The 68058-nt window shown below is 59.1% G+C and overlaps 2 protein-coding genes and 1 long non-coding RNA gene across 6 annotated transcripts in view; 2 read left to right on the top strand and 1 right to left on the bottom strand.

Moving 5' to 3' along the window:
• The window catches only part of IL6R (interleukin 6 receptor), a 45430-nt gene extending 16168 nt beyond the window's left edge, over positions 1-29262 (top strand). For both annotated transcript variants that reach the window (XM_042926027.1, XM_042926026.1), the window contains exons 4-10: positions 814-995; positions 1235-1401; positions 1853-1994; positions 13013-13059; positions 14187-14256; positions 16889-16979; positions 25341-29262. In XM_042926027.1, the coding sequence (XP_042781961.1) occupies positions 814-995; positions 1235-1401; positions 1853-1994; positions 13013-13059; positions 14187-14256; positions 16889-16979; positions 25341-25587 (946 nt within the window). In that variant the 3' untranslated portion in view covers positions 25588-29262. The remainder of the gene's footprint in view (positions 1-813; positions 996-1234; positions 1402-1852; positions 1995-13012; positions 13060-14186; positions 14257-16888; positions 16980-25340) is intronic.
• A 6492-nt stretch (positions 29263-35754) lies between these two features.
• On the bottom strand, positions 35755-51633 carry SHE (Src homology 2 domain containing E). 3 transcript variants are annotated; one of them, XR_006199074.1, is made up of 8 exons: positions 51077-51633; positions 48747-48873; positions 41644-41937; positions 40629-40785; positions 39840-39959; positions 38185-38600; positions 36411-36530; positions 35755-35952 (listed from the first exon to the last, which is right to left on the bottom strand). XR_006199074.1 is itself a non-coding variant. In XM_042926028.1 (6 exons), exons 1-6 carry the CDS (start codon positions 51566-51568, stop codon positions 38414-38416), a joined length of 1377 nt encoding a protein of 458 aa, XP_042781962.1. In that variant the 5' UTR covers positions 51569-51633; the 3' UTR covers positions 36681-38413. The 3 variants fall into 3 exon arrangements, 1 of the variants encoding a protein (XP_042781962.1); XR_006199073.1 differs by having other exon boundaries at positions 35755-36530; XM_042926028.1 differs by lacking the exons at positions 35755-35952; positions 36411-36530 and having other exon boundaries at positions 36681-38600.
• A 523-nt stretch (positions 51634-52156) lies between these two features.
• Positions 52157-59529, top strand: LOC122212078. Its single transcript, XR_006198969.1, has 4 exons — positions 52157-52225; positions 52724-52927; positions 53039-53086; positions 57941-59529. It is a non-coding gene; the product is annotated as an uncharacterized LOC122212078 (long non-coding RNA).
• The last annotated feature ends 8529 nt before the right edge of the window (positions 59530-68058 follow it).

The following is a 68058-nucleotide window of genomic DNA, read 5'->3' as shown; positions in this document are numbered from 1 at the left end:
TTGTGCGCAGCCTGCTCTGGGCAGAGGGCTGACCCAGGTGACGCTTGAGCTGCCGGACTTTGTGTGGGGGCTCATGCTTCCCTCCAGCAGCTGCTGGCACCTGGGCCCCCTCCTGAATTGACCGAGGCGGGGGGGGGAGCCGCCACAGGGCCCTGCGCCTGGGGGGATCACACGGGCCCCTGGGAAGAGGCACGTGCACGTGGGGACACCCTCACCCCCTGTTCTGTCTCCCCGGTCCTTCCCTCGAGCGCTGGGTGAGGTCAGCAAGAGCCTTGGGCTAGGCGCTTACTAGAGCCCCACCCCCCCCACCCCCCCCACCCCCACCCCGGATGGAGGTAGGATGGTGTTGGAGGGAAAGAGGCGATGACTCCCACTGGGAACGCAGGAGCAGGTTTCCCAGAAGGAGAGAATTTGCCCTGGGCCCGGGGTCTAAACCTGAATCAGCAGTGATCTGTCCCCCTGAGGCAGGGCGAGTGGCTGCTGGGGCCTTGCATGCCCACACATGTCATAAGTGGGGAAGTCTCAGGCCTCCGAGCCAGGTAGGCCCCGATCTGACTCACCTCGAATATGTGAATATTTCGTCGGCCTGCCAGAAACTCTCTCCCTCCTCGTGATGGTGATAGTGATCGTGACCGGGCCTGGCCTTGATCCCCGCACTGACCTGACCGTGAAGGCTGTCCTGGTCCCCTGAGGCGAGGGGGAGGGGGGGAAGGCTCAAGAGCACTCGGCCTGCGGGAGGCGGTGTGCCCGGCTGCCCACCCCCCTCCCAGAAGGGGCAGGAGCTGGTGGTGAGGCTGCGTGTCCTGTGTGCAGCGGGACCAGCCCCATGGGAGACTCAGAGGAGCCGTGCCAGTACTTTCCGGGGCCGCAGACCTTCTCCTGCCAGCTGGCAGTCCCCGAGGGGGACAACTCCTTGTACGTGGTGTCCCTGTGCGTCAGCAACGCTGCTGGGAGCAAGTCCAGCCATCCCCAAACGTTTGAGGGCTACGGAATCCGTGAGTAGGCTCTTTGGGACCCCCGCCCTCAGCTGCCTCTGTCCCCTCTGACCGAGGGCCCCTCGAGACTTCGTGGGGGGCAGGGAGGGGCTGGCTGTGGGGTCTGCTGGGCTGGTGCCTCTGGGCCCTTACTTGCCAGAGGGGAAGGGGGCTGGGGGAGGGGGGAGGGAGAGGGGGCTGGGCTGGGGTCCTGCCCGCTCCCCGGCTCGGGCTCGAGCGTGCCTGCTCTTTCCCCACAGTGCAGCCTGACCCGCCTGTCAATGTCACCGTCACTGCTGTGCCCGGAAACCCCCGCTGGCTCAGGGTCACCTGGCGGGACCCCCCGTCCTGGAACTCCTACTTCTACAGGCTGCAGTTTGAGCTCCGATACCGGGCGGAGCGGTCGAAGACGTTCACAACGTGGATGGTAAGTTCTCCTTCGACTTCTGGACGGAGAAGGGCGCTGGGTCCTCGGGGGCAGTGGGAAGGTTCTGGAAAGAATAACGCGGCTCCGGGTCCTGCTTTGTGAGTCGCCGCCCGAGTGGCTGTGGGTGAGTCCCCGAACCGTTCTGAGCCTCCGTCGTCCCGTCCGTCAGGCAGGAATGATGGCATGGGGCCCTCCGCTTCGAGGCTCTGTGTGGGAGGATGAGCGTGGCCCGGGGAGGCAGGTGTGCCGCGGGTGTGACAGGCGGGCTTCTGTGGGCGCGACATACCGCTTCCGCCTGCAGGGGCGGGGGGCCCGGCCCACTCTGGGCCGCAGGGCTGACGGTGCGGCCAAGTTGCTCACGGGGCCCGAGACGGTGCAGCTGGGGCGCGGGGCGCCGAGGGCACGCCGTCCCCGGGGAGCCGCCGACCCGAGCCCCCTCCCCCCACCCCAGGTCAAGGAGCTCCAGCATCACTGCATCATCCACGACGCCTGGAGAGGCGCGAGGCACAGGGTGCAGGTCCGGGCCCGGGAGGAGTTTGGGCACGGCTCCTGGAGCGCGTGGAGCCCAGAGGCCGCGGGTGCCCCGTGGACAGGTACCGAGTGGGGTTTGGGCGGGTACCCCGGTCTTAGCAAAGTCAGCCCAAAACCAGGGCTGAAACAGCAGCGCCTTTGGAGAGAGGCCAGCCCGGCCTCTCCTGTGCTGCCTGTGGGTCCCTGGCGACGCGTGCTGCTGTCCCGCGGCCACTGGGACGCGAGCGGTGCCGGGGGAGGGGGGGGATCGCTCCACAGCTGGGGCGCCTCGGAGAATCTGTGGCTGTATTTAGTGAACCACAGTTACTAATATTTCCTAGTTTTAAAAAGATGTTAAAGGCAGGGGCGCCTGGGTGGCTCCGTCAGTTGAGCGACCGACTTCGGCCCAGGTCGTGATCTCGCGGTCCGTGGGTTCGAGCCCCGCGTCGGGCTGTGTGCTGACGGCTCAGAGCCTGGAGCCCGTTTCAGATTCTGTGCCTCCCTCTCTCTCCGCCCCTCCCCAGCTCATGCTTTGTCTCTCTCCCTCCCTCTTAAAAATAAACCAACATTAGGGGGCACCTGGGTGGCTCAGTCGATTAAGTGTCCCACTTCGGCTCAGGTCATGATCTCACAGTTTGTGGGTTTGAGCCCCGCGTCGGGCTCTGTGCTGACAGCCCAGAGCCTGGAGCCCGTTTCAGATTCTGTGCCTCCCTCTCTCGGACCCTCCCCATTCATGCTCTGTCTCCCTCTCTCTCAAAAATAAATAAACGTTGGGGCGCCTGGATGGCTTGGTCGGTTAAGCGTCTGACTTCGGCTCAGGTCATGATCTCACGGTCCGTGAGTTCGAGCCCCGCGTCGGGCTCTGTGCTGACGGCTCAGAGCCTGGAGCCTGCTTCCGATTCTGTGTCTCCCTCTCTCTCTGACCCTCCCCCATTCATGCTCTGTCACTCTCTGTCTCAAAAGTAAATAAACGTTAAAAAAAAAAAAAAATTAAAAAAAGAAAAAAGAAAAAAAAATAAATAAACGTTAAAAAAAAAATAAACAAACATTAAAAAAAAAGATGTTACAGGTAAAAATAATTGCCTTTGGGGAATGATTGAAATTACTGTGGTTGTGATAGAACATGAAAAATTCTGCAAAAATATGAGAAAAATTATCATCAGTATTTTTGCCACCTAGAGAAAACCAGTGAGAGAGAACATTTTCATAGGTTTCTTTCCTTTCCTTAAATATGTGTGTGAGTGGGGGGGAGAATACTGTGAGCATTCTCACATTAAATACTTTTGGAAATGTATTGTGTGGTAACTGCATGGTTAATGTTTTTTTAAGTGTTTATTTCTTTTGAGAGAGAGAGAGAGAGAGAGAGAGAGAGAGAGAGAGAGGGGGAGAAGCAGAGAGAGGGAGACACAGACTCGGAAGCAGGCTCCACACTATCAGTACAGAGCAGGACGTGGGGCTGGAACTCATGACACTGGGATCACGACCTGAGCCGAGATCAAGAGTTGGACGCTCAACCACCGGGCCACCCAGGTGCCCCCAGTGTCTTGTCTTTACTTCCGAAATTTTCATCAAGTTAGTACGCTCTCACGGCGAAGAAGCAAACCAGGCTTCTGGGAACAGTGGCCCTTGTCCCCCACTTGCCATCTCCAGTCCTGCTTTTGCAGAGGAAGCTGCTTGGCCTGATGCTCCTCGTTCTGCTGGTGCCTCCCGAACTCCGAGCAGCAGGCCAACACGGCTGCCTTGCCTTTTTCCTGAGGAAACGATTTGAGATGTCTTGAGACATCTTGATTCCTTGCTGTGAACGGTTAGCATTCAGCAGACCCAGAGCCAGCGCAGGAACTTCTCAGATCGCAGTGCGTGGAGAGGCCGTCCAGCCTCTGGTTGAATGCATCCAGAGGTGGAGAGCTCACTACCCACTGCAGCAGCCCACTCCATTGTTTGCAGTGTTTCCATTATAGAACGGCTTCCACACGGGCTTCGGGCTGAGCTCTCGTTACCCCAGAAGCACCATCGAAACAAATGAGTTGTTCTTAAATGCCAGGCAAGTAAAACAAAAAAGGGAAGACATGTGGATAAAGAGGAAAAGGTAGAAATGAGGGGAAAAAAGCGATTGCCCAGCCCCACCTGGCTGGCACGTCCTCGCACTGCAGCCCCGGGGGGAAGGCTCGCACACAGAGGTTGGTGTTCTTCCCCCGGAAGAGACGCGGCGTTCCCCCTTCCCCCCTGCTTTGCCACACGAGGCCCGTGCCTCTCGTGTCCCGGGGGAGCCCGACGAGTTGCCGTGGGCTCTTCCTAGTTGGATGCGCTTAGCGTCCGGTGCAGGCTCAGATCTCCGCCGGCCCTTTTCCCGGCACCCGTCCGTCAGGGGCAGCAGGCAGGTTTCTGCCGGACCCTCTTCCCAAAGCCTATTTCCCGCAAGGACTCGGGTGGGGAGGGAGGCCCGAGCCCTCTCTCGTACTTAGGGGGACCGTTTAAATCCATGGGGACGTCCCTCAGGCCAGATTGTGGTGACCTGTCCATGGTTCGGTTTGTACACACTTGGAGCCCAAACACGCTCCTCTTCTGACTGCTGAACCCGACCGGGGCCCCGGAGCCTTTGCGAGGGGAGAGAGCTGCGCGCAGCCTCGTGTGCGGGAAATGCTTTGGGCGCACACCTCTTCGCTCAACCCCTGGATCCAGATGGTCGCAAACGGCTCCAAGAGATTGCTTCGCTGGAAAGTTCTTTCTCTTTAGAAATGCTTAATCGTGGTGCAATTTGTACACATAACCTAAAATTTACATGGTGACCGTTTGTAAGTGTATTAGAATGAAAGTACGTCCCCACGTCCACACCGCTGTGCGGCTGTCACGCCATCCGTGTCCCAGAACTCTTCATCCTGCGAAACTGAAACCCTGTCCCCGTTAAACAGCGCCCCCGCCCCCGCCCCTGGTGTCGCCGTCGCCTCTGTGCGTTTCGCTGCTGCCGGGCCTCATATAAGTGGACACCCCGCGGCTGTCCCCGTGACTGGCCTGTTGCCGTAGCGTCGAGTTCATCTGTGTAACACGTGTCAGAATCTCCTTCCTGTTTGAGGCTGAATAATATTCCATCGTGTGAAGACACCACGTCTTGCATAACTGCTCCTCTGTGGTCGGGCCCTTGGGTTCCTTCCACCTTATCTCTGTTGTGAAAAATGCTGCTGTGAACACGATGTGTATGTATCTGTTCGGTCCCCTGCTTCCCGTTCTGTTGAGTACAGACCCAGAAGTGGAATTGCTGAATCACATAGTAGCTCTATTTTTAATTCTTTGAGGAACTATCGGGCTGTTTTCCACAGTGGCTGCACCATTTTACATTCTTCTCTCTTTTTTTTTTTAATTTTTTTTTTTAACGTTTATTTATTTTTGAGACAGAGAGAGACAGAGCATGAACAGGGGAGGGGCAGAGAGAGAGGGAAACACAGAATCTGAAACAGGCTCCAGGCTCTGAGCCGTCAGCACAGAGCCCGACGCGGGGCTCGAACTCACGGACTTCGAGATCGTGACCTGAGCCGAAGTCGGCCGCTTAACCGACTGAGCCACCCAGGCGCCCCAGCATTCTTCTTTCTTTAAGTTTATTTTGAGAGAGAGCGTGTGTGCAGGTGCAAGCAGCGGAGGGGCAGACGGGGAGAGAGAGAATCCCACGCAGGCTCCACACTGTCAGTGCAGAGCCCGACACGGGGCTCGAACCCACAAACCGTGAGATCGTGGCCTGAGCCGAAATCAAGAGTCAGACGCTCAACTGCTCACCTAAGCCACCCAGGCGCCCCCGCACCGTTTTGCGTTCTTATCAGCAACGAACAGGGTTCCAGTTTCTTCACATCCTCATGATACTTGTTATTTTCTGGTTTTGTTTGTTTGTTTGTTTTGAGACTCGCCGTCCCACTGCCGTGAGGCAGTACTGTGGTTTTGATTTGCTTTTCCGTAATGATTAGTGGTGTTGAGCAACTTTCTGTGTGCTTCTGGCCACGGGTGCATCTTCTTTGGAGGAGTGTCTGTTCAAGAAGAAAGTTCTTCCTCGTGTCAACCCAGCACTGCCCCCCGGGGTAACCCGAGCCCGTCGGCTGGTCTGCTCTGTGGGCCTCCGGCCCCGCATCCGCCTGCCTTTCTCTTTCCAGGCTGTGGTGCAGCCGGCCCGACCCGCGGGGCTCCCCGTCTGGCTGCCTTTTCCTGCACCGGGTCTCACTGGCGGATGTCCTTCTTTAAATGACTGACCCCGTCCCCACAGAGGCAGCGCCAGCCCCGAGGACAGCCTCTGACGTTTTCGCTGTCGTTCCTGTGGCTGGAGCGAGTGTGGGGCTCACACACCGCACCTGGCTGCTTCTCGCATCAGCCTCGGAAGCGCGGAGACCCCGTCCTGTGCGTGTGTGGTTTCGGGGGGTCTCCAGAGCCCCAGCGGTAAAGACGCCGAGAGACAGCCAGCTGGTCCCCCGCTGTGGAGGGCAGAGCCAGGGGGTTTGGGCTGGACACCAGGGAGCGCCGTGGGCGTGAGGGTTAGCGCCCCACCGCCAGCACAGTCCCAGGGCTGTTGGGCTTGTCTGTGCCCTGGCATCAGGGCGCTCCCCAAGCGCAGGACCCCCGCGTGCAGGCCGCGCCTGCCCCCTGGCCTCGGCCTGGGGGTGCTGACCTCTGGGGGACGCGGGGGTCGTGGGGAGCACGGCGGAGCGCGGAGTCAGGGCTGGTGACCCGTCAGAGCCTCGGCCGGGCCGTGTGGAAAGTGGGGACGCTGTGGTGCGTCTCGTTCCCTTCGGGGAGTCGTCTGTAAAACGAGCTGCAGCCTGTTTTCCGAAATGCTCCTGGTGACGTACTTTCTGCCAGTCCGTCCCGGCTTCCGGTGCCGTCACACCCGCGTGGGTCGGGGAGCCAACGCGTGCACCCGGCGTGTCCTCTGTGCGCGTGGGTCCCGGCTGCCCTGCTCGGTGCTCTGTGCCCGGGTCCCGCAGGGCAGGCGGGTGTCGATGAGCACGCCCAGTGTCGCTTTGCCTGTCTGCTCATGGCCGGGCACGTACTGTCTCCTGTCCCGGCGTGTCGGAGCCTGGAGGTCCGGTGGCTGTCTTGTGCGGCCGCCAGGCCGGCCGGGACCGAGAGCCCTGGTGAAAGTCTGCACGAGGCTGGAGAGGAGACGTCCTTCCGCACACGGGGCGTTGTGGGGCCGTGGCCCAGACAGAGCCGGGGAAGCTTCACGGGGGTGGGGGGAGGGGTTGTGTCGTGTCCTGGAGGGTGTGTGGGACTGTCCCCACAGAGAAGGGGACAGCAGGCCGGCCGTGCAGCGAGCAGAAGGTCCAGCACCTGCACAAGGTGGCTTGGGATGAGGCAGGTGCCGGAAGGCCTGTTCCAGGCAGGGGGGGCTGGTGCAGGGTGGAGAGGGCCCGTGCGGCTTGGATCCCCCCCACCCCCCCGAGCTTCTCCGGGAGGCCAAGTGTCCCCTGACAACTCTCGCAGGCGGCGGTCAGCCCCTCTCGAGCGGGAGGCCGCCCTCCAGGCCCCTCCTCCCGCGGCCCCGACAGGGTGGCATCGAGCGAGCCCCTTTGCAGAGCCAGCGTGGGGCGGGGGCCTGGGCAGCCCTTCGGACCCGCTCCCCCAGCATGCTCCCCGCGTGCGGCCTGGCCCCGGGCGGGTGCCGGGGCTTGCGGGCACAGGAGCCCTTGGGGTGTCCCGAGGCCGGAGCTGGGGGCCTCCCCGAGCCCAGGTGGGAACGGCCGGGGTTCAGGAGCCCGTCGGGCACAGGTTTCTGCAGAGGCTGTGCCCCGAGGGGCCTCCCAGGGCGGCCGCCAGCTGACCCCCACGCCTGGCCGCTCACTCGCCTCCCCGGTCCAGCGGCCCCAGGCACCTGCACACGTGTGTCCCACCACCCGGGGGGGCCGCACCGGTGAGCCCTGCCTGCACGCTGCCCGGTGCACTCACTCCTGCGCGCTGGGCCTCCACCGGCTGTGACATTTCTGAAGAGAGCTTTAGGGCCATATAAGGTTGCCAACTTTTAGAGGTTCATTCATTTTTGAGAGAGACAGAGACAGAGACAGAGTGCGAGCAGGGGAGGGGCAGAGAGAGGGGGAGACACAGAATCCGAAACAGGCTCCGGGCTCTGAGCCGTCAGCACAGAGCCTGATGCGGGGCTTGAACCCACAAACTGCGAGATCATGACCTGAGCTGAAGTTGGATACTCAACTGACTGAGCCCCCCAGGCGCCCTGTGGTTGCCAACTTTTAATTTTGCTCAGTAAGGATGCGAATAGTTAAGTAAAATGTAGCTGTTGCCATATTGCCATTTTCCATCGTGTCATAAAGAAGGGGTGAGACGCTTCGGCAGCCAAGCTGCTCCCCCGAGGTTTTCTCCTGTGGCCTCAGACTAGGGGGCTCTCTGCAGACCACCCAGGGGTGCTTGGGGCCCGGCCGCAGGGGACTGTCAGCGCCTCCGTGAGGGCTTTGGTGTTTGCACCACGGGAGGAGCAGTGATTGACTTTCTGGTTGGTGGTTTGTGGCCTGTGTAGGCAGGTGGGAAGCAGGGACTGAGCCCAGAGTGGGTGGCCCTGCAGACAGCTGTCCCTGGCCCCCTTCCTGCGGGCGTCTGGCTCTGTGGTTCCTCCCCCTGTCCCTGTCCCCTCACCTCTCTGCAACCTCGGCCTCCTTTTTTCTTTTTCCGCTTTTTATTCTTGGCCCACTTGTTTCGCTCTCTGTACTCCTACCCCTGAGCCCTGCCCTTAACTGGTCATAATATGCAATTTAAAAATATTTTCTTAGAAAAAAATGTATGTTCTCTGCACCTCCCCGGTTTTATTGAGATATAATTGACATATCATGTTGTATTAGTTTCAGATGTCCAACTTAATGACTTGGTATTTGTATATGTTGCTGAATGACGATCACACCGTCTGTCCGTCATCACACATAATTACAGACAGTCTGTTTCTTGTGATGGGAACTTCTAAGATCCAGTCTCGGCAACTTTCAAAAAAGCAATGTGGGCACTGTTCACTGTGGTCGCTGTACTGTGAGTCACATCCCCAGGACTTGTTATGATTTTGTAAAAAATTTTTACAAAGTTTCTTTATTTATTTTGAGAGAGTGCACGGGAGGGACGGAGAGAGAGAATCCCAAGCAGGCTCTGAGCTGCCAGCACACAGCCTGATGTGGGGCTCGAACTCACGAACTGAGAGATCTGAGAGATCTGAGCTGAAATCAAGAGTTGGACGCTTAACCCACTGAGCCAGCCAGGCAACCCCCGCCCCCAGGACTTGTTACGTTCTTTGTTCCCAATCTTGAGGCCAGTTTTTATTTATTTATCTATCTATCTATTTATTTATTTATTTTAATGTTTATTCATTTTTGAGAGAGAGTGTGTGAGCGGGGGAGGGGCAGAGACAGAAGGAGACACAGAATCCGAAGCGGGCTCCAGGTTCTGAGTGGTCAGCACAGAGCCCGACGCGGGGTCGAACCCACAAACTGCGAGATCATGACCTGAGCTGAAGTTGGATACTCAACTGACTGAGCCCCCCAGGCACCCCAGGTCCGTTTTAAAACAAATACCGTGCACCAGGCAGGGGTACTTTCCGCGCATGTGATCTCAGGTGATCTGTCCCGGAGGAAGCTGTCCTCCTTGCTCAGAAATGAGGAGACGGTGTCTAAGAGAGGTTATCCTGGACTTCTCTGTCCCGAAACCCGAGCAGACAGACTCAGACCAACCCTCAAGTTCACGGAAAGAAGTTTCTTGTTTTAAGAACTCGTGTGAAAAAAACGCCCGAAACTCATGTGTGGTCTCTGTTAGTTCACTAATTTTGTGAGGAATATGAAAGTGCCTCCTGTCGTCTCGGAAATCGTCACACGAGGAAAACCCGCAGTGGCAACACGCTTCATGTTTCAAGTAGTCTTCTTCCTAAGTGCTTCTCCGTAATCGAAATTTTACTAACTACACGGTTCTTGAGAAAAAATGTGTTAAATACTAGGTTCACAGAGATGAGCAAGATACAGTCTCTGAATCTGAGAAATGTTCAATCTAGAGATGGTTTTAAAATAAAGAAAAAAAGTGCGTTCTTAGAGCCCGAAAGATTGGTCACTCACTTCTTACAAAACTGGGCAAGTTGTTGGACGTCCCTGTGGCTGTTTCCCCGTCTGTAGAATGGGGGTGAGTGACGGGACTGTGACAGAGTGACTGAGTGCTGTCCCGAAGCCTGGACTTGTGAAGTCATGTGAAGTAGGAGGCTGGCACGTGGTAGGTGCTCCGTAAATGCAGGCTCTTGTTACCGCCACGGCCACGTCCGGGGCCGCGGGGACACGAGGGGCACGAGGGACACGGGGATACGGAGCTGCGGGGACACGGGGGACACGGGGACACGGATGTGTGTTCCTTCTCTCGCCCAACTCGCCGGCCGGGGGGAGACGTTAGGAAATAGAAATGCTTTTGCCTAAACAGGAAAGCACAATGCGCTCCCTGACGTGGGCGACGTCTCTCTGAGCCTCAGTGTCTTTGTAAACCTGAGCTCACGGTGCCTGCCTCCTGGGGACGCTGAGTGTAAAACGGGACAGAACTGCAGGCGCCTGGACCCCTCGGGGCTGGTGCGTCGTGGCCGTCCACAAAGGCTGGTCCCGGCAGCGTTCGTGGTACTTTCCTGGCGGTCTTGGCCTGACTGCCCTTGAGCCCCGGTGTGTCCGTCTGTAAAGTGGAAATGGTTTTTATTCAGAACAATGCAAAAGACTTTACCTTCTCTCTCTGGGGACAGAATGGTCTCAATCAGGGCCCCGTGGTCATCAAGGTCACCTAAGACTTTTAAAAAGTCTCGTTATGTGAGACTTAATTTTAAGGTATTTTTTTAATAATGTTTATTTATTTTGAGAGAGAGAGAGAAAGAGAAAACGAGCTGGGAAGGGGCAGAGAGAGAGGGAGAGAGAGAATCCCGAGAGGGCTCCGTGCTGTCAGCACAGAGCCTGACGAGGGGCTTGAACTCGGGACCCTGAGATCACGACCCGAGTCGAAGCCAAAAGTCGGATGCTTCACCGACCGAGCCACCCGGGCGCGCCTGTAGAGCCTTTAAAACCCCTGATATCTGGGTCCCAGCCCCGAGGTTCTGAGGCCACAGACCAAGGATGGGATCTAAAGAGCCACGCAGGAAGGGAACGTGGCTGGGCTTGGGAAGCCCTGGATCGAGTGACCGTCTGTGGTCAGCTGTATGTCCCGACAGGGCTGCCCCGACTCCTGGTTTTAGCTCTCGTCGGTGCCCCGTGCCCTGTGCTCGGCCGGCCGACACCCGCTGTGCAGCTGCATGTTTTCCGCTGGGCACTGGCTCCTCCCCGTCTTCCCCAGGCTGATCTCGGGCTGACTGGCTGTGTGATCTTGGACTGGCTGCTTTCCCTCTCTGGGCTCTGTTTCCTCTGCACAATGGGATGGTGAACATGCTCTGGTGTCCCCTCCAGGGCTGCTGCTGTGTGTTTCCTGCCCTCCTGGGGACAGCACTGTCCTGCTGGACATTCCCTCCTGAGCAGAAGCGTGGTCACCTTCTCTGTCCCCTTATCCTACTCCTGGTTCAGGTTAGGCTCCGTATCTTTGTGTAAACTGTTTCCGTAGTGTTTTTAACTTCTCAACGGAAAAATGATGGGCTGGAAAGAAAATATTTAAACCCCAGAGCATTCCACCCGTGGCCTGTCACAGTTCAGGCCCTGGTCCCTCGGGCCCACGCTTGCCGCAAGGCCTGTCCTCATGTTGGTGCTCTTGCTTTGATGCCTGGCCTCCTGTGGCGGGGTGGGGGGGGCGGGGTTCTGCAGAAATACTGTTCCCAGGAAGGGGGGCCTCCTGTGTGCCTGGACCGTGTCCCTTACTGGGCAAAGCCTACCAAACCCACCCGGGCGGATGAGAACTTAACTATTTTTTATTGTGAAAGGTGAATAGAAGAAAATTAAAATGTTGGGGTGCCTGGGGGGCTCAGGTCATGATCTCACGGTTTTTGGGTTCGAGCCCCATATCTGGCTCTGTGCTGACAGCACAGAGCCTGGAGCCTCCTTTGGATCCTCTGTCTCTCTCTCTCTGCCCCTCCCCCACTCACGCTTTGTCTCTCTCTCAAAAATAAACATTTAAAAAATTAAAAAAGGGGCGCCTGGGTGGCTCAGTCGGTTAAGCGTCCGACTTCGGCTCAGGTCACGATCTCGCGGTCCGCGGGTTCGTGCCCCGCGTCGGGCTCTGGGCTGATGGCTCAGAGCCTGGAGCCTGCTTCCGATTCTGTGTTTCCCTCTCTCTCTGCCCCTCCCCCGTTCATGCTGTGTCTCTCTGTCTGAAAAATAAATAAACGTTAAAAAAAAAATTAAAAAAAAATTTTAATGTCAATAGTGCTTCCATCCAGTGACTTGTTCTGTTTGTTTGTTCCCTGTGTGTAAATATATATGTATGTATATAATGTATAATAAACAGTGATATAAATCTCTTTCTTCCCATCCAAGTACTAACTAGGCCCAACCCTGCTTAGCTTCCGAGATCAGATGAGATCGGGCGTGTTCAGGGTGTTATGACCGTGGACTAAATCTCTTTCTTTAGGGACTTTACATCAGACCGTATGAGCCTCCCTTGTCTTGTATTTTTCGTATAACTATATTCTCAACATTTTTCTCCTTTATTTTTATTTCTTTTATTTTTTTAATTTTTTTTTTAACGTTTATTTATTTTTGAGACAGAGACAGAACATGAACAGGGGAGGGGCAGAGAGAGAGAGGGAGACACAGAATCTGAAACAGGCTCCAGGCTCTGAGCTGTCAGCACAGAGCCCGATGCGGGGCTCGAACTCACAGACCGCGAGATCATGACCTGGGCCGAAGTCGGCTGCCCAACCGACTGAGCCACCCAGGGGCCCATCTCCTTTATTTTTAAAGACTGTTGCAACCTATGGCTATCTCCTAACTTATGTAACTATTTAATTTATGTAACGAATTTAATTATATATTTATATATAGTTTTGTATGCAATATTTATATATACTTACATAACTAATTGTCTAGGGCTGGCTACCAGCTTATTCTAGCATAACGTTCTTTTCGCCAACACGGCAACGAGCTTACTCTGGGAGAGTTCGGGGTCTGTCCATCATTAATTGTGACTCTTCCGCCCGCAGAACCCAGGAGCCCCCCAGCCAAGACGGAGGCGCCCCCCTCCACGCAGGTGAGTGGCCAGGACAGCAGCACCTGGGCTGGGGATTGTGGGCTGGCACCGGACGGAACTCGGTTCGGATCCCAGCCCTGCCACTTACTGGAAATGTGGCCACGGGCCAGTCACGTGCTCTCTTCGAGCCTCTGTACGACGGGGTCAGGGCAGTTCGGTTGTCCCAGGACAGTCGCGGCCACGGTGGTCTGTGGAGTTGGCTGGCCTGGCTCGAAGAACGCCCTGTGCCTCGTGGCCGAGGTCTCGTCTCTGATCTGAGAGACGCCACTGAGCTCGGAATCAAATTCGGTGCATCTGAGCCTTTCCCCTGTGGGCTCCCGGTGTCATAATTTTCTGGAAAGAGGATTACCTCTGAAGCTGCCTAACAAATCTTTGGGTAATCCAATTTCCCACCCAGCTGCCTGTCCTGTGGTCCTTAATCCCCTGAGGGCCAGCTAAACTGGGAGGCTCAGCCCCTCCTGGAGCCAGCAGCCCAGGGAAGGAGCCCCGGCCTCGCACCTCATATGTGGCCGATGCAGGGCTTCCCAGGCACCGGCGGAAGAGGCTCCGGGTACAGCCTGTGCCGTGTGGCCAGGTGCGGGGTGGGCGCTGGCTGAGGGCCAGCCCAGATGTGCTCGGTGCCGAGCCCTGTACCCGCAGTCTTGTTTGATCCTGTCGTTAGCCGGGGTTCAGAGCTAAGGTGGTGGTGCCCGCGAGGGAGGAAAACAGATACCCACGCGGGTTACAGGATCTGTCCAAGGTCACAGAGCTGGTAAGTGGGGGGTCCAGGATTCTGGCCCGCGGTTTTCCCAGGAGATGGGGGCACCCGCACCCTGGCATGGGACGTGGGGGACAGTGCTGCTGTAGCCTGTCCGGGGAGCCTCTCCTTTGGGAGAGGTGCCGTGCCCCAACCCCTGGTGGAGAGGCAGCCGGGAAGGAGTCCTGCCTCGAGCTGGCGAGGTATAGATACAAATAACACAAATGACGGTGCAGACGTCGAGAGGCACAGGTCAGGAGCGGAGAGGTCCCTGAGACAGAGGGAAGGATGCCATGGATGGACCATAGAGGGTTGAGGAGGAGGTCTGAGCTGGTCCCAGATGATGGCGGAATCTGCAGAAACGCGCTTACAGGGGGGATCTCTGTTTTAGGCACCGACTACTGATGGAGACGATGAAAATGATCTCTTGAAAGATTCTGCAAATGCAACCAGCCTCCCAGGTAAGGACTGGGTGTATTCACACTCCGGTGATATCAGGGGCACAGGGACTTCTCTGCATCACGTCCGTTCTTATTCGGAAGTGTTGGCAGAAGGCCAGTGTGCTGAAGGGGAGGAGCTGTGACAGAGACGCTACTTTGCAGGCCCCCGTCTGAGGCCGTTGGCTGACGTACGGTGAGGGAACCATAGGGAGAATGGCACAGATCAGTGAAATATGCCCCAGCTCGCCTAGAACACAAACAAAAGGGTTGGAGTCTGACGCGGAATGCAGGCTGGCGGAACTCTCTGGGAGCCTGGATTTCAGTGCTCCGCTCCCGTGTACCTGCAAGAGCAGGAAAGCTCACCAGCGTCAGGAAGGACCCGGGTCCGCCATACGTGTGGGCTCCCGGAGCGCAGGCTGGGGCCTCGGCACGGCTCCCGGCTCTCTGTGGAAGCCCTCACCCCACCGGATGCTGGCTGCCCAGGCCCCATCCCGGTTGCAGGCCCCGCTACAATGCACCTGGGAAGGACCTGCTGACTACCTGGGCCTGAGTTCTGCACAGCTGGGGGCTCGGGGGGACCGAAGCCACCCCACCCTCCCGGGGTCAGGCTCCGATGGAGGAAAGCAGGGAGTGCGATGGAGAGCGGCGTGGAGACGGCCAAAGCAGAGGCATCGATAAAGCGAGGGGAATTTGGAGATGTCCGAGGGTGTGTGCAGTTGGGATCACAGAACGTTCCGGGGGAGGTGCCGTTTGAATGGGCCTCGAGTGGTAGGGTGGGGGTGGGGTGCAGTTCAGGGGCTGCGGTGGGGAGGGGCCTCAGCGAGGAGCTCCTCCAGCCCTGTCTCCGGGAAGGCCGTCCGTGGGTCCATCGATGGCCGGGCTCCCTGCCCAGCGCCCAGTGGGCACATGCCCGTGGCCTGACGCTCGCTGGGAATTTCATACTTATGTCGGAAACCGAGCACTTGATGCCCCCGGCCCTTTCCAGCCCCAGTCTCTTCTTTTCCGTCCTCCTCGTCTTGGGAACCGGTGCCACATGCACTGGGCCGCTCAGGGCGGTCGGGGGCGGGCGGAGGGGGTCGAGCGCACGTCCTCTTCTACCCCTGCCCCACGTCCAGTCCCTGAGCCCTGCTGTTCCCGGGGACTCGTCCCTCTGCCAGGACTTCAGGAGCTGGTGCGGGTCTCCCGTCTTTTCCTCCTAACCCCCAACAGACCCTCTCCAGCCAGCAGCCAGAGCGACTGTGCAGTCACAGATCTGGGCTCTGGTCTCTGCGAGGTCAGTGCCCGTCTCAGACCTCGCCTCGTCCACTCTCCCTGTCGCTCGCTCTGCACTCACATTCTCTACCTCAGGGCCTTTGCACACGCTGCCTGCTCTGCCCGTGTGCTCTTCCCCTGACCTGGCCAGCTCCTTTACACAGCCAGGCCTCTGCTCAGAGCCCTCTGCTAGGGGCCTGTCCTACGTCTGACGCCCCACCCCCAGCCCCCACCCCTGTCACTCCTTGACCTTCCTCTGCTTTCTTTGTCATCATTGCCCTTGTCCCTGCTAAGGTCACGTGACATTTATTTGTTTGTCTCTCTGTCGATTAGAATGTAAGATCCAGGAAGGCGGGAGCTTTTCTGTCGTCCTGTATCCCTGTGGCTCCGAACAGAGACTTCTATCGATAAATAGTCAATAAACATTTGTTGAATGAGGGAAGGAACAAATATCAAAGACGGTGAAGTGTTAGTGAGGAAGCCAGTCGTACTGCCTCTGTTACACAGCCGTCTCTGCCAGGCGCGGGGACACCCGTCCTGCAGCCGGTGCCTGGTCTGGGCTCCTGACAGCCGCGTCCAGCGGGCGCTTGAAGTGATGAGCGTCAGGAGGCATCGCGGCCCATGGTGGACACGCCTGGGGGAGCCCGGGAGCCGCGAGGGTGTGTGGGCCCAGCCACAGAGTGTGAACTCCGGGCACCAGCTCCGTGTGGCAGCTGCGGGAGGGGACGTGGTTGCCCACGAACCAGTTTGTTCTTTCGGTCCCCGCAGAGCCTGCTGTGTGCGGGCTCCGCATGAGCAGGGGGGATTGACCGTGGGGACACCTGTGGCCCCGCTGCCGGGAGCTCGAGCTGCAGCTGGAGAGGTGCCACGGGCGCCCGGAGCGAGGTCGCTCCGCAGAGGAAATGGCATCACCTCTTGTGACGCCGAAGGTCTGGTTGGGGCTGGACGGCTCAGGCGGGAAGAGCATTCTGGAAGGGAAGAAAGAGACTGGGGGCAGGGGGGGCTCCGGAAGGAGCAGGAACACGGCACGTGGTGGACAGATGAGGTCCACGTGGCTGGGGCTTGAGGACCAAGTGGGGTGACAGGTGACACCCCAGTGGAGAAAGCTTGATTTCACCTGCCTGAGCCCCTGACTCCGTCCTCAGTGGAGTTGCGTCGACGGGGTCCCCAAAGCCTCCGGGCTCTTGCACCCCCGTGCCTTGGGGGCCGGGCCAGAGCTGTTCAGCGGGGGGGGTGGGGGGGCGTCTCTCGCCAGGCTGGGAGCCCGGGGTCGCACTGCGCTGGGCCGAGTCCTCCGGAGCCGGCTCTGGAGGGCTAGCAGGGCAGGCCTCCGGGGCGAGGTTCCCTGGGGTCCTGATGGCACCTGGTTTCCTGTTCCTCCTCCTGTTCTCTCTCCTCCTAGTGCAAGACTCTTCGGTGCCACTGCCCACCTTCCTGGTGGCCGGAGGAAGCCTGGCCTTCGGAACGCTCCTGTGCGTCGGCCTCGTCCTGAGGTGAGCAGGGTCCGGGGGACCCGTGGCCTCGTCCCGTGGTGAGCGGGGTCCGGGGGGCCCGTGGCCTCGTCCCGCGGTGAGCGGGGCCCGGGGGGCCCGTGGCCTCGTCCCGCGGTGAGCGGGGCCCGGGGGGCCCGTGGCCTCGTCCCGCGGTGAGCGGGGCCCGGGGGGCCCGTGGCCTCGTCCCGCGGTGAGCGGGGCCCGGGGGGCCCGTGGCCTCGTCCCGCGGTGAGCGGGGCCCGGGGGGCCCGTGGCCTCGTCCCGCGGTGAGCGGGGCCCGGGGGGCCCGTGGCCTCGTCCCGCGGTGAGCGGGGCCCGGGGGGCCCGTGGCCTCGTCCCGCGGTGAGCGGGGCCCGGGGGGCCCGTGGCCTCGTCCCGCGGTGAGCGGGGCCCGGGGGGCCCGTGGCCTCGTCCCGCGGTGAGCGGGGCCCGGGGGGCCCGTGGCCTCGTCCCGCGGTGAGCGGGGCCCGGGGGGCCCGTGGCCTCGTCCCGCGGTGAGCGGGGCCCGGGGGGCCCGTGGCCTCGTCCCGCGGTGAGCGGGGCCCGGGGGGCCCGTGGCCTCGTCCCGCGGTGAGCGGGGCCCGGGGGGCCCGTGGCCTCGTCCCGCGGTGAGCGGGGCCCGGGGGGCCCGTGGCCTCGTCCCGCGGTGAGCGGGGCCCGGGGGGCCCGTGGCCTCGTCCCGCGGTGAGCGGGGCCCGGGGGGCCCGTGGCCTCGTCCCGCGGTGAGCGGGGCCCGGGGGGCCCGTGGCCTCGTCCCGCGGTGAGCGGGGCCCGGGGGGCCCGTGGCCTCGTCCCGTGGTGAGTGGGGTCCGGGGGGCCCGTGGCCTCGTCCCGTGGTGAGCAGGGTCTGGGGGCCTGTGGCCTCGTCCCGTGGTGAGTGGAGCCTGGGGGCCCGTGGCCTCGTCCCATGGTGAACGGGGTCCGGGGGGGCAGTGGCCTTGTCCGGAGGTGAGCAAGGTCTGGGGGGCCCATGGCCTCGTCCTGAGGTGAGCAGGGTCCGGGGGACCCGTGGCTTCGTCCTGTGGTGAGCAGGGCCCGGGGAGCCCGTGGCCTTGTCCCAAGGTGAGCGGGGTCCGGGGGGCCCGTGGCTTCGTCCCGTGGTGAGCGGGGCCCGGGGGGCCCGTGGCCTCGTCCCGAGGTAAGCAGGGTCCGGGGGACCCGTGGCTTCGTCCCGTGGTGAGCGGGGCCCGGGGGTGCCGTGGCCTCGTCCCGTGGTGATCGGGGCCGGGTGGCCCGTGGCCTCGTCCCATGGTGAGCAGGGTCTGGGGGCCTGTGGCCTCGTCCCATGGTGAGCGGGGCCTGGGGGGCTGTGGCCTCGTCCCGTGGTGAGCAGGGTCCAAGCGGCCTGTGGCCTCGTCCCATGGTGAGTGGGGCCTGGGGAGGCCATGGCCTCTTCCTGTGGTGAGCAGGGTTCAAGGGGCCCGTGGCCTTGTCCCGTGGTGAGCGGGGCCTCGGGGGGCTGTGGCCTCTCCCGTGGTGAGCAGGGTCTGGGGGCCTGTGGCCTCGTCCCGTGGTGAGCAGGGCCCAGGGGGGCCATGGCCTCGTCCCGTGGTGAGTGGGGCCCGGGGGGGCCGTGGCCTTGTCCCGTGGTGAGCAGGGTCTGGGGGCCTGTGGCCTCGTCCCGTGGTGAGCGGGGCCCGGGGGGGCTGTGGCCTCGTCCCGTGGTGAGCAGGGTCCAAGGGGCCCGTGGCCTCGTCCCATGGTGAGCGGGGCCTGGGGAGGCCGTGGCCTCTTCCCGTGGTGAGCAGGGTCCAAGGGGCCCGTGGCCTCGTCCTGTGGTGAGCAGGGCCCGGGGGGGCCGTGGCCTCGTCCCGTGGTGAGCGGGGCCTGGGGGGCTGTGTCCTCGTCCCAAGGTGAGCAGGGTCCGGGGGGCCCGTGGCCTCGTCCCGTGGTGAGTGGGGCCCGGGGGGGCCGTGGCCTCGTCCCGTGGTGAGTGGGGCCCGGGGGGGCCGTGGCCTCGTCCCGTGGTGAGTGGGGTCCGGGGGGCCCGTGGTCTCGTCCCGTGGTGAGCAGGGCCCGGGGAGCCCGTGGTCTCGTCCCAAGGTGAGTGGGGTCTGGGGGGCCTGTGGCCTCGTCCCAAGGTGAGCGGGGTCCGGGGGGCCCGTGGCCTCATCCCGTGGTGAGCGGGGCCCGGGGGGGCTGTGGCCTCGTCCTGTGGTGAGCAGGGTCCAAGGGGGGGCCGTGGCCTCGTCCCGTGGTGAGCGGGGCCTGGGGGGCTGTGTCCTCGTCCCAAGGTGAGCAGGGTCCGGGGGGCCCGTGGCCTCGTCCCGTGGTGAGTGGGGCCCGGGGGGGGCCGTGGCCTCGTCCCGTGGTGAGTGGGGCCCGGGGGGGCCGTGGCCTCGTCCCGTGGTGAGCGGGGCCTGGGGGGCTGTGTCCTCGTCCCAAGGTGAGCAGGGTCCGGGGGGCCCGTGGCCTCGTCCCGTGGTGAGTGGAGCCTGGGGGCCCGTGGCCTTGTCCGGAGGTGAGCAAGGTCTGGGGGGCCCATGGCCTCGTCCCGAGGTGAGCAGGGTCCGGGGGACCGGTGGCCTCGTCCTGTGGTGAGCAGGGCCCGGGGAGCCCGTGGCCTCGTCCCGTGGTGAGCGGGGCCCGGGGGGCCCGTGGCCTCGTCCCGTGGTGAGCGGGGTCCGGGGGGCCCGTGGCCTCGTCCCGTGGTGAGTGGGGCCCGGGGGGGCCGTGGCCTCGTCCCGTGGTGAGTGGGGCCCGGGGGGGCCGTGGCCTCGTCCCGTGGTGAGTGGGGTCCGGGGGGCCCGTGGTCTCGTCCCGTGGTGAGCGGGGCCCGGGGAGCCCGTGGTCTCGTCCCAAGGTGAGTGGGGTCTGGGGGGCCTGTGGCCTCGTCCCAAGGTGAGCGGGGTCCGGGGGGCCCGTGGCCTCATCCCGTGGTGAGCGGGGCCCGGGGGGGCCGTGGCCTCGTCCTGTGGTGAGCAGGGTCCAAGGGGGGGCCGTGGCCTCGTCCCGTGGTGAGCAGGGTCTGGGGGCCTGTGGCCTCGTCCCGTGGTGAGTGGAGCCTGGGGGCCCGTGGCCTCGTCCCATGGTGAACGGGGTCCGGGGGGGCAGTGGCCTTGTCCGGAGGTGAGCAAGGTCTGGGGGGCCCATGGCCTCGTCCCGAGGTGAGCAGGGTCCGGGGGACCCGTGGCTTCGTCCTGTGGTGAGCAGGGCCCGGGGAGCCCGTGGCCTCATCCCAAGGTGAGCGGGGTCCGGGGGACCCGTGGCTTCGTCCCGTGGTGAGCGGGGCCCGGGGGGCCCGTGGCCTCGTCCCGAGGTAAGCAGGGTCCGGGGGACCCGTGGCTTCGTCCCGTGGTGAGCGGGGCCCGGGGGGCCCGTGGCCTCGTCCCGTGGTGAGCGGGGCCCGGGGGGCCCGTGGCCTCGTCCCGTGGTGATCGGGGCCGGGTGGCCCGTGGCCTCGTCCCATGGTGAGCAGGGTCTGGGGGCCTGTGGCCTCGTCCCATGGTGAGCGGGGCCTGGGGGGCTGTGGCCTCGTCCCGTGGTGAGCAGGGTCCAAGCGGCCTGTGGCCTTGTCCCGTGGTGAGCAGGGTCTGGGGGCCCGTGGCCTCGTCCCGTGGTGAGCAGGGTCCGGGGGGCCCGTGGCCTCATCCCGTGGTGAGCGGGGCCCGGGGGGGGCCGTGGCCTCGTCCCGTGGTGAGCAGGGTCCAAGGGGCCCATGGCCTTGTCCCGTGGTGAGCAGGGTCCAAGGGGCCTGTGGCCTCATCCCGTGGTGAGTGGAGCCTGGGGGCCCGTGGCCTCGTCCCATGGTGAACGGGGTCCGGGGGGCCCGTGGCCTCGTCCCGAGGTGAGCAAGGTCTGGGGGGCCCATGGCCTCGTCCCGAGGTGAGCAGGGTCCGGGGGACCGGTGGCCTCGTCCTGTGGTGAGCAGGGCCCGGGGAGCCCGTGGCCTCGTCCCAAGGTGAGCGGGGTCCGGGGGGCCCGTGGCCTCGTCCCAAGGTGAGCGGGGTCCGGGGGGCCCATGGCCTCATCCCGTGGTGAGCGGGGCCCGGGGGGGGCCGTGGCCTCGTCCCGTGGTGAGCAGGGTCCAAGGGGCCCGTGGCCTTGTCCCGTGGTGAGCAGGGTCTGGGGGCCTGTGGCCTCGTCCCGTGGTGAGCAGGGTCCAAGGGGCCCGTGGCCTCGTCCCGTGGTGAGTGGGGCCCGGGGGGGCCGTGGCCTCTCCCGTGGTGAGCAGGGTCTGGAGGCCTGTGGCCTCGTCCCGTGGTGAGCGGGGCCCGGGGGGCTGTGTCCTCGTCCCAAGGTGAGCAGGGTCCGGGGGGCCCATGGCCTCGTCCCGTGGTAAGCAGGGTCCAAGGGGCCCGTGGCCTTGTCCCGTGGTAAGCAGGGTCCAAGGGGCCCGTGGCCTTGTCCCGTGGTGAGCGGGCCCCGGGGGGCCCGTGCTGGCCTCCCCCTCCTCATCTAGCTTGTGCTGCTGGTGGCGACATGTGTTTTAGAGGAAGAACTGGCCAGATTTGAAGACGGATCAGATGAGCAGGAGGAGGGGCAAGGGTCCAGTGTGACCCTCACGTCTCTTGCCTCAGCAGCTGGGCGTGTGGCGGACTGTCAGTCTCGCGGAGACTGCGAGCATGTAGACAGGATGTGGGCAAGGCCAGGACAATCCGTGTGGAATTCCAACACGGGAAGGTTGTGTAGACGCAAAGGGGAGCCGGGAACCGTGCTGACGGAGGCAGAGGGGGGTGGGGTGTGTGCGGGACACAGAAGTGAGGCGTCAGGCAGGCCCTGGGGCCGCAGTGCCGTTCCACGTGGTCTGTCCCACGGGAGCCGTGTACAGACATGGGGAGGGTTGCCACGCGGGCCTCACCACGGAAGTCTGTCCCCGGGCGAGTCCGAGGGGCCTGGCCACACCTCCCGGGGACCTGCAGGGGTCGCCTTTCAGTGCTGTGTCCTCGCACCTCTCCAGCTGAGGTTAGGAAACACACAGGCCGATGGGCACCGTGCCCCCTTCACGTGGCCTCTCCCACCGGGTGGCCGCCGGCTTTGTCACTCACACCGAGCTTGCGGACACGTCGGCCAGCAGTGCTCCTGAGGCGTGGGCAGGAGGCGTGTTGGTGGCCTTGGCGGGAGCTCACGGTGTTGCCTGTGCCGAGGTCTCGGGAGGCTTGGCCGGTGGCTGGACCAGCGCAGGGCGAACCGGAGCCTGTCCCTCCTGCCTCTTGTCTGGTGGCGGCTGTCGGGGTTGTCGCCGGTGATCGTGAGGGGAGGCTTGGGGGCGAGCGACCGCCACGCTCCCGGGGCCCTTGCGCAGTCTCGGGAGCGGCCGTGGCACCACGGTGGTCCGGGTGACGACTCACACTGCGTTCGGGTGGCGTCCGCTTGGACGCCCAGCGCAGTGGCGAGCCGGTCGTGTGGAGGGTGTGCAGGTGAGGCCAGAGCGCGGGAGGCCGAGGTCTCACCAGCTCTTACACGTTTGGAGCAGAGAGGGGCCCTGCCAGCACTCGCCGCCCCTCTCCTGCCACCTGCGGGCCCACCACGGACCCCACCGAGGAACCGTCGGGGCCTCCACTTGGCCCGCGAGGAGGCCGGAGCTGGGGGAGCGTGGGAGACAGCGGCTGCAAAGGCCAGGGTTCAAGCCCCAAGCTCATGTTCTGGGGATGTGGCTGTCACGGTCGTTTCGGCAAGTTCTTTACTTTTACAAATGAGGGAGCGGACCTGAGAAGTAGGGTGACTTTGCTCCTGGAGCCAGGACTAGAGCCCGAGCCCCGAGAGTCCCCGCCCACCAGGCCAGCCTGCTGGGGCCGACGTGGGCCCGGGGAGTCCGGCCCCGTCCGCTCCTGGCCGGTGGCTTCACTGACCGGCGGCCCCGTCTCGCTGTGCCGTTCACCACTGAGCGAGAAGCGTTAGGCTGGGCGCTAACCGCCTGCCGTTCGTCATGAAGCTTGTTTGCTCGCCTGCGGATGGTGCTTGGATGCTGGGTGGTTGCTACGCAGCCTCGTGTTGAGAACACACAGTAATTCATTTCCTCACCTGCTGACTTTCCATTTTCTCTCGTATCAGGCAAATGTATTTGGAAACAGGCCAGTTCTTTTTTTTTTTAATGTTTTAAAATGTTTATTTTTGAGAGAGAGAGAGAGAAACAGAGCAAGCAGGGGAGGGGCAGAGAGAGGGGGAGACACGGAATCCGAAGCAGGCTCCAGGCTCCCAGCTGTCAGCACAGAGCCCGACGTGGGGCTCGAACCCGCGAACCATGAGATCATGACCTGAGCCGAAGTCGGACGCCCAACTGACTGAGCCACCCAGGCACCCCTCATCCCAGTGTTTTAAAACTACCTTGTGTGTCCCTTCTCACTGGGTTACTTGTTTAAAAGAGTGACAGTTGTTATAAATGTTTTAAAATTTTTCTTTTAGCTGCAGAAACTTTTCTTAAAACATTATGAAGCCCAAATATGTAAGACACGAGGTGGCGACTGGGGTGCATGAAGTCTGGCCGCTCAGCTTTGTTCTTTGCCCCCATGTCCCAACCTCTCTAGCCCCCGGCCTGCTCAGAACCCCCGCTCAGGCCGGAGCAGTGCCTCCCGTGGACGCCCCCAGGCTGGCTGCAACCGAAGTCCCTTTGAGCCTAGTCATTTGTAGAAAGCGTCTCATTCACTCAAAATATTTCAAAAGAAGAAAAAGCTCGTCTTTCTTAGTTACCCATCCAGTTAGTTGCTTTGGAAAAAAGAGGTCAGACGCTGCTCTCCCTGTAGGTTAAATAATGTCGATAGAGGCTTCAAAACAAATTTGTTTGCTAAATGGTGATAAGTAGAAGGAAGAAAAAATCCCGCGTTATCCAAAGACGGCCTTTTTGCTTGTTAAAACGTGAATGTGGTCGAAGCCTGACGGACACAGACGAGTGCACACGTCCCAAGCCAGCAGGTGCACGAGCTTGCGCGAAGTGAGCGAATGGTCCACAGCCCGATCAAGAACCGTGGCGTTTAGATGCGTTTCCCGAGCCCCGTCCTCGGCTCAGTTCTGTCCTCACGGCGCCGTGACTGTCCTGTATCCACGGCCGTGAGTCCTGCCTTGTGAATTTGGCATCAGTTACAACCTAAGCGCTTTTCCCGCATCGTTTCACTGCCGTCACACCTCACTTTCCTGAACTTGAGGAAATTCCTGAGCCGCTGTCGGGCCGCTGTGCCCAGGCTCACTGCAGCAGCCTTCGATGGGTGTTCGGGTGGGTTTGCTTTCACAGACGACGCCGAGTCTAACATCTTCGCGCGGAACGCTTTTCCCACAGCCCTGCTATTTCCTTGGGGTGTTTTCTCAGAAATGGAACTCCTGGGTCAGAGGGTCTGAATATTTTGAAACGCAGAGTGTCATGCCTGCCCTCGGCTCTCCCCTGAGGGAGGGTAGCTCCCCCCAAGGGCCCCGCTGCCTTCCCTGCCCGGTGCCTGAATGGCGGAGCCTTCAGGAACATTCTGAAGATTGTTTATTCCATTGGGGTAACAGGCTAGCAGCCAATGGCAGATTGGAGCCAACTCTCAATGATTTATCGTCACCAGAACAGGAATAGCCTGTTGATATAAAAAGAAACCCAAGGAAAATCCCCAAACCTTGTTTTTGACACTGGTTTCCCTCCTCCCTCCAAGCCCTTCCTGGAGCAGCTGACGTCAGGTGGGGCCGAGGGAGGTGACAGAGGGGAGCGGGGCAGCGGTGGCAGCGGGGGGTGCCGGCCGCGTGGTCACGGGGCCCCTCAGGAAGGGGCCTGATGTATCTTTGGAGACTCTGGCCCGCGAGTGACTTTCTCAGCCCCTGCGCCCTGGCCGTGGGCCCGGCGCAGAGCAGCCTGAGGGGAGCCGAGATCGGAGATGCTTATCTCCTTCCTGCTGAAGATCTGCTTTCCTGTCAGATGAGTCACTTGTGCCCGACGGTGCCCACGGCGGGGTCTGTGCGGACTCACCAGCGTGGCTGGAGTGGCCCAGAGGAGCAGGGCTGCGGACGGAGGGGCAGCCCTGCCCCTGCTGAATGGAGGCTGCCAGCCGTCGGCCCCGCTGGCCGGAGCTTGACCCACAGGCCCGTTTTCCTTCCTCTCTTTTCCAAGTGAATGGGCCTGGGACCCATGGCGCACCTGTGCGCAGCCTGTGGCACAGGACCGATGACGTGCTTAGTGCAGTGAAGGGACACGCCTGGCCACGCGTGCCTCAGTTTCCCCGTTTGTAAGTGGGACCAACAGTACACACGTGTCCCCTGGCGTGTTTTTGAAACCCCCAGCTCTTCAAGGCGCCGTGCCGTGTAAGCCCCTGTGATGGAGTAGACGGCTCTCGCTCCTCTGAGCGGGAGGCCGGCGCCGGGCCCCCGGGGAAGCCAGCGGCCGGCGTTTCTCACTCGGGTCCGTCCCCGGGGCACTAACGGCCGTGTGCTTTGTCTTTGTCTGTCTCCGTGAAGGTTCAGGAAGACGTGGAAGCTGCAGGCCCTGAAGGAAGGCAAGGCCAGCACACAGCCGCCGTACGCTCTGGGGCAGCTGGTCCCCGAGAGGCCCAAGCCCAGGCCGGGGCTCGTCCCCCTCCTCTCTCCTCCCGTGAACCCCGGCAGCCTCGGGTCTGACAACACGTCGGGGCACGGCCGGCCGGACGCCAGGGGCCCCCGGAGCCCTTACGACGTCAGTAACAGAGACTACTTCTTACCCAGATAGCTGGCTGGGCGCGCGGGGCAGGCGGGGGCCAGGCCGGCCCTGCCGTGTGCGGGACAGAGTGCCAGCCGGCCCCTCTCGGGCGCCGGCGGCGCGGGGCGGCCTCGCAGGAGGCGCTTGGCTTCCTGGAACAGGCGTGCGGCCCCTGCTGGTGTCCGGGAACCGCCCCTTCCCACACGCCCCCGAGGGGCCCGAGCCCACGCAGGCTTGTGGGTCCACCGTGCTGGACGCTCAGGGGAGCAGAGCCGGGTGTGGGCTGTGCAGGCTTGGCGTACTTGACCTGCTGGCCGTCCGCACACCCCGCTCGCCTCCACGAGCTGCACCCTGCGGCAGGTGGGACCCCCGTCCGCCGGCCCCCTGGTGCCCTGCACCGAGCCACCTCCCAGCTTGAGTCCTAAGTGCCTTCAACATTCGGTCTTCTCAGGTCCGGGGGCGGGAGAGAGCTCGCCTGCCTTCCCCACACCTGAAAACAGCACAGACGGGTCGGAGAGCGTCTCAGGGCCTGGGGGTCTGAAGTGGAATCGTACTGCCTTCCTCACTCGCATCGTGCTGAATGGGAAGGCGGGTCCCGGGCGCTGGCTGGACCGCAGGCAGGTGCACTGGCTCCAGTTCCCCGTCTGGACCCCAGGACTAAAGGAGGAGAGACGACGAGGGGGGCAGGTGCCGGGGACAGGCTTCCTCGCCCCCCAAGAACCGGCAGCGGGGGCCTCCTCCATGGTGGCGAGGGGTTCACACCCGCTTTGCTCCGGCTCCGTCTCCTTCGTTTCAGCTGAGCCCAAGGAAACAAGGGAAGATGATATTTATGTGAAAAGACAGAAAGAACTGGCAAGAATGTCTGTTAACCTGCTTTTTACGAGAACTGCTGTTTGATGTTGAGAGGGCGCGAGAGCCCGCGAGAGCCCTGTGTCGGGACAGGGGTCACTTCGGTGAGGACGAGGACGCTTGTGTAGCACAAAACTGCGTCAAGGGGAAAAGGAGGAGAAAAGACAATTTTCCTTTTCGAGCAGAGTCAGGTTTCATTCTCTGTCTTGTCTTTTTGTCCTAAAACAACTGCCTCTTTTCGAACTTGGGGCGAAGCAGCTGTTCCCCTCCAGGCAGCCTCAGGGGACACGCTGTCCAGCCCCCACCCCAGCCCCGGGCACGGGGGACGGTGGCCTTCTTACAAAGCCTGCTTCTGTGGAGCCTTCTTCAGTTCCTTGAATTCGGTTCAGCTCAGCTGGGATGGGGGCAGCGCGGAGCGTGTGGCCGTGGCCGTGCGTCCAGGCCGTGACAACCGGGGGATGCTCAAGGTTTCCCCAGCAAGTGCCCTCCAGCAGCACGGGCTGTCCCAGGATGAAGCTGTGATCAGTCAGCCTCGTGGCCACGGCTGAAAACTTAGGAACCACAGACTTTTCTCATCAGCTACCTTTTTAGAAAAACAACCACCGGCACCAGACAGGCGGCAGCAGGGTGGAACGACCACGCATCGCTCGCTGTTCGCCGGGCTCACGCTGTCCCTGCCCCGGTGGGCGGGTTTCGTTGCCATGCTGTGGGCAGCTCTCAGGCCCTGATGCTGCTCTTGACAACCGGTCTTAAGCCGACAGAAGTTAGGCAGGGGTTTTGTTGTTGTTGTTGTTGTTTTTCTATACCGTTTCTTTGAGAACAGCAGAAACGCTGTGAACGGGAAATACGAAAAGCCGGTGTGTGCATGAGAAAGGGTGATTCTGTGCCTGTGGGTCCTTGAGTCTTCACGAGGCTCTACCCTGGTGGCAGGCTGAGCCGTGGGCGGAAGATGGCGATCCGGAGCTCTGGGCTGCTGAGGGCACCAGGGCCGCTGTGATCTCCACGCTGTTACCGCTTTCGTTATTATTGTAATGAAACTGCCTTTTGTGTGTGTGTGTATTGAAGAGGGTTTTCTCCCTTTCTTTCTTTATAAGCTAGCACAAATGAAGGAAGAGTGTTTTCCTCTGGGTTGTAGGCTGCTTGGCGGGCACAGGGGCCCCTGCCAAGCTCGCTCTCTGTGCCAATCGAGGCCGCCCCCCGGGCCCGTGACGCCTCCACGGCCATGTTACCCACCTGACACCGGCCGCCGCAGCGGTCACGTGTGAAATGACGGCTCATCCTGCCGGGTGGGAAAAGTTGAAAACGCCCTGGTTCCAGGTCAGTTAACTTGGTCAGTAATTCCTGTAGCATTAATGAAAATCCGTTTGAGATGTCTGGGGGGTAGCGCTGAATGTGTCTGCAGAGCCTTTGGGAACTCCGAGAGCTCCTTGCTCAGATGGGGCCTTGCCCTTCTGTTTGCCGGGCTCCGGGCTCACAGAATCCCTGCCCCCCGCCGCCCTCCCCCACCCCCCCCCACCCCCCCGCCCCGGGGTGGGTCACCATCATCACGCGTGCCGTCGGCTGCTGGAGCCCGCCTGGTGGTGAACAGAGCAGGCTGGGAGTGCTCATGCCAGGTGGGTTTCCTGCAGAATGTTCAAGAATGTCTTGCCCAGCTGAGCTGTCTCACCTCGTCACAGGCCCTGAAGGCTGACCCACTTGGGCACGAGGCTGGCAGCCGGCGTCAGGGGGAGTTGCTGTCTCAATCTGGAGACACGGGCACCGGGTGGCCCTTCCTGGCCTCCCCGGCTGCAACGGGGCTGTTCGCCAGAAGCCTCTGAGCGTCCCCCGCAGGGCCTCAGAGGGCCTCAGAGTTTCTATGACAACCTTAATGATTATCAGGAAATACTGCCAGTCTGCGAACGTCCGCGCTTTAGAAAGGAACAGCACGTAGCAAGGCTGTGCGTGCAGAAACCACACCTGGATGGCGTCACGAGTCTGTTAAACGCAATACCTCAACTTTACAATGTGGTTGGTTTTTTTTGAGAGAAATAATAGTTTTAATTTTTGTGTTTATTTTTTACCTAATTACCTGAAAGCAAACACCAAACGCTGATGTCTGTATGTGGGGCAAAGGGTCAGTATGATGGTTTTCAATATGTTTTTCTTTTTATCAGCTATTTTGTGTTTAAAGTGAAAACTGTAAGTGTCTGAAATAAATAATTTCTACAAACATGCTTGAGATGCGATTATGCCTCGGGCACCGGGCTGCTTAGAGGAAGGACTTGCCTGGTGAAAGGGGACAAGGGCTTAACAGCGAGTGGAGCCCTCGGCCCCGCTCGCCCCGTGCAGGACCAAGTCGCCTCTAGAAAGAATCAGATAAGTCCGAGAAACAATAGCAATTTCTCGAAAGACTTTAATTGTACAGACGTTTCCCCAAACGAATCCCGGGGCTTCCGGAAGGGTGTGGGTGCCGGTGCCACGTTTACCGTCCTGGCGGGGAAGGAAGGGGATGGGCCGTGGCTCATCGGGAGGCCGTTTACTGAACAGGGGGCGTCAGCGGGATCACAAAGCCGCCGCCGCGTCCCGAGCGGCAGCCTGGAACCGTCCCCTCTCGCAAAGGGTCTTTGGCAGGAAAACCCGGGCCGCGGCCCGCCCGCGCCTCCCCGACGGACGAGAGCCATCCCGCAGCGGCTCTGTGTCCGCGGCGCCAGGCCGGGGGCCCAGAGACCGCGTGGCTCAGGCTGCGAGCCGAGGCCCCGCGGGGCGCCCGGAGGGAAGCCACGGAAGCCACGGCCGCGCCTGCCCGGCCCACCGCCTCCAGGGCGCCACCGGCTCCTTCGAGCTTGGTCCCGGTCCGGCAGAAGGCGCCACAGGAAGCCGATGTCCGCGGGGGGGGGCGGGAGGGGGGAGAAGGAGGTGCCCTGCTCTTCTCCGGGCGTCGCTGTCGGTCACAGTGCCCTTTTCTGCGAGACCCGGGCGAGCGGTGGGCGCGTCTCGGAGAGAAGGCCAAAGACACGCAGCTGTTGGAGGAGCCGCTTAGGAAGCCCTTCCTGCTCGTGAGGCGCGAGGACGCCCGGCCTTTCTCGGGGTCCGTGAGCAGTACCGGCCACAGGCGGGAAGCCGCCGGCCTGTGTGCTCTTCAAAGGCCCGAGCTTGCTTCCCTTTTTTGAATTCAAAAAGTTTTTTCTTGAGAGCGATCTCTACACCCCACGTGGGGCTGGAACTCACGACCCCGAGATCGAGTCCGAGCACCCCACCGACGGAGCCCGCGGGCGCCCTAAGGCCCCGAGCTTCCAGATGTGGCCCGGCAGTGCCGGGTGGTGGCAGGCGGGCTGGCCGTGGGGCGGGTGCACGAGCAGTGACAGTCAGGGACCGTGAGCCCCGTACCGGCCTCCAAATGCGGACCAGTCCGCGCCTTCGTTGCGGGAGCCCCTGCCTTCCGCAAACGTGTCACTTAGAAAACAAAACACCACCTCACCCACGTCCTGTTTCGTAACAAGTTTTAGGCGACAATCCACACGAATAGAGTTTTTTCAGTAAAATCGTGAAAGGTTCATACCACAGACGCATGAAATACTCGGCTAAGTGTGCTCTAAGGCAACTTCAGATTGCTTAACACGGCCGCTCAGGGCTCACGGATGGCTCAATGAGTCACGGAAGCTGCATTTTAACATTTCGTTACGCCTGTTTGAAGAACGGGATTGGTCAGGAGGACACTCGTACTCCATTTCGGGCTTTGAGTTTCCGTTCTGCGCAACAGGGACTTTGCAACATTCGGTGTTGTGTGACTTCCTGGGGTGTGTGCCCAGCAAGAGTGAGGGAGAGGCTGGGGGACAGATGGCACCCTGTGTTGGCCCGCCCGGGCCCAGACCCGCACGGGTGCACTGTAGGGACTCCGTGGGTGGGTCTGATGTGGGCACAGAAAGGTAAGTCGGTCCCCAGGTGGTTCTGAGGAAGGGGGTCACGAGCCCCAGGGTGACTGAAATGTGGCCATTTCTAGGAGGAGGCGGGTGCTGTGGGGGCTTCCCATTTCGGGACGTGGCGTCCTTCGGCCCGTCGTTTCCGGGGACAGGTCCGAGGGTCTGAGGAGCTCCCGCCCCAGTCCCAGACCGCTGACTCACGATAGCCGAGTCCCCGGGCCTGACTGGGAGCCCCCAGGTCCCCCTCTGTGCAGCCAGAAGCGAGGGTCTCTGTGCCGGAGGCCACGAGGCCGGAGCGGGCTTCTGTGGCAGCGTATAGCATTAACTGGAGACGAAATCTGGGGACAGCAGAGAGGGACGGCACCGGCCACACTGGCCGCCGGGAAGTTCACGGCCCCTTTTTGGTAGAAAGGACCTGTTACAATTCGCTAATAATGGCGGCTACCATTTGTGGACCGTCCAGCACATGCTGCACAAACGGGACAGTCTCCCTCGGCCTAAGGGCGCGGCAAGGTGAGCGTTCTCGCCAGCTTACAGACGAGGTGGCGGGGGTGAAGGCAGTGGCCCAAGACTCCGGGCTAGTTAAGAGGCTGAACGAGGCCGCCAACCCCGTCTGCCTGACCAGTGCTTTGTCCTCGCGTTGGGGCACTGGTCACGGGGACACGGGAGGACGCGGCCGCGGGGACACGGGAGGGGGCGGCCGCGGGGACACGGGAGGGGGCGGCCGCGGGGACACGGGAGGACGCGGCCGCGGGGACACGGGAGGACGCGGCCGCGGGGACACGGGAGGACGCGGCCGCGGGGACACGGGAGGGGGCGGCCGCGGGGACACGGGAGGACGCGGCCGCGGGGACACGGGAGGACGCGGCCGCGGGGACACGGGAGGGGGCGGCCGCGGGGACACGGGAGGGGGCGGCCGCGGGGACACGGGAGGACGCGGCCGCGGGGACACGGGAGGGGGCGGCCGCGGGGACACGGGAGGACGCGGCCGCGGGGACACGGGAGGGGGCGGCCGCGGGGACACGGGAGGGGTGGCCGCGGGGACACGGGAGGGGGCGGCCGCGGGGACACGGGAGGACGCGGCCGCGGGGACACGGGAGGGGTGGCCGCGGGGACACGGGAGGACGCGGCCGCGGGGACACGGGAGGGGGCGGCCGCGGGGACACGGGAGGGGGAGGCCGCGGGGACACGGGAGGGGGTGGCCGCGGGGACGCGGGAGGACGCGGCCGCGGGGACGCGGGAGGACGCGGCCGCGGGGACGCGGGAGGACGCGGCCGCGGGGACGCGGGAGGACGCGGCCGCGGGGACGCGGGAGGGGGCGGCCGCGGGGACGCGGGAGGGGGCGGCCGCGGGGACGCGGGAGGGGGCGGCCGCGGGGACGCGGGAGGGGGAGGCCGCGGGGACACGGGAGGGGGAGGCCGCGGGGACACGGGAGGGCGCGGCCGCGGGGACACGGGAGGGGGCGGCCGCGGGGACGCGGGAGGGGGCGGCCGCGGGGACGCGGGAGGACGCGGCCGCGGGGACGCGGGAGGACGCGGCCGCGGGGACGCGGGAGGGGGAGGCCGCGGGGACGCGGGAGGGGGAGGCCGCGGGGACGCGGGAGGGCGCGGCCGCGGGGACGCGGGAGGGGGCGGCCGCGGGGACGCGGGAGGACGCGGCCGCGGGGACGCGGGAGGACGCGGCCGCGGGGACGCGGGAGGGGGCGGCCGCGGGGACGCGGGAGGACGCGGCCGCGGGGACGCGGGAGGACGCGGCCGCGGGGACGCGGGAGGGGGCGGCCGCGGGGACACGGGAGGACGCGGCCGCGGGGACACGGGAGGGGGCGGCCGCGGGGACACGGGAGGGCGCTGGGTGCCCAGCACAATTCTGAGCAGATGCCATCTCTAGGAGCGGGTGGCCAGTCCGGTGTGAGGTGCAGGCGGACAGGCAGGCTGTGGCCTCGCAGGGAGAGGCTTGCCAAGGGTGCCCGGTACACGCACTAGCCGAGCAGTTCTGTGACCTTCCAGAGCCCGGGAAGTCACGAAGACGACGGAGCTCCCGTTTTCTTTTACGCGCTAGGATTTTTTTCATGAGCATGTGTGTTTTTTCACAATGGAAGAAAGCTTTTCATTTAGCAGTTATAATCCCCCTGGTGCGGAAGAGCGGAGCCACGCTGCGTACGAAGAACGTTTACGGAGCGTGAGGAGGTGCGGCCGTGGGTTGAACAAAGGTGGCGACGAGGCAGCCCGCGCTGAGGCTGGTGGGGGCGGCTCCTGGTGAGAGTCCTTCCAAAGCCCCGACATTCTCCGCTCTAAAAACTGCAAGGATCTGAGGGGCGATGTTTCACTTGCAAACGTACCATTGAAAACAGCCCAAAGTGAGTCCCGACGTGTCTGTCTTAACTATCATTCACCGAGACCACGATGCACGCTGGTCAACAACACGCCGGTTGATACCCCGATAAACTGATTAGCTTTCATAGGCACAAGTAACGTACGTTTCGCTCAATGAATCCAACTCAGGAATCCCGTTTATGAACGCAAATCAGAAGGCAATCTGAATCATTAAAAAAATATCATGTGGGAAGCACTGTAAGTCTGAACCAAGACGGCCCGGTGACTCACCCCGTCACGATTCACAGCGTGGGGGCCGGAATTCCGGGGCCCCGTGTGGGTCTGGAGGTGATAACCTGCACTCTGCAGCCCGAATCCCCTCCATGCCTCAGAGTACGTTGACTATCAGGGCCTCAGACCATCGCTCCTTCGAGGAGAGCCTCTCCCAAGCCGGGGAGAGGATAGGCCCTCAGAGCCAACCTGCCAGACCCAGCACGGGTTTGACGGGTCCGGTGGTGGAGACCATACCTCACACCCGGTCCCTGCTTTCCCGGCCCGAGCCCACGAGGCTCACACACGGGGAGAGAACCCACTGGTCTCTGGACGTCGAACAGACCGGCACCGTTGTGGGTTTTACCCCCCGGTGAAAGACACAATAAAGTTTTCACTGGACCATTTGTGTGCGTGCAGTTCGGTGGAGGCGGTACGTATCTTTGCACCGTGGCGTTCACGGCCTCCGGAGCATCTCGTCTCGCAGAGCCCGACCCCCGTGCCGTTAAAGAGCCCCCCACTGCCCGCTGTGCCCAGCCCGGCGCCCGCCATCCTCCTCACCGTTTCTGTGAACTTGGGTGTCCTATACGTGCGGTCCTACCATACGTGTCCCCTCGTGCCTGGCTCGTCACTCCGCGCGCACCCTCCGGGCCCACCCGCACCGAAGCACGCGTCCGCGTTTCCTTCCTTTTCAGGCCGGCTACCGTCCCGTTCTGTCGTGAGCACACCTGGTTTTGCCCGCTCATCAGTCCGTGGGCTCGTGAGTTGCTTCCACGTCTTGGCTATTGGCTTGGTGTTGCTCTTAACTTTATGCTTCACTCGTTAACCAAAACCGCGCGGCTAGCTCACACCCGTCACCCCGTTGGTGTTCTTCAAAGGTGGGGGATTCTGCGGCCTGGCCTGCTCTCTCTGCGGGAGGGGAGGGCGCGGGCCGTGAGGAGCAGGCTGTGGTCGGCGCCCTCCGCCGGGACTCGCCCGGGACTCGCTGCCAGATTCTTCCGAGCGTGCGGATCTGGAGACGGGGGCCCCGGCCTGGCTCAGCGAGCTGCGCGGGACTCGAGAGCGGGAAGGTAGCAAGGAAGCACTTCGGCAAAACACCGGGTCCTCACCTTGACGGTCCACAGGGTCGGAGCCTGACTCTCAACGGCCACAGCCTGGGCTCTCACACGCGTGTTCAACCTGGATCCTGAAAACCGTTACTCTGACTGCTGGGGGGCGGGGACCTCATTTTCAACGCGACCTTCCTTTCGTTACACACAGACGGGAAGACACAGTAGGCACTTGTACCGCCAGGCCAATTACGTGAACGTTCGGTGGGAATTGAAAATTGGATCCTGAAGGGCGCCCGGGGGGCTCCGTCGGTGAAGCGGCCGACTTCGGCTCAGGTCACGATCTCACAGTTCGGGAGTTCGAGCCCCGCGTCGGGCTCTGTGCCGACAGTGCTGAGTCTTGGGATTCTCTCTCTCTCTCTCTCTCCCTCCCCTGCTCGTGCTCTCTGTCAAAATAGGTAAACTTAAAAAAAACCATTTGATCCCGAAGGACTCAACACGACAGCCTTCTTCTAGAACCTCAATGGATGTATTTGCGCACTTGTCCTAAACAGCACCTGCCACCGGGGGTGCTCGGCCACGGCTGGGTATCAGGATCACCTGGTGCAAGTTTAAAAAATTATACATTTCAAGCTTCACCACAGACTGAAGCATCACCTCCCGTGGGTGGGACAGGGGCACCTGTACGATTACAGCCGAGTAAGAGGTGAGGACACAGGCCACAGCTGTCCACGCACAAGATGCCGAGGAAACGGGGGGGAGGAGGGGGCTCACGACGCTACGTCTGGTGCGGGAAGAAGCCGGACAGGTGCCCCGGGAGAAACAAGTAGGGTCGGGTCTGCCGGTGGGTCCAGCGGTTTCCTGCCACAGGTCAGCAATGACGGCAGGTGGAAGGCGCCCCGGGCTGCTGCCCCCGCCGCAGGAGGCGCTTACAAAGGGCGGGATTCTCAAAACTAACCCGAGAGCAAAAACACTAGTTTCCTTGGAACGGTGTTTATTTGAAGCGGCACCCGAGAGTAAAACCTTCAGGAGGGCTGGAATTTTATACAATGTCTCGGGCATAAATGACTCAAGTGCCACACGTGGGTGCTGGGGTCACACACGTCCCAACAGCATTTTCAAAAGCTAAACGTACGTGTTAGTTGTGGGAAAACGGAAAGCCCGCCAACAAGGTAGCCGGACGGTCAAGGACTCGACCAATGAGATGCCCGCCTGCAGCTTCATGAAAACACAGCTCAGGTTCTAGACGACGTTATCCAGTCACAGTCCGCAGACCACCGAGGCGGCAGGAAAGGCCACGTTTCCAGATGGCAAGCGAGGCGCGCCATCGGGCCGCAGGGCCGCCTGCAGTTCGCTCTCCCTCCGCTAGGCGGCGGGCACGCGCCACCTGGACGCACGGTCATCGGGCGGCCGGCACAGAAGCCAGAGAACAGTGCTGCTTACGGAAAACGGCGGGCAGACAACTAACGACGGAGAGAAGTCTGTGAGGCAGGCGCCAAGGACGTGTCGCGAACTGGTGCGCGTGGCGGACAAGGGAGTCTGCCTTCTCCCCTAAACGGAAGGAAACAGGAGGCACGGACCTCCGACTGAAAAAGGGCATTTTAATAGAAAAGAAAGGCTGCCCTTGTTCAAAAAGCAACTAAAGACTATCTCAGATGCTCAGTTCTTCAGAATCAAGTGTGGTCTACTAACAATGGCCATTAACGGAGTAATATTACGGCCAAATAATCCCTGCAACGATCAGAACTATTTCCCCACCCGTTCCAACTTCTACTCGCGGCCCCAGCCTCCGGCAGAGGCCAATAAATGACGGACGAGTCAGCAAAGAATAAAGGCTCTTTTTTTAAACACGTAAGAAGACAGTACTTTGGAAAACTTAAAAGGACACTTCTCTCCCCAATAGAGGCGGCATATCAATACTCTCCTTTTTGGACACATGGTAACGCTCCGTTATTCTACTCCTAGTTATTGAAAATCTGCAACTCCACTGGTTGAAATCCATCCTGAGAGAAACAGCTATGGTAGCAAAGTAAAAAGAAATGTCCTATAGGCTAGAAATAAAGTTACTGAATTCATCATTTTTTAAACGGGCCAGTGATGGAGAAGGGTCACAGACGGACGAAGCCCGAGGATGGCATATTCAAGGCCAGGGAGCACAGATTTGCTAGAGGACGTGATCCTCTTTAGGAGGAATCGGAAAATACCCTGGGAGACCGGGGTAACGCACAAGGATGAAGACTATGGCCAAATACTTGCATCAAGACAAGATGACAAAAAACCCAAGCACTCGGAGCCCAGAGTGGAAACGCGTCACAGGGTTTGGGATCAGCTGGCCCGGGAGCCGCGCCCCCAACCCCAGGAAGCCTCTAGTGACACCTGCTGGGCCGAAGTGATTCCAGGGCACCTGAAGCCGGGAAGCCCCTGGCTTTCCTCCGCGGGGAAGAGCACAGCAGGCGAGCCCCCTCCTGACTTACTCCGTCCCTTCCGGTTACAACCTCTTCTGGTTGCAACCTCTCGTCTGGTTTGAGGGAGCTGGACCATTTACAAGCCCACACGTCCACCTCCAGGCGCATGAAGGAGGTCACGAGTCATGACTGCAGAGAAAGCACAATACTGAGCGTGTGATCGAAGCTTAATGAACACGTAACACATCGGGTTTGCTGTCGAAATGTCATTTCGCTGCACGCTCCTCAGTTGGGGGGCGGGGGCGACAGAAACCATTTAGTGCACAAGGAAAAACTGTACAAAGCTTTTAGCATTTATTACAATTAGGATAACCGCTGTGTTCTGTAGAATAAGTCTAAGTAGAAAATACGGTTTCACTTTTAGAATGTTGAACTAAAAATAAGTTTAATAAGTGATTTGCATATGGAAGATAATAAATATTTGCTGATTTGGAATTGGAACGGTAGATGGTAAAAGTAAGAAAAAAAATCTTGTGCCAAAGATGTCACACACGGACGGATACACACTGAAAACATTCTGTCAGTATTTAAAACACAGGAGACTCTTATTAATAAAATCATTGAGATTCGGTAAGAAAAGGTTCCTCTCAAGTTTTTAAATGCAAGATCACGCAACCCGTTGGCGACAACCTTAACTGAATAAAGAAGCAAGGATTTACTAACCTCTAAATCGTGACAGAATGAGAACTACTAACCAGAAAGATATGCTTTCCTAAAAATTAACCGAATCAACTTCTTCCGTGTATTTAAAAGGAGCCACAAAAATGAGCTTCTCGTGGATGACGGTGCACGTGTACGCGGGCCAGTTCTGAGGTCCACGCGGCAGACCCGGAACACAGAAGCGTCTGCTCGGCTCTAACCGCTGGCCGTCCCCGGGGTCTCCTCACAGGAAGCCATTCTCGTGGTTTTTTACATAATTTTTTCACAGTAAGTCAACGGTCAATGTAAGTTCCCAATAAACCATGAAGGTAAGCAGACTAGGAATATTAATTTAATATCTTAATAGGGAAACCTTGGTCTCTTTAGAAATATCTTTATGCCGGGAGCTGGCCTGCTCTGCACAGCCCAGGAGACACTGCACGTTTCGGAGGGGAGCACGGGCAGTCACATCCTAGGGACGGACGGAGAGAGGTACATATATGCGTATACTTAACATTTACTCCCAAACACAAAGCAAATCAAACTAGGGAGCAAATATTAAAAACCAGCCCCGACAGCCAAAATGCCCAAGGATGGAACAAAGGTACTAGTGTTCTGCAAAACCATCCAGCGAAAACCATCCAGCTCGAGGCTGCTGAGCTTTTCAAATTTTCAGACTTGTTGCGTATCTCATTCTAGAATTCCGAATTAAAACGACGCCAAGGCTTAATTTATCCTGCTGATTCTTAAGTCAGGGCGTCTTCCTGCCTCTTTATGCTTCTATGAATAATGATAAAAAAGTCCCCAGAGATTGAGAAAACACACCTTTCTTAGAAGGCTGAGCAACAAAGTAATCTTGTCAGACTTGTGAATCTTCACGGACTCCACGGCTTTCTCCAGATCACCTGCTGTTCGCTCATTTCCCACTCTTCGTCCGTTTCCCCAAAAAGGGGTCCGTAACCTGCGCTCCCGGGGCCCACGTGACCATTTTTATTGCCTCGCATTGATGCCAGCTGCATTTTTGTTGGTTTGTTTAGAGACCAGGTTCGCCGCGTGACAACTAGCACGTGTTTGGAAAACAACATTCCTGGCCTCCTGACTCACCTTTCCTGAGAGTCTCCCCTCCCCAGAACAGAACACCTACCCCAGAGAGCGGAGGCAGCCGGTAAATCGTGATTTCTCGTTGTGGAAAAGCAACAGGTCAGCGACCGAGTGTCGCGGAATGGATTTAGGACCCCAGGTTCTGCCTCCTGGACGGAGACTCGCTTCGCGCCAAGTCCCGGGGTGCGGTCCCCGCCTCGCCCCCCTGGGATGCTGGTTGGGCGCCGACGTCGCGGGAGGAGGGGCCTGGCCGGCGCTCTGCTGGCCGGACCTTAGTGCAGCTTGCTGTGCACGGGGTGCAGCAAGGTCATGTGTTCCGCCCCCTTGAAAGGCAACTTCTCGCTGGAGTAGTGATGCACCACTTCGGGGATGCTGCCAAAGACCGCGCTCGTCTGGTCCAGCGTGTACTTGCTGTCTTTGGTCTGGGCCACTATGATGTGCACACACCCTTGGCTAGTCCTGAAACGAGACAGAATCGAGGAGGAGATGGGACCGAGCGAGCGGGGGGTCGTCCCCCACGGACAACAATCCCGGCTGGCGTCACAGGCAGACGCGCTCTCGCTCGTGCCGGGAACCGTTACAAACGCAAACAGAAACGTATCCCGCTCGCCAGGGGCCCCGGGAGGCTTCGAGGCCTCGGCCGAAGGTGGGTCAGACTTGGGCTGTTTGTCCGTAACACACAGGTCATCAGGGACTGGACCAAAAAGACAAAAGGGGGGGAAAAGCCCAGTCCCCAAATTGCCAGGCTAGTGCTTAAGCCCAAGCAGGAGACCGCTGAGGTGAGGTTTAAATCCCCCTTAAGCCCCCTCCTCGTCACGGGGCAAGGACGTGAGGTCCTTTCCTCCTTTCTTCCCACAGAGTAGGTTAAGAAGGAGAAAAACCCAGTTTCCTCCTTCCTTCCCTCCCACCCCCCAAACTGGGAAGACTGTCCCTGGTTGAACAGGACGACAGCCGGCACCCAGGCTGAGATGTGTGCACGAGCCCCGCGTCAGGAACGCAGTGGCGCTGTTCCTGCCATTGTGTGTCTGCCGGCCGGCCCGCTCCGGGCCGCGTCGCCCGACCAGCCCAGCCTCTCTCCCTCCAGCCTGATTGTTTCAGGGGCTCCGCTTCCTCAGGAAGGAAATGCTGTTAGGGACTCTGACAATGATCCTCTAGCACTGGGCCCGCAGCCGCGAGAATTTCCATGACAGGAGCTCCGCTGGGCCAGAGCGAGCGCTTGGTTACGGGGGGGGGGGGGGGGGGGGGGGGACACCCGGCCAGCGTCTCCCTCTTCCCCACGAGAAGCTGGTGTCCAACTGCAGTTGGCATTTTGACATCAAGGGACCTGATGTACTGAAGTCTCAAACACTAGGAAATAAAACAACTGAACCGTCCCACTGGAAGTTCCTCTTCTTGTCGGGGATTCTCTCTCTGCTGGACCCACAGGGGGGGCCTCGTTGGATCCGGTAGGCCGAGGCGGACACCGACCGATGGGTGAGAGCAGAGGCGCTCGCTGTCCCCGGAGATGCCGGCGCATCTACCCCATCCCAGCCCCGCGTGCCAGCCCCAGCCCTCACACCCTGTCGTCCGAGCCGGTGCACCCCTGCGCCCCGCCTTCAAATTGTACCTCTTTGAAGAAGCCACCTGCCCGCGACAGGACAGGGCCGCGGGGCGCACCGCCCGCCTCCCGGGCAGAGCGCTCGCGGCCTCGGTACTCACTTCAGTGCGATGGTGTACCGGCTGGTCCCGGACTCGCTGCTGCGGACCAGGTAGGCAGCTTCCCTGCAGGGCTGCAGCCGGCTCTCGGCCTCCGCACGGGTGATGGCGCCATGGTACCAACTGTAAAGGGGGCACCAACATCAGAGAACAAATCCAGACGGGGCCTCGCTCCATAAAATAGTATCATTTAAAACTTTCTTTTAATGTTTTTATTTACTTTTGAGAGAGAGAGAGAGAGAGAGAGACCCGGAGGGAGGGCGGGAGAGGGGCAGAGAGAGAGGGAGACACAGAAGCCGAAGCAGGCTCCGGGCTCCGAGCTGTCGGCACAGAGCCCGATGCGGGGCTCGAACTCACGGACCGCGAGATCATGACCTGAGCCGAAGCCGGACGCTGAACCCACTGAGCCCCCCAGGCGCCCCCAAAACATATCCTTTGTAATGCACTTCTGGTGGGAGCTGCATAGCCTGGACTAGATTCTGCCTCACGCTCAGAAGAGACGGGACACAGATTTGGGTCAACGTGGATCACAAAACGGATCAGGCATGAGAGGGAGTTAACGGGGCTGGTGTCACCGAAGAGTTTTCAGTCCACACGGGTGGACGAAATTTGAAGTCCGGCTCCGGGATGCGGTGCCCTTTCCGCTCTGCACAAATGCAACAGGCTTTGAAAACAGGTGTTTGTTAAGCCCCACCCACCAAGTATTCACGAGCAAAACTCATCGTGCAAAGTGCCCCCCCCGCCCGCAAAAGCTCCGGCCACCCTTCGTCCCCGAGTGCCGAAGAGACTCACGGCTGCTTCCCCAGCGGCAGGGCCGGGTCCACCTTCTCGCCCTCGCCGTGCTCGGAGGCGGCCGGCTTCAAGACCTTCGGGGTCCAGCTCTTCTGACGGGGGTGCGGCCTCACCGCGTCCTCCTTGACGGAAGGTCGCTCAGAGCCTTCAAACTGAACTGGAAAGAAGGCTCGTTTAACACGGAGGCCACAGGGGTGGCCGGGGCGGATGCCAAAGCGGCAGCCTCCCTGCCGGCCTCGCCTCGGGAAGGAAGCCCCCTGCGCCAGGGCTGACGCGTGCCGACCACCCAGGGTGGGGTGCGTCCCCGGGGGCCTCCAGAGTGCGCCTAGCGTGTACTTCTAAAAACTTAGTAAATTTAGAATAAGAGATGAGAGCGTATCATTCTAGGAAACCAAATAAGCCGCTTTTACTGTGAAATAACAGATCGACCCGGAAACAGAAACTACGAACGGTGCCTTGGACGCTACACCACCGAGGCCGCACGGAGCAGAGACACCAACGAGCAACACGCGGCACAGCAGGTGGCCACGGGGTCGGCGGAAAACAGGACGGAAACCGAACTCCACTGAGCCTGTGTGTGGACCACCCCGGCACCACCAGCCTGGCTTCGCTGGTGGAGGGAAAAAGACATCCCTGACTTTTCCCAATCCAAGGAAAGAGAGGCTGTCGGCCAAACAGAGGGAGACCACCTTTCACACCGAGCCCCATCGCCCGCGTCTCCTAAGCGATTCTGCACACTCGCGCCTCAAGGAGGGGCCCCTGCAACGCACCGCACCCAGTGCTGCCGTTTCCTCAGCGGGACTTTCACCAGGCGTGAGGGGCAGCCCCGAGCAGGAGCCGGTAGGACCCGCTCCCGACCTGACAGCTTGAGACGTGTGGGGACAGAGCAGTGGCCACGCGGGCGTCTCAAGCCACTGAAGGCACTCGGCGCCCAGAGTCTCAGGCCTCCGGGGCTCAGCCTCGCGTGGCCTTCCAGCCACACGAGATGTTCCCGGCGCCTGGGGGCAGCCCTCACCTGACAGGGCCCTGGCGATCTGCTCCTTCTTCCACTCCCAGGGCTGCTCGTACTCGGCCGCTGGCCTCTCGTCCCCCGCGGGCAGTCGTGTCCTCCGCTCCTCTGTCCTGGAGCCGCCGTCCGTGGGCTCGTAAGGCGTGTCGTACAGCTGGGGGGGCTTCCCCAGGAGGTCCTTGGAGCTCCGTCTCTTGGCTGACGTCTCCGATTTCGTGCCGGTGTCGCCCGCCTCGCAGGGACCGTCCAGCAGCTGAAGGGCCTTCACCAAGGGATCCTTGGAACCTCGGCGTCGGATTTCTGGAAAACACCCGTACGTAAGACCTCGACGGCGGGGTGCCACGGAAGCCTCCTGCTGTCCGGGGAGGGCGGCAGAGAACAGCCACACTGCTTCCCGGCCCAGATGCGAAGGGGCCGCCTGTCCGCGCAAGGACCTACGGCTCCTCTCCGGGCACCTGGGCGGGCGCGCCGTCCGGCCCGACAACCAGGCATCACCTGAGGACAGGCGTCTCGGGGCCACGTGCAGCCTGTGGAAGGAGAAATGGCCACAGGAGACCTGCCCCACAGCCCAGGGTCCACCTTCGTGGAGGGCTGAGACCACAGTATTTTAATAAAAGTCGACGGGCCGTTACATTCTGCACTGGGCCACACGCACTGAGGGAAGACAGTTAGGTGCACAGGACAGAGTTCCTGACTTCTAGGCGGTTTCAAAATACTGAGGAAGCTAGACACGTTCACAAACAGTATGTGGCGGGCTAGTAAGTAAAAACGACCGCTAACATCACGGACGGTGCACCCTGTGGCTTTCACGACAGCCCTATGAGACGGGTACTATGGTTTCCTGATGTTACAGAAGGGGAAGCTCGCCACAAAGCTCAAGGCAATCGTCCTCAGCAGCACGTGGCAAAGCCGGGACGCGCTGGACACACAAGCGGGAAGCTGGGCTCTGGAAGCCGTGCTCTCAGCCACTGCACGTGGACACACTCCCCGTGGAAGATGGGTTCACCCTGACAGAGGAGGTCACGCCCAAGGGAGGAAGCTGCCTGAGGGGAGACGGGGAGGTGGGGACCGCAGAGGGCCTGTTCCCGTAGCGCGGACTTGACAGGGAAGTTCAAAGGACAGAGGCAGGAGAGGGGAGACGGTGGGGGGCTGGACAGTGGGCACGCTGGGCTCCAAACGCACAAGTTTTCGGATACACAGTTCAGGTCGTTCTGGATGCGATTCAGCTTACGTTTTCTTAGCAGGTGATAACCATTACGTTCACGTTCCACTGGAAGCTAAGGATGCAAAAAGCGAGCAGAAGCTACGAGCCACGTGGGAAGGAGCCAGGAGCGTCTGGGACCGACCGGCTCGAGGTCCAGAGGCCTCGGCAGGCGGCGTCTGGGCGGCCCGAGCCGGTGACGTGGACACACCATGTTGCGGCCGCTCCGAACGCCCGCCGGGACGCCACCAGGAGGCTTTCCAAGTGCGCGCACCTCACCCCGCCTGAGCCCGCTCGGGGCTCTCGACGGTCTGCGTACAAAGGGCCAGCTGCTCGGCCACGACCCCTCACGTGCGGAAACCTTACCCAGAGTCCCCTCCTCTCTCCTGCCCGCCTCCCTTCCGAGTCACAGGTGCACGCTCACACGCACGAAGGCTGTTAGTGCCGTGGGAACCCCGGAGAGAAGGACAGGGTCAAGGGCAGAGCCGGGGCTCCCAGCTCAGGGTGGGTGGGGGCGGCGCCCCCGCCCCCCCCCCCCCCCCGGCGTGCCCACAGGGGCGGAGAAGGGCCAGGTAACCGGGAGGGTCGGACGACCACAACTAACGCGGGCACGGCGACACTCGGAGAAGAGTCACTGAAGGAGAGGCTCGCATCACAGCGAGAGCAACAAATGAAACTTTGAAGCGCGAGTGACGGTCAGGACGCTAAGTTCAGAAGCACGGTGTCGGTTCCCAGGGCCCGGCCGCAGCCGGCTCCAGCCCCGCGTGCGGGGGTCCGGGCGTAATGGGTCTGGGGTGTGGGGGTTCTCAGGGGAGGCTGAGCCTGAGGAGCACAGAGCCGCCTCCGGTCCCCGTGCCCCCCGTCCGAGCACCTCCTGCCTGTCCCCGTCCTGGGGTTCTCCTGGAGCCAAGCCCTCCGTGTCCGAGCGAGCAGGCTCCGGCTCCGGGGCCGGGACGGGTGCTGGCGCAGGTGCGTCTCCATCCAAGCCTCTCGACCTTCAATACTGTGCCTTTTTCACTACTCTAGACGAAATTATGGGGAACAACATCGCCACTCCGTTCCTGGTTCAGTGACGATCAGGCTGGAATTTTTTTAAAACAATGTTTCTATAGAGCTAAGAAGAAGGAAAGAGAAGGCCCGACGGAATTCAAAGCGTGAACCTAGAAACTGTAAGTTTCTGACCAAACCCCAGGCTTACCGTCAGTTTAGACGGTGACCCTGCCCCAGGTCCGCGCCTCAGCTCAGCCCTGCCCACAAGGAAATCTCAGTGCCTGTGCTGAAATGATGTCAATGATTAGGGTCTCGAGTGAGGCCGGGGCCTGGGAAGCGCTCCTTCCCGGGTGGCCCGGGGGGCGGGGAGATCCGAGAAGCACCATTTAATTAGGGGAAACGAGGGCCTGAGCGGTGGCCCTGCGAGGGAGTCGCCCTGCACTCCATTCCGGCACCTGCTGCCCCCAGCCTGAGGCGCCATAGAAACAGAAACAATCACCCAGCGGCCCGACCTTCCCGCTGGAGAACAGCCCTGACGTGCAGGGCTGGCTCCGGGAGGAAACGGGCCTGAGAAGGAGGAAACGGCGAGAGGAAGCTACGCCCCGGCCCTGCTGATAGAGGCCTTTACCTCGGACAACAGACCTCGGGGCCTGCAGATACACCCCACCCTCCAGGCTGCCAGCCCTGGCTCAACGGCTCAGGACCAGGACTTTCCTTCACTAAGTGCAGTGCAACTGGCGGTGAACAGTCCACTACGCGGGTCCAGAACTCCCTGTGAAGACGCAACTCTCTCTCCAGAGTGTCTAAATAACGGCCGAATTTACTGGATGTGCGCGCACTAGGCGCGTTACAGCAGCACGTCCGTGAGGCCCGGTGAGCGGCGACACACAGGTCAGCCCCTTCTCGCAGGGACGTAGACGAGGCCGCGTGGCCTCAGTGGACCTGGGCACTGCATGCTCACTCTGTGTCCCAAAGATTTGATGTAGAATGTTCACGACATTTCTGTAACGCACCTGTCCCCCAACCCATCTCCCAATGCTTTCAAATACGCTTACAAACTGTTTTCCCCTCAAAGATGTTTTTAGGCACAGGTTTTATTAGTGCTCAAGCTTTTGGTTTAAAATGATTTGAATATTTTACGGGCACCTGGGGGCTCAGTCAGTTAAATGTCCGACTTCGGCTCAGGACATGATTTCGTGGTCCATGAGTCTGAGCCCCACATCAAGCTCCGTGCTGACAGCTCAGAGCCTGGAGCCTGCTTCGGATTCTGTGTCTCCCTCTCTCCTTGCCCCTCCCCCGCTCACGCTCTGTCTCTCAAAAAAAAAAAAAAAAACTAAGTAAAAATAAAAATGCAAAAAAAATAATAATAAAGTAAGGAACATGGAAATAAAACACTTAAAAACTTAAGTTAAAAAAATAAAATGATTTGAATATTTCCCTATCAAATAAGTCTAAGTACCTGAACAAAAGCACATATAATTGAGGAACCCTGAAATTTAGGTTTCACAAGTAAAGTATAGGCAAATTAGATAAATCAAAGTCTTCTATTTTTGTTTTTTTCCAGAATGGATTTTTAAAAATGTTTATTCATGTTTGAGAGACACAGAAAAAAAGAAAGAGAGAGAGAGCACGAGCAGAGGAGGGGCAGAGAGAGAGGGAGACACAGAATCCGAAGCAGGCTCCAGGCTCTGAGCTGTCAGCACAGAGCCCAACCCGGGGCTCGAACTCACAAACCGTGAGATCATGACCCGAGCCGAAGGTGGACACTCAACCGACTGAGCCACCCAGGCACCCCTCCATAGAGGGTTTAACGGACACCCCGACAATGAGGCTCTCCTTCAGATTTGACTATTCAGGGGCCCCTGGCTGGCTCAGTTGGTGGAGTGAGTGACTTTTGATCTTGGGGTCGTGAGTTCAAGCCCCACAGTGAGCACAGAACTTAGACAGGAAGACAGGTATTGACCAGTGCAGGTGAACAGCCTGGTGCCTCCACTCTCCAGCCGGGCCACGCAGACACGTTGCTGAATGGTTCCAAACTCTCGTGTCCTCACTGCCGGCCAGACTTCCAACACCACCGCACGGGCTGCGGGGTTGGCCAGGGAACTGGTGGGCCGGGCACCAGAGCACCACCACCGGAAGCAGTTCCCACACGGAACGCGGGTGGTCTCGGGGGTGAACACCCTTCCTGGGCTAAAGGTTCCACTTGGCAACCTGAACGCATCGTGCTAAATCAGCTAGAATATTTCTGCCAATTATGTAGCTAAGATGTTGCTGTCACCTTAGCCGAACGACAGAGAGACTGACACCGATACCACCGTTCATAATCTTATTTTTTTGAACAATCCTTGGGTACGTCTAAGGGAGGATTTATTTATAAACTTCACTTACGTTCAATGACACGTTTTCTTGTCTGCTGGTGTCGGGTCTGTCTGCCTCTTGGGAGGCGAGGTCGGTCCATAAGGACATGGGTCACGCGGTCTTGTTTCTGGTAAGCCCGGAGCCCAGCACGGGGCCAGGCTCGAGTACTTGCCTGAGAAGCACTTGCTGGAGGTGCTGACATCTCAAAGGGCGTTAACGCCGGGCGGGCGCGGTCCCGCCATCTCACAGGACAGCAAGGACAGGGGCTGGTGTCCTCACCATCTCCTGAAAATGTGAAACTAAAGAAAATTCTCTAACGTTTTTCAAGAAAAAGGAGCCATTTCTGAGATTGCACAGGACAACCAAGCACATAAGGACCAAACTGAACAAAAAGGCAGAAGGTTTAAAAAAAAAAAAAAAAACCAGCAGCAAATCTTTTATTTCCAGCTTCCGATAAACTCACTTCCTGTTATTCTGTCCAGCTGTGGAGCCCACGGGTAGAATTAGAGGTATATTTTCTGCACTGACTGAGAAGGTGTTTTGATACATGTTTTAAATGAGGTTTTAAAATTCATGGATTTTCTTAAGACAAAATAAGCTATTAATATTGAACAGTTAGTAATCTAAATGTTTAGTAAATTTGAATTTATTCTCCAATTGGATATATTAATCTTGTACTAAATAAACGTACTCACATAAACTGTAAAACAGAGCCTGGCACTTAACAGATACTTGAATATTAAATGTTAGCTATTATTATTACATTTATTTCACGTTGGACAATTCTGATTTTTCCATACAACCTTCTTTATGAGCCTGAGCGGAAAGGTGCCTCACTTATGAGTAAGATTTAAAAAACAATTAATGTTTATTTATCTTTGAAGGAGAGAGACACAGAGAACAAGCACGGGAGGGGCAGAGAGAGAGGGAGACACAGAATCCGAAGCGGGCTCCAGGCTCCCAGCTGTCAGCACAGAGCCCGACACGGGGCTCGAACCCACGAACTGCAAGATCATGACCCGAGCTGAAGTCAGACGCTTAACCGACTGAGCCACCCAGGTGGCCCAATTATGTGTAAAATTTAAAGTGCTTTTCCTACATCATTTCAAACGCATCCCAAGGCCACGTGGTGTGGGAAGCTGACCACCCGACCCGGAGGAGATCTAGGAGCTAATTTCTGCTGTCTCTTACAAAGTCAGAATCCCTGGTTCTGTAAAAGGGGAAAGGGCTGGGGTCTCTGAGCACAGTCCTGTGGGGATCATGGCATTTTCCTATCATTAGTGTGGCTCCACAAATACCGACTGGGGACAGTACAGATAAACTATTCTGGTTAAAGAGAAAGAAACGAATAAAAACCAAAAAGACAAAAGAAAGAAATCAAAATTAAGCCTTAAAAAAAAAATCTTTTCCCTCAATTTTATGTAAATCTTTTCCTCTATTCCTTTCAAGCCTCTGATATTTTTTAAAATTCTGACTAAGTTCATTTTCACTTCCTTTCATTCACAGATTTCATTAGAGGTCACAGTCCAGTGACCTTCGGGGTCGCAGCCCGGCCAGGGTACACCCTCCCCAAAGCGCAGCCTTATCTCTGTAAGCAGGCAAACAGGACGCGGCCCCCCTTTCCTGCTGTAGCTCATTTTCATCCCGAAGCCTGTCTTGACCCGTCCAGGGCGCCGGCTTCCCTGTGCTCCCCCCTCCGGGCCGTGGCTCCGCGCCTGGGCTGCCGGCTTCCCAATCTGTCCCGAAACGGGAGCCACAGGCTCTGCGTGTGGCCCACGCGTCCCTCCCCAGGCACGAAACCCCCAAACAAGGGTGCCTGGGGTCAGCCCTTAGAAACACGTTTTTCCTTACGGATTAAAGAGCATTTAGGGGAAAACAGCGAATAAGTTCTTTTACTCTAAGTTTCACAAATAAATCTAAACAATTAGCTCATATTATTTTTAAGTATCACTTACAGGAAATTGAGACAACCGTGAATAAAAGGGCAAAGTTGGGCGCTGGAGACCACAGGGACTGCTTAGCTCACACGTTAGCTCTGCCCGCGACGTCACGGGAACAGCGGACTGTGGTTTCGGGAGGTCTGAGCCACACGGCCTGGCTCACAACAGTGACTGGCGGTTAATTTTTTGCTCCCACGCTGCAGAGCTTGTCGAGAGATCAACCTTCTGCTGTGACGCAGGGGACCGTGTCACGTCCGTGCTTTCTGACAACGTGAAATCCTCGAGGTGTGTTTCAGTCCCTGGGAGAGATCCCCGACCCCCCTCACGAGCGTCAAAGCGGCCAAGAAATGCGTGTCAACCACCTCAACCCTGAAGGTCACGACCTGAGCACATCTGCAAACTCACAAGTGTCACTCTGCACAGAATTCGAAAGATGTTAAAGACTCTGCAGACCCTGAAGCCGAAAGATACGAAACCGTAAAGATAGTTAACTAGGTATTTTGAGCTTGCTTTTGTTTCCGACTTCTGTTTTCCTGGTCAACAGACCCGATGGAACCGCGTCACCTGTCCCCCAAGCACAGGTTAGCGCCTCTCACCCGCCCGGCGCTCTGCCCACAAACCTGTTATCATCTGCTGCGCGTCATAGGGCTCCATGTACCCGTCATTCTCTCCCACTCTCTCTGCGTCCCTCTGACCTTTTGTCCGCGTGGCATCGTAAGGATCGGCGTAGTCTTCTAAAATGATGACCTTAAAAGAACCAGAGAGGAGAGCTGCCGGGGGTGATCACACACCAGGCGGCCATGGGATCAAAACCTACTGAAAATCTGCAGAGCCAAAAAGATCCCCAGCCAGTTCCGAATGGATCTGGTCGTGCTGGATCGTGTCACAGGTGAACAACCATGTGATCTGCCGGTGGCAAAACTGACTGGCAACAAGTCACCCAAACCTTGCTCGACCCCAAGCTCGTCTTCAGGTCTGTCGTCTCCCCAGGCGGTAACGCATTTGCTGGTGGAAGACAGAGGTGACTGTTGGACTGGTCTAGCACCTTCCCTCCGACTTTGGTCCTTAATGCCAATCTGGTGAGCGACACAGGCGAAAGTCAGCCAGTCGCCCAGTGAGCACTGAGCGTCCACCGGCACCGGTGAGGCGCTGTGACGGAGCCAAGTGGAACCAAGCCTGGGTCTCGTCCTTCAGCGATCTGGAACCTCCGAAGAGAAGGCTTCAGAAGTCTGAGACGCAGTCAGAACTGAACAGCACTGGGGAGGTCTAGGTTCCATAACTCACAGGCACACAGGTCTCCCCAAGCGACAGAGTTCTGGTCCGTACTTGGCACAAAAACATCTAACCTTCCAAAACCAGAAAGGTGCCCGGAGAGGTGGCGTGTGTGATGGGTTCCAGGCTGCAGTTGCTGGCTGACGACGCGGGAGGTTCGGGGACCACGCGGGAGGTTTGGGGACCGGAGCCTGACAGGCTCTTCTCAGGGGGGAACAGTTTTGCGGGGAGAGTGTGGGGGACAAAAAGCACAGCCCCTGCCCTATTGTCAGTGTGGCTCCAGAGTAAACAGCTGGGACCGTGTAAACTACCTGCTCCAGCGGAAGAGAAAGAGAGGAATAAGAACCAAAAGGCAAAGAAAGGTGAATCCAAACTAAGGGAAGGCCCCAGACCTGCTACGGTCTCTGATCGCATCAGAACTCGAGGCAGGGAATCGCTTGGGCCGGCAGGGAAAGTGACACCAACAGGGAGAGACGAGGAGGGCGGGGGCCGCCTGCCTGGAGGAGGTGGCCTGAGAAACATGGGGCATCCAGAAGTGAGGCCCTCGCACCCACCCCCATCTCCGTCCTCTCACTGCCCGCCATGAGCCACATTCCCAGGAACACAGACGACTCAGCCCTCGGCCCTCGGCCGCAAGGTGCTTCCCATCAAGTCCAACGGTCAGGGGCACCACTGGCTAACAGCTGGGTCCTTGGTCATCTTTCCACCTGGTCCCCACCCCCGTGCCCGGCGCCACAGAGGCAGGCTGTGAGTGTTTGCGGGAAGAATGAGTGGAGGGATGAACAGAGTGCCCGGAGCAGACGCACGCCATGGGCTCCGGGCTCCTGACTGCGGCCAGGCAGGCGGCAAGAGAAAGTTCAAGTCCCCATGACAGGAAGTGACATCCTGGGCTGGGGGCTGAGCTCTTCTCTTCCTTTCCACACAGAAGGGTGGGTTTAAAAAACAAGCAAACAAAACCCCAACTCATCGCTGTAAGAATGGAGGGGGTCTCCTCACAGGGTCCCGCTCCTCTCCGTTAAGCGCCTCTCAAGGGTCAGCGCCCAGAAGCCCTGGGGGGGGGGGGGGTCCGAGAAGGCTTCCCTCCCAGGCTGTGATTTCCTCTCGGGCGTTTCCGGGTCCCACTCTACCCTCCGCAGCCCCTGGAGCCCTGCGCCCCTCATCCTATGCCCGGCTGCACATCACACGTTCACGGAATGAATGAAAGGGCTGCAATCTTGGGGTGCTGGGTGAACTGTGCCTGGAACTTCCAAACCAGCAGACGGGCTGGGGCGTGGGGTCTGCCTGTTCCCCAGGTTCTGAAACCCATTACCTGAGGGGTGCAGACCATAAACGTCTGAACGCATCTAGCCGGATTTAAAATCACAGCACATCTATAAGGGGGTCACATTCAACAAAGCAGGAAGGTGTCGTTCAGTTACTCTCCCAAACCGCCAACAAAATTAAACGGAGAGCACATTTCCGCAAAGTTCCCTCTCCTGAGAACGAAGATTTTCTCAAGACGAAAAAAAGGCCGAAACGACTTTAAATGGTGTCTTAACCGTCCCCAGATGTCGGGGGGAGCCCCCCCCCTCGCCCACCCCGCGGCCTAGAGGAGCCTCGCGCCCAGCAGCTGCTCCGCGCTCCCTTCGCCGTCTCGCTTCTGCAGGGACAGGTGGTCCCAGGGAGGCCACATTCTTACCGTGTCTTGCTGCCTCACGACCTTGCCTTTGTCCGGTTCGGGGCCCAGGGAGGCAGGCGAAGAGGACGCGGAGGAAGAGGCGCTGGAGCTGGGGCTACTGCCGCCGCCGCCGCCGCCGCCGTTCTTCTCCTGCGCGTCCACCTTGATGAGCCTGCTGATGTAGGTGCTGCAGCCCGCGCTCCTGGCCACGCCCCGGTGCGGCTCGTCCTCGGCGGCCCTCGAGTTCTTGCGGCCCTTGCCCGCGGCGGCCTGGATCAGGCCCTGCAGGCTGTCCCGGGGCGGCCGGCTGTCCCTGGGGGCGCCGCCGCCGCCGCCGCCGGCCCGGCCGCTCCCCAGCTCGGCCGCCGAGTTCTTGCGGCCCTTGCCGGGGGCCGGCGCGGCGCCGCCCGCCTCCGAGTTCTTGCGCAGTCGGCCGCCGCCGCCACCGGGCCGGGCGCGCTCGGACGCCGTCTTCAGGTTCAGCGGAAACTCCTTGAACCACCGCGCCGCCATGGGGGGGGCCCGCGGGGCAGGCGGCCGAGGGGCGCGGCGCACTCGCGGAGGGGCGCCAGGGGTCGCGGCCGCCGCATTCCCCGGGGCTGCTCCGCGTCCCCAGCCGGCCGGCGAGCAGCCCGGCGGGGCGGGGCGGGGGCCCGGGCTCGGGCCCTGCGGGGCGTCCCTGCTCTTCCCTCCCCACCAGCCCCGCGGCAGGACAGCCCTGCCCACGCTCGCCGGGGCGACAGGGGACGGCGCCGCAACCGACCGGGGACCGACGACAGGCCGCCCACCCTCGGCGCGCCCCTCCCTCGGCGGCTGGCGCCTCCCGCCCAGATCCGCCGGGGTCGGCGCCTGCGCCCGGGGCGGGGAGGAGGGAGGGGGGAGGAGAGGGGGCGCACGTGCCGGCCCGGGGCCCCCCGCGCTCGCGCAGCGCCCCGCACCCGCGCGGAGCGGCCCCCGCGCGGTCCCACGAGCAGCTCTGCGCGTGGGCCGTCGACGGTGGGGGTGGGGTGGGGGCCCCCAGGTGCGGGAGCCGACCCCCTCCCTTCCGGCCCCGCCCCGCCGGCCGCTGCGGGGGTGGGGGGATTCGGGAGGGGGGGGTGGGCGGAGCGCGCAACCCGGGCGCGGCGTCGCGGCGTCGCGGCGGCAGGTGGACGCGAGGGGCCCGGGCAGGTACGGCGTGGCGGCCCCCGGGCCCCAGGCGCCGGGGCGAGGGGTGGCGGGCCCGCGGCGTTGGGAGGCGGCTGCGCAAGCCGCACCCCCATTTCCACTCCGGGGTGGCGGGGCGCGCGCGCGCGGTCACCCCCGGGGCAGTCGCTTGCTCGCGCTGGCTGCGTCTGCGGAAGTTGCGGTGGGGCGTCTGCACGCCCGGGGGCACTTCGCCTGACTGGGGGCCCCGCGAGCCCCCTCCCGTTGAGAAGCAATTCAGAAAACTTCCAGCCTGAAAGTAAACTTGCTGCAGAGGGCGACGCCCTACGTCCTGAGTCCCGGCGGAGGGGCCACGGGGCTCTGTGCGATGGGTGACAAAAACATGCCTGCCGACACCAGCCGTTCTTGGAAATGTGTCGTGGCTGTTTACAAAATAGCTTTATTGAGACATGATTTACGCACCGTAAAATTCACCCATTTTACGTGTACACTAAACAGGTATTTATTGTATTTTCGGTGCAGGCATCACAATCTAATTTTGGAGCATTTCCACCGTTCCGAAAGGAAACCTCCTGCCCAGTAGCGATCCCTCCCTGCAGCCACTGATTTACTTTCTGTCTCTACAAGTTTGTTCTGGACGCTTCCTGGAGATGGAACAATGCAGTACTCCGCCTTTTGCCTCCGGCTTTTTCCCCTCCTACCATCATGTTTTTGATATTCGTCCAGGTAGTAGCATTTATCAATGCTTCTGTCCTTTTATGTTGCCAGATAATATTCCATTGTGTGCGCATACAGTGGTTTGACTTAACCAGTCCATCCATTCATCGTTGTTTGCAGTTTGGGGTTTGGTGAACAGGACTGCCACGTGCAAGTCTTTGTGCGCAGGTAGGTTCTAGTTATCTTGAGTAGACAACCCGGAGTGGGATTGTTGGGGCATAGGGAGTTCTTTGACTTTTTGAGAAACTCCCAAATTGTTCAAGTGGCTGTGGCCAGGCTACGTTCCTACCAGCGGTGTGGGGGTTTCCATTTCTTCACAGCCTCAACGCTTACTGTTGCCTGTCTCTTTACTTCCAGCCCTCCAGGCGCGTAGGGCTGGTATCCTTATGGCCTTGACTTGCATTTCCCTTGGTCCGGGAAGGAGGAGAGGTCGGGTGTCTTCGTGTGTTTCTTGGCCATTTTTGTATCTTTGGAGAAATGTCTATCAAATTGCCCCCTTTTTAATTGGTTTATTCTTTTGTTATTGAGTTGCATGAGTTCTTTATGCATTCTTTGTCTTAAAAAAAAAAAACACCTTTTTTAATGTTTATTTTTGAGAGAGAGGGAGAGCATGAGCAGGGGAGGGGCAGAAAGAGAGGGAGACACAGAATCTGAAGCAGGCCCCAGGCTCCGAGCTATCGGCACAGAGCCCGACGCCGGGCTCAAACTCAAGAACCCTGAGATCACGAGCTGAGCGGAAGTCAGACGCCCCTAAGTTCTTTGCCTTTTCGAACAACACAGATAAGATCCTACTGCAGAGCAAACAAGGAGGGGAAGTTCATGACGTGGGAGTTCTGTGGTCCAGATTCAAAAGCGGGCTTCTCCATTCATGAGCAGAGAACATGCGGTCTTGGACGGACCTGCCAGGTTGTCACCTCTGGGCTCCGGGGTTTCACCTGCACAGTGGGTATTGCTGCCCAGCTTTTAGGGTTTCCGTGAGGGTTAAATGGGACTGCGAGTTTGCACCTGGCAGACCCTACAGGTATCTTTGAAAGATTTAGGGAGGGCCTTGGCTTGGAGGTGAGGGTGCCCGCCCTGTTCGGCCCACAGACTTTTCCAGGGATTCCTGGGACAGTGACACCGTACCCCTGATGCGCCCATAAACCTCTCTGTTCGTCCACACCTGCGTCTTCTAATTATCCCAATTACTCGTAGTTGGTTTCAGTTTAGTTGCAGCTGACCCACAGCTGGGGACGATTTGGAGGCATTACCATTTTCTTCCGAAATTTAATGTTTTAATTTGTGTTTCTCCTAAAATTAAAAAAAAAAAAAATCCCTTTAAGGTGACTTTGAGCGTCTCCTTACTTATAGGGAAAAACCCCAGTCTTCAGAGCCATAGACCTGAGGTCCCTCAGTGTCTTTCATCACCAGCCTTTTCCGTCCGTCAAATGCGAAAGTGATAGCGCAGATTACCGCATTCGTGGGAAGGCGCCAGGGAAGTGCGTACAGATGAACAAGGAGGCTGCTCTTCACGGGTGGAGGGCTTTGCGGTGTCATCCACCCCGGGGACTGTGGCACAGGTGTTTGGATTCCCGCTCGACAGGCTAGCCGCACCCAGGGCCCCCGCGCTGGGCTTGGGGCTGCGTGGAAGCCGAAAGGCGCCTTTCCGAGGTTCTGTGTTTCTGTCGCAGCCTGGCCCTTGCGCCCCGGGGGGTGTGATTTCAGAATTGCTCACGGTACCGGGAATAGTTTCCTGTTTGCTGTCGTGTAACAGATTACCTCCTTTTTAGTGGCTTAACCCAAGCTACGGCACTGTAGCCCTGCGGTCTGCCACGGGTGGCTGAGCGCAAATCAGCGTGTGCGCAGGGCCCCATTCTGTCCGGAGGACCCAGGGGAGAACCCAGCTCCTGGCCGCTCCAGTGGCCGGAGGGGCCGGCAGAGTTCTCCCCAGCCTGCTTTGCTTTACTCTTGCTTCTGCAGTCACATCTTTTTACCGACCCTCTTCTGGTCCCCCAGCACTCTCCAGGGCCCCTCTTGACTGCATTAGGCCCACCGAGAATCTATTTAAGATCAGCAATTCCGTTTGCCATGTGACCCAACAGATTTGGAGGTGTGATAGTGTGGCTTATACGAAATGCATACTTGGTTTTTATCCTGTTCCTGGCACGGGGCTCAGAAAGCCCTTGGAAGTTCCTGGGGTGAGAGCCACAAAGGTGTCTTTTCTTATGCTAATGAGGTGGCTGGGGAAGCCGCTAGGTGTCGAGGATGCTGGCCGGTGCGGGGAAGGAACCCAGGGACTGGAGGGTGGGACTGGAAGTTTCCTCCAGGGAGGGGAGAGGGTCCATCCATCCCCAGGGGCCAATGAGTTAAGCAACCGAGCGTGTGTAATGAAGCCTCTACAAAACCCCAAAGGACGGGGTTCAGGGAGCCTCAGGGTTGGTGAACTCGTAGGGATTTGGGGAGAATGGTGCTCCTGGAGGGCACAGACGCTCTGTGCCTTTTTCTACGTGTATGTCTTTTTTTCTCTTAAAGGTTTTTTTTTTTTTTAATTTTTTTTTAACGTTTATTTATTTTTGAGACAGAGAGAGACAGAGCATGAACAGGGGAGGGGCAGAGAGAGAGGGAGACACAGAATCCGAAACAGGCTCCAGGCTCTGAGCTGTCAGCACAGAGCCTGACGCGGGGCTCGAACTCACGGACCGTGAGATCATGACCTGAGCTGAAGTCGGACGCTCAACCGACGACCGAGCCACCCAGGCGCCCCTTAAAGGTTTTTTTTTTTAAGTTTATTTATTTTTGAGAAGGAGACAGAATGAGCAGAGGAGGGGCAGAGAGAGAGGGAGACAGAGGATCCAAAGCAGGCTCCAGGCTCCATGCAGACAGCAGAGAGCCCAACATGGGGCTCGAACTCACAAACCGTGAGATCATGACCTGAGCCCAAGTCAGACGCTCACCTGCCTGAGCCCCCCAGGCACCCCTCCAACCTCCATTTCCCCTCTGCGTTTCTTCCACCTGGCTGTTCCGGGCTTCCATCCTTCGAGATAAACCTGTAGTCCAGGAAGGAAAATGGTGTGGGAAAATGGTCCAGGAGTCGCTGTACCAAATGAACTGAACCCAAGGAGGGGGTCATGGGAACCTCCGATCTATAGCTGGTCAGTCAAAAGCACAGGTGACAGTCTAGACTTGCCTTAACTGGCGTCTGAAGTTGAACTTGGGGGCTGAGCCCTTAGTCTGTGAGATCTGAGGCTGTCCCTGGAGAGACAGTGCCAGAATCGAACTGAATTTTGGACACCAAGCTGGGTATCTGGAGAATTGCCTGGTGCTGTGAACCCCATTCCCACCACATTGGAATTTGGACCGGGACCCTTAACACGCTCCAACGATTAGGACGTTGACCACCCTGGGGCCCCGTTATTCTGCCTGCCACAGGACCTGCTTAGTACTTGTGTGATGGCGAATTGTGCTGGCACCCTCTGACCGTGGCTGGCCCTGCAGGAGAGCCTTCTGGAAGAAACGGCAGCGTGTGAGTTGCTTCCTCTCGCTGACAAGCCATCCTTCTCTTGCCCCACAGCCCTTGGTCTCCCCTGGTCCTGCGGCACCTGGCTGGAGCTCTGGAGCTCGGAATCACCCCAGCGTCTCCCTCATGTGCTGTAACCATTAGCGGCTGAGTGGAGGGCTTGGGACCCGAGTCTGGCAGGAGGAAGCGGGCAAGGCGGCTTATGCAGGGTTCTGCTACTTCTGTTGGAGTCTGGGCTTGGGGAGTGGGACGCTGAGACCCGTGTGTGGCAGGTCCTGGAGCGGCGGCGACTTCGCGGCCTCCGCGGAAGCGTGCGGAGAACGGAGCCTTGGAGGGGCAGGGATCCCTTGGTGGGTCAGCCTGGGGGTCCCCATCCCTGACCTGGGTCCTAGTAGCCGACCCCGTGCCTGCTCGGGCCTGGACGCGGGGGCCGGCCAGCGTGTCTCGCCCCCGTCAGCGGCGCGCTGCTTTCGCCTGGCGACGTGTCCCCAGCCGCCGCCACTGCGCAGACCCCCCTCGCTGTACACCCGCGGTCCTGGCGCCATTGCCTGTTCGTTCCCCTCCTCCTTCCACGCCACCCTCCACCCTCCACCCTCCACCCTCCACCCTCCACCCTCCACCCTCCACCCTCCACCCTCCACCCTCCACCCTCCACAGACCCGTCTTTCTCCAACCCGCAGGCAGAGAACACTGGGGGGGAGAGGCGGGTGCCGCGGGGCAGCCCCGATTTCCTGGGGCAGAAAGGGGCCTCTCCCCCTTCTGCCCCCACCTCTCGCCACCTCTCCCCCCACCCACCTCCTCTCCCACCTCCCGCCTCCTCTCCCCCCCCCTCCGCCTCCTCTCCCCCTGCCTCCTCTCTCCCTGCCTCCTCTCTCCCTCCCCCTGCCTCCTCTCCCACCTCCCCCATCTCCTCTCCCCCTTCCCCCGCCTCCTCTCCCCCACCTTCTCTCTCCTTCCCCTCACCTCCTTTCCCCCTCCCCCATCTCCTCTCCCCCACCTCTCCCCCTGCCTCCTCTCCCCCACCTTTTCCCCCCCGCCTCTCTCCCTCCCCCTGCCTCCTCTCCCCCCTCCTCTCCCTCCTGCCTCTCCCTCCCTCCTCTCCCTCCCTCCTCTCCCTCCCTCCCTCCTCTCCCTCCCTCCCTCCTCTCCCTCCCTCCCTCCTCTCCCTCCCTCCTCTCCCCCCTCCTCTCCCCCCTCCTCTCCCTACACTGCCTGAATATTGGCTGCACACCAGCCTGGGCAGGAGCTGCTCCCTCTGCCGGTCCCATCCCAAAGCTCTCCTGCCCTGCACCCCTCCTTTCTCCTCGGCACCTCGGGAGCTCTGGAACTCAGCCCCCTGCTCCCAGTGTGCCCCCCACCCAGGTCCACGGAAGGCGGTCACGTCCATCCGATGCAGTATCACAGGTGTCTGCTGAGGGCTTGCGTGCGATGTCGGCATTTATTATTCACGAGGCGGGGACTTTTATCACCTGCTCTGACCCCCTGAGTCCCCTAAACTTACACCTCTGTGTACTGTTTCTCCTTAGGATGTCGGAGAGGAGAGACGGAGGTGTGCGTCGGCAACCTTCCCCTGAAACCTCGAGGTGTTCTTCTGTCCGCCGCTGCTCGTCCTTGGCCCCCCCTTATGACTCAGCAGCCTGCGGTCACCTGATGTCACCAGGGCCGAAAGACACTTTAGAAACGCGGACGTGCCGGTGAGGAGGCTCATCGGCTCCCCCCGTCTGCCTTGGACGTGGCCAATTTGGGCCCAGAAAGTTCTGTGCCTTGCACGCTTCCCCTTCCCGCCCCACGTGACCCTGGGTGGGGCTCACCCTGCCTGCTGCTCTGGATGGAGGGGGCTCGCCAGGGTGTAAGTGCCTGCCCCCCCGTCCCAGGAAGGGGTGGGTTTCAGCCAAAAAGCTGCACCGTACGGGTTTGAAACGAACCGGTTCGGTCAGTTGGCTGTGCACTTGGAGACTGGAACACGAACAGCGGCGTCTGACCCCAGGAATCGTACTGTCCGGGGAGGCGGGCGACAGCCTGGAAATCTTGGAGCGCCATCCCTGCCTGAGATGGTGCATCGGAAGGACAGACGGTGGAAAACGAAGCGTAATTTACTGACTTAAGCTGCCCCTGGCCTTTTGTGGGGCGTTTGTATTTTGTACATTCTGCAGAATAACGAGCCTGAGACGCAGCACGCTTAGAGATGGTGACCTAGCTCTCGCCCTGCAGCTGAGTCCGGGACGACAGGGGAGAGCAGCTAACCTCTGGGGGCCCGCCGCAGGCCACGCATCTCTCAGGGATTTGCTGGCCTGCGCGCCTCCTTGCCAAGCAGCGAAAGTCGCGCTGCCTGCCCGGTTGTACTTGACTCCTTCTACGCCACCCGCTCTGTTTTAATTATCGGGAATGCTCCGGGAAGTAGGCTGCAACAGCGTGGTTCTGTCACGTTCTTAGAACAGCCCTGGGCGGCGGGTGGCGACTCCCTCTTGGGGACGAAGAAGCTGGAGGTTGGATCCCTCAGCCAACAATTGAATGCACGTCCCCCGTTGCCGCCGGGCACCAAACCACGTGACCGATGAGCTATGTAAGTAACCTGTCATAGCAAAAGGTGGGCCTATCAAGTTATGTGACCGAGAAGACAACTGGTATTGGAGCGCTGAGTGGGTCAGAATTAATGACTTCGTAACCCGTGAAATCCTAGTCAGTCACAGGGTCACAGGGGCGGGCTGGGGGACTCTTGACGCCTGAGGGGGCACTGGGGCTGTCCCCTCCGTTCCTGGTGGGCTGGTACCACCTGTCACTTGAAATGAAATGGGACAGGAGCTCCTGTGGCGTCCGGGCAGGGGCTCTGCTGCCTCCCCCCAGTGCTCCTTATCCCCTGTGCCCATGCTCCTTGTCCCCTCTCTCAGTGCTCCTTGTCCCCTGTCCGCAGTGCTCCATTAACTGGGGTTTCCTGGCCTTGCCGTCCCACATGGTGGCAGAGGGGACCTGTGGTCCTTGTCCCCTCACAGGAGGGCAGTAGCCTCCCCCACAGTGCTTTCTGTCAACTTACGAACTCAGTGCAGCCCCAGAGAGGAGGAAACACTTGAGCTAAAGAAGTAGGATTTTATAATTAAAAAAACTTTTTTTAAAACTTATTTCCACATCCACCCTGGGTCTCGAACTCACAACCCTGAAGTCAAGAGTCACACGCTCCTCCGACTGAGCCAGCTGGGCGCCCTGAAGAAGTAGGATTTTAAGGAGACGTTTCTGGGGCTTTTTTTTGATTTTTTTTTTTTTTTTGAGAGAGAGAGAGAGAGAGAGACAGAGTATGAGCAGGGGACGGGCAGAGAGAGGGAGACACGGAACCAAAGCAGGCTCCAGGCTTCAGGCTCCAGGCTCCGAGCTGTCAGCACAGAGCCCGACCCAGGGCTCGAATCCACAGACCACAAGATCATGACCTGAGCCGAAGTTGGCCGCTCAACTGACCGAGACCCCCAGGCGCCCCTTGAGAAGTTTCTGACCGTAGCCCCCCTGCCCGATCAGGAGCTGTGAAGTGAGAGAGACTCACTGTTTGCAGGTGAACTGACCAGCGGCACGCTTTCCAGGTGCTGGCAGAACATGGAAAGCTTCAGTCGGGGGTAAAAGGCAATTAATTGCTCACAGCAGTAACAGCACTGGCCTTTTCATTTTCTTTCTCGTTTTCACTGCATTAACCTTTCTTTTTATTTTTTATTTTATTTTGTTGTCTTTAATTTTTTATTTTTTTTAATTTACATCTAAATTAGCATAGAGTGCAACAATGTTTTCAGGAGTAGATTCCTTAATTCTCCTTACCCATTTAGCCCATCCCCCCTCCCACCACCCCTCCCGTAACCCTCAGTTTGATCTCCATATTTATGAGTCTCTTCTGTTTTGTCCCCCTCCCTGTTTTTATATTATTTTTGTTTCCCTTCCCTTATGTTGCTTTGTTTTGTCTCTTAAAGTCCTCATATGAGTGAAATCATAGGATTTTTGTCTTTCTCTGACTAATTTCACTTAGCATCATAGCCTCCAGTTCCATCCACGTAGTTGCAAATGGCAGATTTCGTTCTTTTTGATTGCCGAGTAAGACTCCCTTGTATATATAGACCACATCTTCTTTATCCACTCATCCATCGAGGGACATTTGGGCCCTTTCCATCCTTTGGCTGTTGTCGACAGTGCTGCTGTAAACGTGGGGGTGCACGTGTCCCTTCGAAACAGCCCACCTGTATCCCGTGGAGAAATGCCTAGCAGGGCAATTGCTGGGTCGTGGGGTAGTTCTATTTTTAGTTGTTTTTTTTTGAGGAACCTCCATCCTGTTTTCGGGAGTGGCTGCACCAGCTTGCATTCCCAAATTAACCTTTCTTTTTAAAACTGAGATCTACCTCACGTCCATAGAAGCCACTGCTTAAGATGTACAATTCAGGGGGCACCTGGGTGACTCCGTCAGTTAAGCGTCCGTCTCTTGATTTTGGTTCAGATCATGATCTCAGGGTCATGGGATCGAGCCCCGCGTTGGGCTCTCTGCTGACCACGTGGAGTTTGCTTCGGATTCTCTGTCTCTCAAAATAAATGACCCTTAAAAAAATGGACAATTCAGTGGTTTCGAGTATATTCACAAGGATGTGCAACCGGTACCACTAATTCCAGGAAATTTTCGTCACCTCAAACCCTGGGGCCATTAGCAGGCCTCCCCCCCCTTCCTTCTCTTCCCCGCCTCTGGCAGCCGCTAATGTCCGTCCCGTGTGGATTCACCTGTCCCAGAATTGCCTGTAAGTGAAATCCGACAACACGTGGCCTTCTCTGTTTTCTTTCCCTTAGTGTGATGTTCTCAGGGCTCGTCCGCGTCCCCGCGTCTCAGGGCTTGGTTCCTTTTTATGGCCGAATGATACTCCGGGGGCGTGTTACGGTGTGTCCGTTCACCGTTTGGTGGACGTTTGCGTTACTGGCATTTTTTTGGCTGTCACGAATCACGCCGTGAGCGTCGGTGTGCAGGCGTGTGTGTGCACACGTCCCGGCTGTCCTGGGCGTGCGCCTGGGTCACGTGACAACTCCAGGCCACGCGGTCTCCGGCGGCTGCCCTGCCTTACGCTCTACACCCGCAGTGTGGACGGCTCCCGTCCTCCCGGTTCCTCGCCAAGATCTCTCGTCTGTCTTCCGATTCCAGCCACCTAGTGGGGAAGAAGTGGCAGCTCGTTAGGGTTGCCTCCGGCATTTCCTTAATAACTAAGGAGCATCTCTCCGTGTGCTTACTGGCTGTCTGCGAATCTTCTTTGGACGAATATCTGCTTGGATTCTTTGTCCACGTTTGACCTGGCTCATCTGTCTTCTTGTCACTGACTTGCAAGAGTTTTTGTACATTCTGGACACAAATTTCTGCAAATACTCCTGGCAGGTCACGGTCTGTAGCGCCCTTTGGGACACAGGAGTGTTTAATTTTGGTGAATTCCAATGTTTTATAAAGTTTATTTAGAGAGCACATGTGCACGTGTGAGCCAGGGAGAAGCAGAGAGAGGGGGAGAGGGAGAATCCCAAGCAGGCTCCGCGCCGTCAGCACAGAGCCTGACACGGGGCTCGATCCCACAGACTGCGAGGTCGTGACCGGAGCCCAAGTCCAGAGTCCAACATTTAACCGACTGAACCACCCAGGTGCCCTTGAGGGATTCTGATTTCTTCTTCCTCGTTTGCTCATGCTTTAGGCATCCTATCTAAGAATCCGTTGCCTTATCCAAGATCAGCAAGATTTATACTTCTGTCTTCTTTTTTTTTTATTTTTTTTTTAAACGTTTATTTATTTTTGAGACAGAGAGAGACAGAGCACGGACGGGGGAGGGTCAGACAGGGAGACACAGAATCTGAAACAGGCTCCAGGCTCCGAGCTGTCGGCGCAGAGCCCAATGCGGGGCTCGAACTCACAGACCGCGAGATCGTGACCTGAGCCGAAGTCGGCCGCCTAACTGACTGAGCCACCCAGGCGCCCCACTTCTGTCTTCTTCTAAGAGTTTTATAGTTTGAGTTGTTACATTCAGGTCTGTGATCTTTTTGAACGTGTTCTTGTTGTGTGAGGTAGGGGTCAGCCTCTTTCTTCACGTGGACATCCGGCTGTCCCCATCTTTGTCCGTTGAATCATCGTGGCACGCTGGTTAAAACTCCGTTGATTTCTGGGCCGTGGCTCTCCCGCATCGATCACGACGTCTGTCTTTGTGCCATCGCTGCGTCTGCCAACTCCAGCCTCATCGTGAGCGTTGAAATCCATCACCCGCTTGCTCTGTTAACCGCTGGTGTGCTTTCTACTTTCAAACTTTTTTAAGTTTATCTTGAGAGAGAGACAGCACAAGCAGGGGAGGGGCAGAGGGAAGGAGGGCAAGAGTCCCAAGCAGGCTCCGCGCTATGAGCACAGAGCCCCACGTGGGGCTCAAACCCGTGAGCTGGGCGATCGTGACCGGAGCCAGGGTCGGACACTCGACCGACTGAGCCACCCAGGCGCCCCGTACCCTCCCTTCACTAGTTTTCTGAGTTTCTTCCTGAGAATACAGGTCACCTACACGATGCCAGGTGGACTAAAAACCTTCAAGTGCTGCTGTTTCCTACGTGGTTCGCTCTGAAATGCCACTCTCCAGAGAGGAACCAAGCCCTTCTCACGGAAGCTTCTAGGCCTGAGCTGCTATGCCAGGCAACTAGAGAGCTTTGGGCTTCGGTGGAAAGGACAGGGAGGTTGTATTAGGGGCGGGGTGCTTGCTCCCTGGGGCTGTATGGCAGCGTGTTTGCACATGAAGCGGCGTGGTGTTTGAGGCCTGGTGGCAGGAGGGTGCACGTGAACGTGGGCCGTCGCGAGAATCGCTGAAGTTGAGGTGGTAACTAGGGTTTGTCACACACGGGTTTGTCCCGTACGTGTTTGAAAGTTTCCAAATAAAGTCAGGAGACACACAATCTAGCACAGGGGAGGCCCCGCGGGCTAAAGATGGGACACTTTGAACACCAGAACTACAAATGACTGCATTTGGTTGAAACTCACCGATGGCAGGGCCGCGGGGTGGCTCAGTCAGTCGAGCAGCCAACTCTCGATTCCAGCTGAGGTGAGGATCTCACGTTTCATGAGATCGAGCCCCGTGTTGGGCACAGAGCCTGCTTGGGATTCTCTCTCCCCCTCTCTCTGCCTTTCTCTCAAATAACATTAAAAAAAAAAAAAAAAAAAAAAAGAACTACAACTCCCTGATGGTAGCAAAGCAATCATTTGTAATGACAGCTAAAGAAAGGAGAAGGAAATAAAATTCACTGGACAAAATTGAAAGTGGGAAGACAATAATTCGTTAACATAAAACTTGGTCGTTAAAGGGAATGAATAAGTACTCTGCTTTTCCAGCACAGTTGCTGTTTTTTTTTTTTTTTTTTTTTTAACGTTTATTTGTTTTTGAGACAGAGAGAGACAGAGCATGAACGGGGGAGGGACAGAGAGAGAGGGAGACACAGAATTGGAAGCAGGCTCCAGGCTCTGAGCCATCAGCCCAGAGCCCGACGCGGGGCTCGAACTCACGGACCGCGAGATCGTGACCTGAGCTGAAGTTGGAGGCTTAACCGACTGAGCCACCCAGGCGCCCCTACAGTTGCTGTTTTAAGCCACACTCCAGCTTGTAGGTGCAGAAGAAACCATGGGAGTAGAGATCATTTTGTAAGCCATGATAAAATGCCTGTTTCAGACTAGCGAACTCCTTGGATAAGGTATTTAGAATAATTCTTTGTTAATGTTTACTTATTTTTGAGACAGAGAGGGACTGAGCGTGAGCAGGGGAGGGGCAGAGAGAGAGGGAGACACAGAATCCGAAGCGGGTTCCAGGCTCCGAGCTGTCGGCACAGAGCCCGACACGGGGCTCGGGCTCATGAACGTCAAGATCATGACCTGAGCTGATGTCAGGGGCTCGACCGGCTGAGCCACCCAGGCGCCCCTGCTTGGGTCAGATGTTGATGGCCGTTTTATGATGGAGGGAGCAGGCCATCACCACCTACACTTGCTGATTACTTCAGCATCGCTGAAAGTGAGACGACCGGATGTAAGCTCCCTTCAATGTTGTTGAAGATCACACCATCTCTAAAGTATCCTAGCCAAGAATAGCCCGTATCTAAAACTCAGGTGTGAATTTCCGGTCTGAAGGAGAGACGGGGTTCGTGCGGCCCCTGCCACAGCACCCCTGTCTCAGGACGGCCGTCCTGCCTCCGGACACAGGGGCGTGGGGGGCTGAGAGGTCTGGTGCAGACCTTTGTGGAACTAAGAGAAATGACAACGAGTAGACGTTTGGACAAGACCACGAAAAGGTATTTCTGAAACACTTGGTGAAATTTGCCCGTTATTTGATAGTAAAAAGTTATCCTTAATTTTTTTAGTTTGATAACGGCATTCTATTTACATAAGAAAATGCCCCTTTTTGAGATGCACACACACTGTTCGGGGGAGAGGATGTGAAACTTCGGCAAGTGGGGGGGCGGGTGGGGGAAACCATTCCGGCAAGATGTCGATGGTTCTTGAGACGTGGGGAGGGGCTCGTGGGGGCTCATCGTGCTCTCTTTCTCCGTGTCCGTGGAATGTTTTGTCACGAAGAGTTCGGCATCCGCAGAATCCGAACACTGTCATGCCCCCCGCTGCCTCACCCTGTCCCACGTCACCATCATCCCACCTGGGTCGCCACGGCCTCCTCGTGTTTCTCTTCTGCCCTGATCCCCACAGCCGCGGCGACCCCGTGTCGGGAGGTGGGTCCTAGGTCTTTACTCCGCTGCCTCCCTCTTGTTAGGAAGAGCCGAGCCCCCTGGGCCCCCGCCTGAGCCGTCCCCTGCAGCCCTGAGCCCGCGCCTCCTTCCCATCCCTTGCTCCGTGTCAGCCTCTCTGGCCTCCTTGCCCCAGGGCCTTTGCACTTGCTGCCGCCCCCTTCCCCACTTGACCATGCTCTTTACGCTCTTTGTTCAGTTGTCAGTCTCTCAAAGGGCCTGCCTGGCCACACTGCCGAGCCCTCCGTCCCTTCCCTCCTGTCCCCTCTCTGACTTTGTGTGTTTCACTTACAGAGTCACCAGGCGCGCTACTCACTCGTCCTGTTGATTGTCTCCCCCAGAGAAGAGAAGCCCCAGGAGAGAGGGGTTTGTGCGCTCTGTTCACGGCACCTGAAGTGTTGGGCGAGGCGGAGGGTGTTAGGTATCAGTGTGGGGACAGCAGGCACCAGTGTGCCTCCGCCTGCTGTCCAGGGAGCAGGTGAATAGAGGCAGGCGAGAGGAGTGATGTGTCCAAGGCCTTGAGAAGCTGGGAGAGGCGGGGTCCAGAGCAAGGATAGGTCTTCCCGGTGGGGGTGCATCCCGGGGTGCAGGGAGGTGACCGATGTGGGGCTGGCCGCGTGCAGAGTTCCCTTCTGATTCATCTCTGTTTCCAGTGAAATCGGAACCCGGGTGGCCAGCTGGGCGGGAGCAGCAGAGCCCGGGAGGGTCCCGGCGGTGCAGGGCGCGGGCTGGGAAGGCATCTGGGGGCGGCGTGGCCACTGGCGAGGCGGGACACAGGCTGTGGGGACGCTGGCAGTCCCTCGTCTGTGTGTGTCTGTGGCTTTTATCCCCTGATACACTCATAACCACATGTCTGTGTCCACACACACACACACCTAGCTTGTACGGGACACAATTGCTGGTGTTACCAAACACGTCTGTTTGGTTTTGCATGGTTCAAACTAGTATTTTCCCAGTTTTTTTCTGCTGTCACCAGAGCTTCAGGGAACTGGCTTGAATGTGTCCACGTGCACACATGTGAGTGTCTCCAGGACGCGTGCCGGGTGTGGGATCAGGGCCACTCGGTCCACACGCCCCCAGCGGCCTCAGCAGCTCCTCCGTTGTCTGGCTGCGTTCTGATGGCGTGGACGGACTTCCCGTGAAGGTCACGGCATAACCTTCCACCTGTTTGGTGTGAAGTCGGTGGTCCGTAAATGCTGGGGCCAGACTTAGTAGCAGACTGGAGATCCCTTCAGTGGTATTTTTGGTAGTGATTGATTGAAAGGACTATATCGTTAAGCGAAATAGGTTACGAAGCGGAAAGTACGTCTATTTGAAACTTCGTTTTGTATTTTCTATATTTCTGTAATAAACATTCAGTGCTTTTATAACAAAAAAATCTTATTTTTAAATAACTTTTTATGTTGACTTATTTATTTTGAGAGAGAGAGTGCATGAGAGCCTGAGCATGGGGCGGGGCGGGGGGCAGCGATGGGGGGTGGAGAGAGAATCCCAAGCAGGTTCCGCACGGTCAGCACAGAGCCTGACTCGGGGCTCGAACTCCTGAACCGTGAGATCGTGACCTGAGGTCAAGAGTCGGATGCTTAACCGACTGAGCCACCCTGGCGCCCCGTAACTAAAAAATTCTAATAAGTTGTTTTCATTATTTAAAATGAGGTGCAAAAGATTGCGTAGGAGACAGGAGGCAATTTTAGCTCCAGTGTCCCGAGGCTCCTGTCAAGTCTATACTAGAAATTTTTTTTAAATAAAGTACGGGACCGAAAAAATATCTTATCATTGGGGCCTGCCTTCAGATTCTAGGAGTTCTAATGACCAAGAGTTGCCATCCGCAGCACCTACAGATGGGCGACCTTGGTGATGACACTGGCCGAAGTTCGCAGGTGGAAAGACGGTGGGGTCAGAGGGCGTGTGCAGTGGGGGTGGTTCCTCTCTCCTCCCACCCTCAAGCACACTTCCTGGAAACCGGTGTTTCTGAATCTGCACGATCCCGTGGAACAGTAGTGTTTGACCTCGGCTAGTGTTAAAATCCCCTGGGGAGCTCTTAAAAAACACTGATGCTGTAAGACCAGCCCCAGAGATTCTCGCTCTGTCCCTCTGGGACGGGCCAGGCATTGCATCGGTGGTTTAAAAAGGAAAGAAAAAGCGACTCTCGGCTGAACGCATGATCAGAGTGAGAGCCAAGGCTTCACGACGCGGGCTGCCCGGCTCTTTCCGTAAGGGGTCAGAGGTCAGATGGTGGCCGCTCTGTGCTCTGCCGGCACATCCTCTCCTCTGCCGCGTGGAAGCGGCTGTAAGTGCGGGAACGCGTGCGGCTCTGTTCCAATAAGACTTCAGTTACAGAAAGCTGGTGGGTCGGATTTGGCTCAAGGCTGTGGTTTCCTGACACTTGCTGTAGAAGATGTAAAAATGTTAGTTTCCTATTTCACTCACTAATGGTAAAATCTGAAGAGAAGAACGCTGTGGTTTTGTAGGATACAATGAAAAGAGCGTAGGATTTGGAGTTAGAAGCCCTGGGTTCAAATTCTGCTCTAAATTTGCTGTGTGGCCTCAGGGAAGTCACTTATCCTCTCCAGTCCTTGTGCTTCAGAGAAAGGACAGTAATAACGTACCGTGCAGCAGGATTGTAAAGTCGAGTGCGATAAGGTACGTGAACACGTTTCACACGTTGTAAATGCTGGGCACACGTGCTTGGTGCTCCTCATCTTATAAATTCGTGTGTAATAAACGTTAAATATTTAAAACTGAAGCAAATGAGAAACGTTGAATTTAAATGTAATATAAGCGTGCAGACTGAGAAAAATTAGTTTTAGATTATGTGTTTCTCTTTCTTAAGGCAGCAGAGTGATTTTAGGTGGGTAAGAGCTGCTTTTAAAAGAAGGTGGTTGATGGGGCGTCTGGGTGGCTC

Source organism: Panthera leo, chromosome F3 (assembly GCF_018350215.1).
Source record: "Panthera leo isolate Ple1 chromosome F3, P.leo_Ple1_pat1.1, whole genome shotgun sequence".
NCBI lineage: Eukaryota > Metazoa > Chordata > Mammalia > Carnivora > Felidae > Panthera > Panthera leo.
This window is presented reverse-complemented; position numbering and strand designations above follow the sequence as displayed.

Bases quoted from the DNA above. Each gene is read 5' to 3' on its own strand.
- SHE (XM_042926028.1), bottom strand. From the start codon at position 51,568: ATGGCGGCGCGGTGGTTCAAGGAGTTTCCGCTGAACCTGAAGACGGCG. The intron at 48,874-51,076 runs GTAAGAATGTGG...GGTTCTTTTAAG, and splicing joins TCGTGAGGCAGCAAGACACG to GTCATCATTTTAGAAGACTA. The intron at 41,938-48,746 runs GTTTGTGGGCAG...GGTGTTTTCCAG, and splicing joins CGCGCAGCAGATGATAACAG to AAATCCGACGCCGAGGTTCC.